The sequence below is a fragment of the Helobdella robusta genome, assembly GCF_000326865.2.
Source record: "Helobdella robusta unplaced genomic scaffold HELROscaffold_13, whole genome shotgun sequence".
NCBI lineage: Eukaryota > Metazoa > Annelida > Clitellata > Rhynchobdellida > Glossiphoniidae > Helobdella > Helobdella robusta.
Window position 1 is genome coordinate 4,272,198 of NW_008703718.1, and position 72,089 is coordinate 4,344,286.

General features: G+C 31.5%; 12 protein-coding genes across 12 annotated transcripts; 3 read left to right on the forward strand and 9 right to left on the reverse strand.

Moving 5' to 3' along the window:
• Positions 1-3,182: 3,182 nt before the first annotated feature.
• HELRODRAFT_190564 (hypothetical protein) lies at positions 3,183-6,005 on the reverse strand (the record flags this gene model as incomplete). The annotated part of the gene is made up of 4 exons (XM_009014431.1): positions 5,767-6,005; positions 5,290-5,695; positions 4,835-5,006; positions 3,183-3,242 (listed from the first exon to the last, which is right to left on the reverse strand). The coding sequence occupies exons 2-4, from the start codon at positions 5,403-5,405 to the stop codon at positions 3,183-3,185; spliced, it is 348 nt and encodes a 115-aa protein (XP_009012679.1). The 5' UTR covers positions 5,406-5,695; positions 5,767-6,005.
• Positions 6,006-17,077: 11,072 nt separating this feature from the next.
• HELRODRAFT_168596 (hypothetical protein) lies at positions 17,078-17,762 on the reverse strand (the record flags this gene model as incomplete). Its single annotated transcript, XM_009014432.1, has 2 exons — positions 17,078-17,193; positions 17,471-17,762. 2 exons carry the CDS (start codon positions 17,760-17,762, stop codon positions 17,078-17,080), a joined length of 408 nt encoding a protein of 135 aa, XP_009012680.1.
• Positions 17,763-20,757: 2,995 nt separating this feature from the next.
• Positions 20,758-21,278, reverse strand: HELRODRAFT_73860 (hypothetical protein; the record flags this gene model as incomplete). The annotated part of the gene is made up of 2 exons (XM_009014433.1): positions 20,758-20,922; positions 21,138-21,278. Coding segments are annotated over 2 exons (306 nt in total), but the record flags the coding sequence as incomplete, so codon positions are not given.
• A 1,235-nt stretch (positions 21,279-22,513) lies between these two features.
• Positions 22,514-23,924, forward strand: HELRODRAFT_168598 (hypothetical protein; the record flags this gene model as incomplete). Its single annotated transcript, XM_009014434.1, has 2 exons — positions 22,514-22,519; positions 22,926-23,924. The coding sequence occupies 2 exons, from the start codon at positions 22,514-22,516 to the stop codon at positions 23,922-23,924; spliced, it is 1,005 nt and encodes a 334-aa protein (XP_009012682.1).
• A 395-nt stretch (positions 23,925-24,319) lies between these two features.
• Positions 24,320-26,170, reverse strand: HELRODRAFT_168599 (hypothetical protein; the record flags this gene model as incomplete). The annotated part of the gene is made up of 2 exons (XM_009014435.1): positions 24,320-25,003; positions 26,141-26,170. The coding sequence occupies 2 exons, from the start codon at positions 26,168-26,170 to the stop codon at positions 24,320-24,322; spliced, it is 714 nt and encodes a 237-aa protein (XP_009012683.1).
• Positions 26,171-27,514: 1,344 nt separating this feature from the next.
• On the reverse strand, positions 27,515-31,587 carry HELRODRAFT_168600 (hypothetical protein; the record flags this gene model as incomplete). Its single annotated transcript, XM_009014436.1, has 4 exons — positions 27,515-27,583; positions 28,922-29,766; positions 29,836-30,121; positions 31,369-31,587. The coding sequence occupies 4 exons, from the start codon at positions 31,585-31,587 to the stop codon at positions 27,515-27,517; spliced, it is 1,419 nt and encodes a 472-aa protein (XP_009012684.1).
• Positions 31,588-36,359: 4,772 nt separating this feature from the next.
• On the reverse strand, positions 36,360-38,683 carry HELRODRAFT_97663 (hypothetical protein). Its single transcript, XM_009014437.1, has 8 exons — positions 38,447-38,683; positions 38,333-38,425; positions 38,013-38,144; positions 37,658-37,805; positions 37,350-37,407; positions 37,116-37,262; positions 36,863-36,977; positions 36,360-36,697 (listed from the first exon to the last, which is right to left on the reverse strand). The coding sequence occupies exons 1-8, from the start codon at positions 38,606-38,608 to the stop codon at positions 36,683-36,685; spliced, it is 870 nt and encodes a 289-aa protein (XP_009012685.1). The 5' UTR covers positions 38,609-38,683; the 3' UTR covers positions 36,360-36,682.
• Positions 38,684-40,486: 1,803 nt separating this feature from the next.
• HELRODRAFT_168602 (hypothetical protein) lies at positions 40,487-42,199 on the reverse strand (the record flags this gene model as incomplete). The annotated part of the gene is made up of 4 exons (XM_009014438.1): positions 40,487-41,517; positions 41,589-41,874; positions 41,998-42,086; positions 42,184-42,199. 4 exons carry the CDS (start codon positions 42,197-42,199, stop codon positions 40,487-40,489), a joined length of 1,422 nt encoding a protein of 473 aa, XP_009012686.1.
• A 594-nt stretch (positions 42,200-42,793) lies between these two features.
• On the reverse strand, positions 42,794-44,764 carry HELRODRAFT_190567 (hypothetical protein; the record flags this gene model as incomplete). Its single annotated transcript, XM_009014439.1, has 4 exons — positions 42,794-43,957; positions 44,211-44,496; positions 44,575-44,641; positions 44,703-44,764. The coding sequence occupies 4 exons, from the start codon at positions 44,762-44,764 to the stop codon at positions 42,840-42,842; spliced, it is 1,533 nt and encodes a 510-aa protein (XP_009012687.1). The 3' UTR covers positions 42,794-42,839.
• A 1,687-nt stretch (positions 44,765-46,451) lies between these two features.
• On the forward strand, positions 46,452-51,507 carry HELRODRAFT_97665 (hypothetical protein). Its single transcript, XM_009014440.1, has 12 exons — positions 46,452-46,924; positions 47,067-47,260; positions 47,490-47,776; positions 47,920-48,022; positions 48,140-48,305; positions 48,588-48,726; positions 48,826-48,915; positions 49,029-49,245; positions 49,538-49,688; positions 49,937-50,145; positions 50,569-50,633; positions 51,001-51,507. Exons 1-12 carry the CDS (start codon positions 46,676-46,678, stop codon positions 51,231-51,233), a joined length of 2,103 nt encoding a protein of 700 aa, XP_009012688.1. The 5' UTR covers positions 46,452-46,675; the 3' UTR covers positions 51,234-51,507.
• Positions 51,508-54,642: 3,135 nt separating this feature from the next.
• On the forward strand, positions 54,643-55,020 carry HELRODRAFT_73436 (hypothetical protein; the record flags this gene model as incomplete). Its single annotated transcript, XM_009014441.1, has 1 exon — positions 54,643-55,020. A coding segment is annotated over one exon (378 nt), but the record flags the coding sequence as incomplete, so codon positions are not given.
• Positions 55,021-59,612: 4,592 nt separating this feature from the next.
• Positions 59,613-60,008, reverse strand: HELRODRAFT_168605 (hypothetical protein; the record flags this gene model as incomplete). The annotated part of the gene is made up of 1 exon (XM_009014442.1): positions 59,613-60,008. One exon carries the CDS (start codon positions 60,006-60,008, stop codon positions 59,613-59,615), a length of 396 nt encoding a protein of 131 aa, XP_009012690.1.
• Between the last annotated feature and the right edge of the window lie 12,081 nt (positions 60,009-72,089).

Below are 72,089 nucleotides of genomic sequence, written 5' to 3' on the forward strand. Positions count from 1 at the left end.
TTATTCTTATTTTTATAGATTGTATTTTCGTACAATTCTAACAAACAAAACTAATTTGAAATACAAATTCATTTGAATAAAAAATAACAAAAACAAATAATGGATAAAAAATGTCGGAATAAATATTTTTTCATGTATACAAAGAAACGCAATTAATTTGGCGGAGGGTATGTTTGCTGGAGCATATCAAGCGTTCGATCGATTGCATTATTAAATTCCACGCTACTAACGTGACGAGTTTTTGCAGCGAAAGGAGAGACCACCGCTGCTGCTACTACTACTACTACTACTACTACTACTACTACTACTACTGCTACTACTACTACTACTACTAATAATAATAATAATAATAATACTTTTACTGCTGCTGCTACTGTTGCTGCTACTATTGCTGCTACTGCTGCTACTATTGCTGCTACTGCTGCCACTACTACTACTTTTACAGTTGTTGACTCTTTTGAATTTTGGAAAGGGTAAAAACTGTTCTTTTTTAATTAGCAACAAAAACACTGTATCCATAAAATATTTATGTATTACTTTGAGATTAACGATTCAATTTCAAAATATAAATTTAATTCTCTCAAGTTTGCCATAGAATGCAGCTTCTAATGTTCTAATTTTTGGCCAGTTATGCAACATTGAAAGCATTTTGCCAGCCAATTAGTAAAAATTAATGAATACAAAATTGATAAAAATGTTTTAATGCATGAATAGGATGCATGTGCGTGATGCAATGCAGGTTTCATCTACCATCATCGCCCAACGTTTCTAAATTAAAAGACGAAGCAAAAGTTATACATTTCTAGTCACAAAGTGCAGATTAAAATATTTAAAAATTTTTTGTTAAAATAAATACAAACCGTTCTTCAAATGTGTATTACATTTGTGTATGAGTGAATTCTATTTTTTAGGTTAAGCACAAAATACACACCAGAGTTGATGATATACACATAAATAAATTGTGAGAAATTCTCCGAATGTATATGTATAAGTTGTATTAGATATAGGGGTAATAGTCCTTAGTGGTAATTTTGTCGCCGTCCAAGTGGCTGTTTTGTGTAAGCAAAAGTACAAATTCGTTGAATAAATTTTTAGACTGGCATGCAACTTTTAATGTTGGCCTTGCTGTTCACTTTGCTGTTCTATTGGCCAACGCTCATTGCAGCAGCAGCTCTGGTAGTGGCAGTGGTAGCGACAATGACGCTGTTGACACTTACGGATTTGTTTGCATTTTAAAAATTATTTGTTCAGAACATCATGATCACGAATTTGTTTTTGCGAGCGTGTATGTATGCGCGTGTAAGTGTGTGTACGTGTTTGCACAGATGTACACGTGCGAGTGTAATTTTTAATATTGAACGAACTTCCTGTGAAACTTCTAACATAGCTTGATTAAACGTCACGCCTCGTTTCGATTTTTATTGCACCGTGTTGTTTCATAGCTGATGTCAAAGAGTTTAAAAGGATGCAACATTTTGAAGAGTGACGGATGGTCATAAAAATTGAAACTGTTTCAAGACTCAAGAAGTAAGAAATTCACAATGTTTAATTTAATTTATATTTTCTCAACTTTCATTTGAAAGGTTCTTAATTAAATATTATCAACATAATCAATATCAAATCATCATCAGATACTATTCTACCCTAAAACATTCAGATACATTGAAAATATTCAACATCACTGAACAAATAACCTTAATAAAAACAAATTCAGTGTAAAGAAATAAAGGAAAGCTGGATAAAAAAGATAGACATTGAATAAGATTGATTGACTACCAACAAAAATTTGTGTTTATATGTGTGTGCGTGTTAAAAGATGGAGAACTGTGTGTGTGCGCGCGCGTGTGTGTGTGTGAATGTGTGTTTGTTTGTGTTAACTTTGCGATTTTTCAAAATAAATACAAAGTAAAAATGTTAAAATGCCAAGACCCAAGACAACCCGCGTCAACGATGCTCTTCTGTCAATCTCAAACCGTCAAAAACTTTTTTAAACCTCTCTTTCAACATTTTAGATTTGGTATTTTTGTTTTTTGTTATTTATTTATTTAATAAAAATAGGATTAAGTTTGTTAAACAAGCTTATAGATATAAAACTAAAAAGAAGTCCCATTGAATCGAACTACGAAATTTTGGTTATAGACAAAAAATATAGACGAACAAAAGTTAAACCACCTAACCAACCAAACAAACAATAAACAAACAAAAAAAAACCCAAAACATTAAGCAAACGTACATGCGAACAAACATTTACATTATATGCTTTTCATGCGACAACACATCATTAATATTCATACAAAACAATTGCTTGGCAAACAGTGTTTCATGTTTTGAAATAGTTTAATTTTTTCTTTAAAAAATTTTAAACTTATAATCGTAAATGAACTGCTAAAATGTTAGTTAATGATTTTTTTGTAATTTTATGTTAAAATAAAATACATATTTTTAAATTTAAATTTTCGTATGATTAATAAATCATAACTACTACTAAATACAGTAAATAACAACATTATATCACGTTAAATCAAATCTCACAACTACACATTAATTCCTGATTTCAAAAATAAATTTCAATTTTAAAAAGAAGTCATATTTCACGTTGTGTATGCGGTGTTTGCGGGAAAATTTGAACACACACTCACCACACACACCACACACCACACACACACACACACACGCACACGCACGCACACAATAAAAAAGGGCAATTAGGAAAAGTCAAAGTGAGGCATAGCACCAATCCGTTAAAACACGTTTTATAGCTCATTCATCTGTCTGCGAGCGAGCAAAGATAATAAATACATCACAATTAGTACTAATTAGTCAGTTTGAGATTGTCATGTTTCGCCCTATTGCGCCGTGACCTGGTTCGAATGCTGCCTGATGAACCGCAAAGTCTACTATGTTTATGTACATGGAGTGGTGTAGATGTTGCAGGCTTGCGTCACGAATGTTTTGCATTTGATTATTGATACTGTCATTTTCAAATGCTTTCAATTAATAGAATATATCTAAAGATTTATTAATTTTATAAAAAAAGAGTTTTTTTATTTTTGATTGTACTTTTTCGTGAATTAAATTTTTTATAAATTTTTTGAAAATAGTGGTGAAAATTTGAAGAAAATTGTCGAGTTTCTCGTTTTTTTTTATTTTTATTTTTTCCATTGTTCTTTTCATTTGATTCCTTAGCGAGGATGATTAATGAAAGGATTGTTAGATGTAAGTTGTGTGGTAATTAATGACTTCTGTGTGTGTGTGTCTGTGTGTGTGTGTGTGTGATATTGGTGTCAGGTGTCTCTTGTTTCTCTTTCTCAATCTCTCTCTCTCTCTCTCTCTCTCTCTCTCATTCTTATGGTGAAAAAATGATTTTATATTAAACCTTTCGAAATTACATTCTGTGTATAATAAGTATGGATTTTAGTATAAATTTTCTGTTAGAACTTAACTGTCATGTGTAGTTTGTGTTGTCAAAGATATGAAATATTAAAAATAAATTAAAATATCAGTTATTTTTCATAATTTAAAAATTTATCAACATTTTCAGGGATCATAAATCATTGTGCAAACATAAAACGTAACGTAACATAACATAACTTAACTTTCCGAGCTTGAACTTGAAACTGTTAATAAACAAAAACATTCACTCAAGCGTGTACAAAAAAATGGATGAAATGTTTATTTTTAAAGAAAAATTACGCTTAAAATATTAAAAAATAACAAATATTAAAAGAATAATTTTTGTTAAGACTGATGGAACTGTAAATGTATAAAAAGAAATTGATGCTGTTGTCAGGCGTGAAAAATTAATGATAGTAATCTTATTTTAAATGTATGTTACGAACCGAACCAACCGAGAGACACTCATGAGCATGAATAAAATAAATTATACAAATCTATTGCGATAGAGTTTACTCAAAAAAATCTAGATAGAAGAGTTACGATTACACAAAGAAAGCGACAAAGCCATAAAATTTTATATCAGCAAAAACTAAAAATAACAAAAAAGAAGTTTGTAAACTTCATTATGACTATTTTTCTCAATTTTTCAAAAAATAAAACATAAAAAAGCGCCTCATAAATAAATAAATTCCCGGCAAAAATTCTTCAGCAGAAGCACATAATTCACAATGAAAAGGCCGAGTTAGTCGATCGTCCGTCACCATGATGGATGCCGTTGAGTTCGTTACTAAAGTTTGTCTATCAATGTTTGTCTGCTATTTTATGTTCTGTTTTTTGTTAATATCTATGGTATGTATCTTAAGGTAAGACTGGAAAAAAAATAGAATTAGTTATGTTAACGATTTCGTCTTTCCTCAAAAACATCATATATAAATTAAAAGATTTGTGTCTGGTTTGAGTGTTGTGTGTGTGTAAGTGTTTGTGTGTGTGAATTTGATGGCTTTGCCCCGCGGAAAGCTCAACTCCTTACTGAAAAAACAGTTTGTGTGTGTGTGTGTGTTGTGAGTGCGTTTTTATATGAACACTTGACGTCATCGTGCGGAAGGAAGTGACGTAAGGAAGGAGAACTTCTTTAAATCAAAATGGTAAAATGCGATGCAGTGATGTGATGTGACGTGTTGGAAAGAATTATTTATTTTTTTTTTAGAAATTGCGCAATATAAATGCAAGTTGATTGATTGATTGATTGATTTTGTGATGTGTATGTATTGCGATGAGATGAAACGTTCATCATTTAACTTGCTATTACATCAAAATGCTATTGCATTGAAATACCACAACAACAACAACAACAACAAAAACAACATCAACAACAAGCAACAACAACAACAGCACAACAACAACAGCAGCGCAACAACCAAAAAAACAGCAACATCACCACAAACGTATCTTCCAGTCTCTTCTTCAGCAGCTCCAACTCGGTCCTGGAAAGCCTTCCGTCACTGTTTTTGTCAAACCTCTGCACGAATTTGATGGCTTTGTCCCGCGGAAAGCTCAACTCCTTACTGAGAATGAGAGCCGCTTCATCAAATGAAATGCTGTCCTCGCCGCTGAGTTTGGGAAATTTTAAATTTGGTGTGGGTTTTGAATTTTTTTGAAATAATTAAAAATAATTTAGTAATTAATTACAGAAAATTGAGAAAATTTAATTGTAACTCTATAAAATATCGTTGTCGTAATTAACATCGTGACCAAAGAAACCGATTAAAAATGATCATAATCTCTTTATTTCTAAAAACTTTTGAAGGAACTGTTTAATTTGATAACTGTATGTAAAGAGCGACAAAAAAAATTTGATAGCAAAGAAAGAAAAAATAATTTTTTTTCTCCTACGTGATTTTTGCCTTTATGTCCCCAAATATCGTTCGTGCCTTGTTCAGTGCATAGTTGGCGTATTCTTCGGGTTTCCGGCGCAATGACGTCACCAATTGCTTTGCCGCCTCCGCCATTTTGAAATGTTGTTTGGATATTTCTTCAATCTTTTTTTTTTTGTTGGTATTGAAATTTTTTTTATTATATTTGATGTCGTCGGTGTTGTCGTTGCTGCTGCTGATTATGTTGTTAAAATTAAGGTTGATGAGATGGTATTGATGTTATCAAACTTATAAGGATATTGTTGATGTTATTGCTAGATTTAATCGGCTATTTGTAATTATTTTATTTAGCTAGGACGAATATTTGGATAGTGTTGATGAAGGTGTCGTTGATGTTATCAATGTGATTGTTTCTTGTTGTTGTTAATGTTTGAGTTGTTGATGTGATTGTTATGGCTGTTGATGCGACTAATGCGATTTTTGCAGTTGTTTTTAGTAAGATTGTTGATGTTGTCATATATTCAAGACTGGTTACTGCCAGTTGCTATTGTCTAAAAAATTTTTCATTTCTAACTACAGTTTTTTTTGCACTGATAAACCAAAATCGAAAATTTCTCTTTCTTTTCTCTCCGACTTGTCGGATCGATAACGCACGGAAGATTTTTAAGATGGCGAACAAAAAAGTGGAGGAAGGTTTTGTCGTTCTTTGATGATAGGATGGTGAGATTTGGATGAGATGTTTAGAGAGATAGGGATGAAATGTTTGGAGGGATGTAGATGAAATGTTTGGAGAAGTTTTGAAGTTTTTATAATTCGTTCTTAGATATACACTTTTTTAGGATTCAACCTATAAATATAAATAAATAATTAATAAACGTTAATGAAATATAAATTAATAAAAATGAACAACAATGAAAAGATTATTAACAAATAATTATTAACAAACGATGTTATGTGGTAATAAATATATGGATTTTTCCTTCACTGTTATAGGTAAGTGTAGTTATGTATGTCTGCATTTTATTTCATATATATGTATGTATGTGTGTGTGTGTGTGTGTGTGTGTGTGTGTGTGTGTGTATGTGTATGTGTGTGTGTATGTATGTATTTGTGTGCGTATATGTGTGTGTGCGTATGTGTGTGTGCGCGTATGTGTGTGTTTGTATGCGTATGTATGTCTCAAGTGACTAAGCAACAAAACTGCGTTCAACGTTTTTGAATGTCTGCAAACCGCTTTGTGGCTCTTATTATGTGATTTAACTCCTTCCAACAATAGTAGAATGTGGCTGATGGAAGACACTTTAATGCATTCGTCCGCAATGAACGCGCATGTAGAACATTGTAAAAGGCTGCAAATATTTTAAAAAATACAAGTACAAATATTCAAATACGTTGCAAAACAGTTTGAAAAATAAAAAAATTACACTCTAACTTGCAACGTCCAGGTTCAAATGCAAAGAAAACAGTGCGTTCGATCAAAAATGCAATCGGTAAAAACCACTTGTAAATATATATAGCACTCATATTTACTACTATCTCGTCCATAAGTTCGCATACTGCAAAGTACAAGCTCGACTTTACACCTTATAGACACATGTGCGTGGTATAACCACATGTGCCCTAAATATGCACTGCGTACTATTTTAAATAAACTTGTAGAATGCAAAAACAAATAAATCATACCAATTTTTATTTAAAATATTTATTCAGTTTTATTACTTTTTCAGAATATTTTAGATTTTTTTTTAGAGATTTTTAAATTTTGTTATCCATACGTATCAATTTTGGTCGTTTGCTGAATCAGTATGTATAATGTTAAGAATTCTTGAGGGTTTATTAGTAATTACTTCAAAGATCTTATAGAATAACATTGTAAATAACATTGATGCGTGATAGATTAATGTAAGCAGTAACGTTAAACAACATGAACATGGGTCTGAAGCTGCAAAAAGCTGAACAAAGAACCGACATTGAAAAATTAGATTAGGAGTATAGCGATATAGCACACGGTAGAGACCAATTTGTTGGAGTCACCTTTAAAAGTAGTGAATGTCACATCGTTCTTTATGTTTGTAATGCAGTTTTGGCAATGTGTTATGCTGTTTGCTGTCTGTAGTGCTTGTAATTTAAATGGAAATACTTAATGAATCCAAAAAAAAATCTAAATGTATCACAGCGACATGCTCACGTTTTGAATTAGCCGTGATTCTGTTGGAGCAATCAGGAATGTGATACGACTCGAAACGAGACCATACGAATCGAGACGATACGATATACAGATCTCTTGTATATCTTTTGCATGCAATGTCCTATCTTGTTACACGATTCTCTTACAACTGTAATCTTAAAGGAGAAATTGCGTTATATGCGTATATGTGTGTGCATATGTATGTATATGCGGTGCACACACACACACACACACACACATACGTATATATACTTGTATGTGTGTGTGGTGCGTGCGTGCGTGTGTGTGTGTGTGTTCATGTTAAGACTAATTGAGATGAGATTGGAATGGGATGGCTATTTGGTATCATGTTGCCGGCTAATAAAGGTTTGGTGATACGCCATCAAATATGTTTAGTTAAACATAATAAATAATATAAACATTAATAGCATCGTCATTAGTGTCGTCATCTTCTTCATCATCATTATCATTCTTATTTTTATTAGTAGTAGTAGTAGTAGTGGTGGTATTATTATTATTATTAGTAGTAGTAATAGAGGTAGTAGTAATAGTAGTAGTAGTAGTAGTAGTAGTAGTAGTAGTAGTAGTAGTAGTAGTAGTAGTAGTAGTAGTAGTAGTAGCAGTAGTAGTAGTAGTAGAAGTAGCAGTAGAAGTAGTAGTACTAGTAGTAGTATTAGTAGTAATGTTTTTGTTCATTTATTTTTTAGGGAGCGCTTTTGAGATCTTCTTGTGATTGGCGTTGTACTAGTTGACTTGTAATAATAATAAAAATTATCATGCATCTTAGATCGATCTTTACAACAGTACATACAAAAGAATAAAAATAGAAAATGGAATTTCTGACATTATTCAAGAAAAATGTTTAAAAGACTTTCTACGAACAACGGTTTGTATGTAAATTAGATGATAAACACAGTATTAAAGAAGCATTAAAATTTACCACTTAAATAAAACATTGCTAGAAGCAATAAGAGAAGAAATAACCAAATACAAAAATTTTTACGAAAACATTACAACATTAAAAATAAAACAACCACAACACCAAAACAACAAATACATAGTAAACAACAACAACAACAAAAACGACAACAACAACAACATCAACAACATCAACATCAACAACATCACAAACAGTTTGATATTATTTCTTAAAACTTAAAAACCATCGAGGATAACAGCAGCTCAGCAAGCATTAACATTTTTCGAACAGCCATAAATCAAACAAAACAACAACATTTTTGACATCAACAACAACAACAATATTTAACAACATCAGCAGCAACAACAACAGCAAAACTGTACGAAGAAAATAATTCCTCCCAACAAGCATATATCGATCCAAATGCAGATAAAAAAAAATGGAACAGCAAAATAAGACAAAAAAATAGGACACACAGAATTTTTTTCAAAATTAACTCAAAAAACACTGATAACAACAATAAACAACAACCTCAACAACAACAACAACATTAACATCAACTAAAATCAAAATAAAATGACACAAATATTAACATCAACGCTTACTACAACAATTATAACATTTACAATGTCAGTGGAAATATCTACAATAATCTCAATAAACAACTACAATAACATCAACAGTGGCAGCAACAATAACAAACTAACAAATTCATCACATCTTTCAAGTTCACAGTTTCAATAACAACTTTTGTTATAATTATCTGTGTTTGATAATAGATAACATTGAATTAGGCTACTAAAATAACTTCATTGTCATCTGAAATCAACTGAAAATTTTGAGTCTAAAATGGCAGCAAACAATAAAACAAACAAACAACCCGCAAACAAACAGCCAGTCAACAAACAGAAGCCAACAAACAAACAAACAGACAGACAGACAAACAACCAAAATATAAACAAAACAATATAACAAATGATCGGTGGGTCAATACCACACGGTATCATTACCTCATTTCCGCGAATTGAACAGTGAAAATAACAGAAAAAAATTCAATAATAAAAATAACAACAAAACAGAAATAATAGTATTAATATAAATAATAATAATATCTAAAGCAACAACAACGATTAGATGGATCAAAAATATAATTGATTTTTCTCAAAACCACCATCGAGGCTTTATAAAAACCTTACTGGCACATAACATTACTAACACTGATGATAATAACATGAATAATACAAATATTCATAAAACTAACATTAATAATAACAATAATAATAACAATAAAAATAATAGTAATAATAATAATAATAACTAAGGTGTTTGTTGACGCCAAAAAAAACAGAAATTATGGGAGTTAGAAAAGAAATCCCCAATTTTGGAATTTTTTTTAGAAGTTTGGAGTTTTCAACATCATCCAAATACCTGGATCACATCGTTTAAATAGTTCGTTTGCTTGTTGACTTAGAATTCGGCAAGGAACGTGTACCAGCTTCTCAGCGTAGTTTATAAAAGGCAGAAACAAATTTTTTTATAAAAACTTCTCTGATAATTAAAAGATATCCTTTTGCCACATAATTATGAATACTATACTGGCCACTCCTACAACTACTATGCCTACAAAGACATACACCAACCAAAAAAAATTTATGGGAAGGACGATTTCTAAACTTCATTCAAAACTTTAACACTTGGCCTCTCATGGGAAAGGCTTTGATTTGTACAGTGCAAAAATGACAGCTGACATATAAATAAGAATTAAATCAAAAATAGCACATCTTTTGTTATTATTTTTGTTTGGGGGTATTATTACTACTATTATATTACTATTAATTCTACTAATACAATACTACTACCGCTGCAGTTACAATAGCGATAAAATGATTAGAAATAATAACAACAACTAAACGTTATACAACTAAACAACAACAACGCAATAAAATATTAACAACAAAACAACAGCCCTATGAGAAAAATATTAATAACAACAAAACAATGAATGAAATATCTAAAACAGAACAATGAAGCACGCACACATGTACTCTGGTTGCCAAGCAACTAACAACAAACTTTAAATCATCCGTCATTGTCGTCGTTGGTTCAATGTTTGCGCTACACACACACGCACGCACACACACCACACACACACACGCACGCACACACACCACACACACACACACACGCACGCACACACACCACACACACACACACACACCACACACGCACGCATTTACTTAATATAAAAATTATTTCATATAATTATATACCATACAGTACGTACATGCTTTTATATATTTGTTTGCTAATTTAAGTAATTTGTTTGCTAATTTAAGTTTTTTTTTAATATTTTTCAAGGAAAAATTAAAAATTTAATGATTCTGCATTGTGTCATTTATTTGAATGCACAGCTTACTCGAGCACAATGTACTTAAAAAAAAGAATTGTTAATTTTATTTGAAAAAAAAAAATTTTTCCTGGTCTGTCGAATGGCAACAATCACTCCGAGATAATGAAGGTACTCAGGCATTTCTATTAACGCAAAAAAGTTATTTAAATAAAAGTGATTTAAAAAGTTACGAAAAAAAATGATGCATTAAATTATGTTTTGGTAATAATATAGAAAACGTCATCCTTAGTCCTCACATGGTTAACTTTGAGCCAGTATATTTTGGAAAATAAAGCACTACATAAACGCTAACAATTATTCAAACGATTTTGTTTTATTAATAATATGATGGTTGAACACTAACACACTCATACACACACGCACACTAATACACACACAAACAAACACACTAATGCACACACACACACACACAAACACACAAACAAACAAAGAAACATACACTCAGAAACACACGTAGAAACAATCGTACAAACTTGGGAGTTTGTAGAGCATGCAGCATGATCCAAAAAGGCAGATATAATAATAATCTCGATCATTAAAAAAGTACCCAAAGTTATGAATAAACAAATTTGTTTAGGCGTTAGAGCGAGACTGAACACTTCTATTGTTTTAAATAATAACTCAGGAATTTGTAAGAAACTTTTATTTTAACATGGATGGCCTATTTATAAAAGTATCAGGCTTGAATAGGTGATAAAAAATATAAAACAAGTTTATTTGTTTACTTTAATTTAACTATCATTTATTTATTTATTGCTCACCAGGTTTTTGAAAATCACCACAAACTTTAAAAGTATATTGTGTGAAATTGGTCATTGTTTGAGGACCGGTTGATTGTCAAACAAAACACTACATGCGTCTGGTTAATCTTGAGGCCAATAATAATTGTTGGCGTTTCGCGTTACGAATGTTAAGTCAGGATGTGATTGTGTTTTATTAATTTATCGTTCGCTTGTTCGTTCGTTCGTTCGTCCGTTCGTTCGTTTGTTTGTTATTTATTTTTAAAATTGACCCAATGTAATGTAATAGTAATCTTTATAACTATTTTCTTTTGTTGTCATGTGGCGTTGCTATCATTACATTGAAATAAAGTATGAGATAAATGTTAGCATTACATTAGTGACATTAATCAAATCAACTCTTTTAATTAAGAAGTTTTAGAAACCGGAGTTGCACTGAAGATGATTTGTTAAAAAATCTTAATAGACCAACATGCGTGGAGAATTTAGATAATATTTTTTTAATTTTATTAAATTAAACATAGATAGATTAATATAATTATGATTGGACATTAGATTGATGAATTTAGATAATTTTTTAATTTTATCAAATTAAACAAAGATGAATTAAAGTTAAAGTTTTTTGGTCACATCATTCAGAAGGAAGAGATGGAAAATTTAACAACCACAGGAGAGATTGCAGGGAGAAGAGGTCGCAGTCAACAACGAAAAACATTCGTGAAGTCCTTGTGTCACATGTTGAATATCACCACATTTCAACTGCTACAAAGTGTTAAAGATCGTGTTTTGTGGAGGCCGATGGTCGCCAATGTTCTGAAAGGATAAGGCACTAGAAGAAGAAGAAGAAGAAGAATAGATAGATTTATGATTGATCAATAGATTGGTAATTGAATTTTTGAATGCATGTATGCTTTGGATTCATTCTAGCAGCATAGTAAGAAGCAGTCAGTACACATCTGTAAGATCTGCAGTTCGCATTTTAACGCTCCCTGATGACTACTATCGCTTGAAACGTTTGTGGAAGCGCTCTGCATTCTTATGTGCAACACTTATTCCTCCTATGTTTCATTGTTTTTTATTTGTTAATATTTTATTATATGCTATTTCGTTGTTCGTTTGTATGTGTGTGTGTTATGTGTGTAAATATGTTTTGCATATGTTAGTTTGTATGTGTGTATGTGTTTGTATTGGTATTTGTATGCACGTACATTTTCGTGGCTTTATGCTTGCGGATGTATGGATATGAACGAATGGTTGTATGTATTTTGTGTGTATGTTTGGTTGTGTTTGTGTGTGTGTGTGTATATTTAATTGTATGTATTTATGTGCGTTTGGGAATTTTGATTTGTTATTTTTTGATGTAAGTTGCACGACAAATGAAAAAATTGAGAGAATTTTAAGAACGATGGTAATGGAAATTCAGTGCCGAATTTCAATGGCTCTCAGATTTTTAACCACTTTTATACAAAAAACTAGAGGAGTAATAATAATGGTGAGATAAAAAATGATGCTGATGATGATGAGAAAAATGTTGATGATGATGATTTTGGTAATGATGACGATGTTTGTTAATGAACTCTTGTCGCGACGAAGATGACGACGATGAGGAAAATCAGCCACGCAAATCACGAATTGAGATAAAAGTTGAGATAAAAGTTAAGATGAATGACTAAGAGTCAAAAAAATCTTAAACACATCTTGCGTCATTCTTTAGTACAACACGCTACGTTTTCGTATTTATAACTTCTCTACACATGTTTATGTGTATGTGTGTGTGCGTGTTAGTGTTTGTGTGTGTGACTGTGTTTCTTTTTCCTATTTCACTTATGTTTACAAATGCACTAGCATAAATACACCAACTGCCCAATCTGAATTCAAAATAGGACCTAAAAAGTAAAAACAAAAACGAGAAACAAACAAAAAATAGACAAAGCAAACCAGAAAATTGTACAATGATGACGTAAAAGTAAACAACAACAGCAGCAACAACAACAACAACAACAAATGATGATAAAGAGAGAGAATGACATCCTCTTATCGATTTTGTCGAATCCCTGGTGATTGAATTATGAAATGGACCAATGTATGTGATGGAGAAAATAACAAGCCCTATATGCATACGAGTCCCTAACATCTAAAAACACTGTATCAATAAACAAAAATGAATAAATATATAATTAGTTGATTGGTGAAAATTAAATAATTCATGGGTTAATTAATTGGATAAATTAATTAATTAACCAGTAATTAGTAATTAATAAAAGAATTTTTGCTAAAATGTGAAGAATTAACCGTGTTCGTTTTATTTTGAAATTCGTCGCATGAACTTTTTATCTGTTATACGAACTGATTCAATAATTTTTCTAATTTCTCATATTTCATTTCTTTGTTTTACTGGTGATCAAATTGCAGACGAGATGTGATCTCATTACTTTGGTCAACTGACCAGTGATGGTAACCCACCTTGGTCAACTGTAATATTGACCCTGGCCTAGTTATAGAGTTCCAAAAAAAAGGGAGCACGATATGCAAGAAAAATGTAGGCGTAATCGAATATTATATATTATTATGTTCGAGTTTTTGCGTGTGTGTGTATAGTGTGTGTGTGTGTGTGTGTCTATGGTGTGTGTGTGTCTATGGTGTGTGTGTGTGGTGTGGTGGTGTGTGTGTGTGTGTACAATTATTATTATTTTATATTTATTTATTTTTATTTCTATCTATATATATTACGTTTTTCCATTTAACATTGCCAAAAAAATTAACAAGAAGATGATATAAAGAAACAACAAGGCATTGCGAATAAAACACAACACAGAAAGTATAATAAAATCTATTATTATTATTATTAACTTCATTATTGACAATTTATAAGAAAATTTTAAGTAAAATTATTTTTCAGGTTAAAATGAAAAACTTACACAACTGTGACAAAATATTTTCCAAAATTAACACACAAAATTTTTTTAAAAGCAAATTTTCAAAATTATTAAAAAATTTGATTAGGTGATAGTTATAATAATAACAACTATTTTATTCATAAATTAATTATTTATACATATTATCGAATGATAGACAAACAAAAATAACAGATAACAATGACAAATTAAAAATGGAACTATCAAAAATTATCAACGGCTTACAGACAATGCAACTTCAACAATTTTTATCTCGAAATGTATAATCAATAACATCTCTACACGAACGTGCATTGTATACATTTTATTGTTCAATACGTACATACATATGTATCTGTATATATATATATATATATATATATATATATATATATATATATATATTATATATATATTTAATGGAAGGAGACCATATATTATACAGTATTGTGTGAATTCTACCGAATTGTTGGTGTTAATCAATTTCAAGTTTGTCTTTTCAATTTTCTTTACTAAAATTTTCTGGGAATTGTTCAATACATACAAATATTTGATGCAATCATTATAATCATACAAACAAACGAATCAAGATAATACAAATATACATATAAATGATCGTACAATCATAAAAACATACAAAAATACATACAAAGAAACAAACAAACAATTTTCTTTTCCTTTCCTTCAAATCACGCTCAAAAGCCTAACATTGCAATGAATGTTTATGCGTATTCCTAGTCTTTCTTAATTTCTCACGCGATTTCAAACTATGTATGCCTTGAGTAATAGTAATTCAGTAATTCTATTTTATTATTATTTGTTAGTATTATTACTATTATTTATAATTGTTGATGCTATTATTATTCATTTTATATTAATATATTTTTTATTTGTGTTCCTGTTTTTTCTTTGTTAAAGTTTGAAATTTGCATGTCAACTCTGCATTCATACCTACACATACGCCCCTATAAACTAAGTACTTTGCTTGAAGATTTGATTGACGATTGCAATCTATTGGTTATCTATTTTGTATCGTTGCTTACGAATTCTTATTCAAGTTTTTGTGGCAGTGATTAGAGTACTTGAAAGTACCCCTTAAAATGGTACCCCGGGAAGCTACCCAGGCTTGCTCCCAATTCCTTGCTACGCACTCAACTCCAGGCTAAAATCACATCACGTCACCCGACAAAAACTAAAAACCCGCGAAATAAAGTTCTTCACAATATAGTTGCCGATAACAACCTAAAAAGACGTTTCATCTTTAACTTATTTTACACAAATATTTGCTTGTTTTTTTAATGCTTATGCCATAAAAAATATTTAAAACTATTTAATTTCAATACTAATTGCTTTAAAATTCAAGTTATTATATCAGCATTATTATTATAAATGTTAGTACAAATCCAAATGCTAAAATACGATTCAAAGAAATTTGTCACAAATTAAATCATTTATCAAATAATTAGTCACCAATGCTAGAATAATTATCCATTGAATATTTAACGTTAGCAAAACATCTTCAAGCAGTTTTAGATTCGCTGTTTGTTGCCACAAAGGGTGACGGGGCCTCTTTATCGAAGGGGCCCTCGTTAGGTGTTGCCGGGGCCATTTTACTCTGACGTTCCAAGGATCTATGCCTAATTATAATATAAGTTTTATTACACTTTTAATTATAATTGTTATAATTATGATTAGTAGGTTGTTTTTTATCATTTGACTCTTTACTAATATGACTTCTACAACTACAGCTACTGCTACTATAACTGTTTTTTTACTACTACAAATAATGATGATAATAATAACATAACAATATTGCAAGAAACTAAAAAAAATTTGTTCGGAACTTACTTAACAACGATTCCTAATACGATTCCAAGCAAGATGACTACTCCGACGATCGATAGCCCAATCATAACGCCAGAAAGGTGCATCCCTAATAACAAGAGGAAAATTTTATCACAGTTCTCTCTTAAATATTTCTCAAAAGTATTAACATGATACACAACGGACGCACACAGACGCACGAGGCGTTTGTAAATACGCGTGAAACGCGGGAACTCAACACCTTTATTGATTTTATTCGTTGCGCAACTCTTTGCAACCTTACAACACTCACATGTAAACTGTAATAACGTCGAAATTATTTAATTTAACTTGGCAGTTATTTTAAAAATACTTGTGAAAGTCGAATTAATGAAATTAATCTAGATTAGATACTGACAACTAGATTCCGTCTCAGAGACTAAACTCTCATCAGCAACTTTTGACACCGAGTCATCTTCTCCAATAGTTTCAGACACATCTTGAAAAAAATACCATTCGTTTGTTTGTTTGATCGTTCATTAATTTATTCGTTTGTTCATTCTTTCATTCGTTTGCTCGTTCATTCGTTCGTTCGTTCGTTCATTCGTTCGTTCGTTCGTTCGTTCGTTCGTTCATTCGTTCATTCATTCATTCATTCATTCATTCATTCATTCATTCATTCATTCATTCATTCATTGTATTTTAAAAATTAATTATATTAAATTAAGTTTAATGGTGGGTCTTCTAATTTTTTTACGGCTTGTTCAATTTTATTTAGTGAAATGAAAATTTGATTCGGTGAAATGAAAATTTGATGTGATGATATGTATACTGATAATTTTTTTAGGAAAACTACATACTCATCATGCAGACAACGTTGAACTTTGTAATGGAGCTATCAGGGCAGAAGAAAGTCGTGTCATAAACATCGTAATTCACGGCAGGTCTGCTACATGGTTGGCGATTGTCTGCTCAAATGTATTGAAAATACATGAATAATAACAACAATACAATAAAAATTTGGGTTTCGTTATTATTTTTAAACGATACGATATTTATATAACTTTAGATTTTTATCGCCATTTTGATTGTGATTTTCTGTTTGCTGGTCAGGTTCTTCAATTAATAAATGAATGATATAACAATTAATTTTTTGATAATTCAAATAAAAAAAGCATCGAAAATTTGAACCAAAAATTAAAATAATCCATTTTTATTAAAGAGAGTAGCAAACAAACAACATACCATGCCAACTTTTGACGATAAAATAGAAGGGCGGACTGCTAACTTTCTTGTTGAACTCCGTCGTTTCCAGGTATCTGATGACGCTGTAGAGGATGTATTTGTTGTACATGTCCAACTCCTTGCTAGCTGCATCCTCTTTCACGCATAACTCGTGGGCTTCGTTTATGTTGGACACGTATTTCTTCATGCCGAAGGTGAAAAAACACAACTGCTCCATTTGATCGCACCATGATTTCAACCCGTCCGTTTTCACAAATTCGCCAATTATCGCCAGGAATATGAAAAAATTCATCTCGATATTATAACCAGATGCCAGAAACAATAAAAGAATTTATAGTTAAAATTTATTTAAAAATCAGTTATTAAAATATTTTTGTGTTATGAAGAAATGAGACGTCATTTCAAGAAAAGTATCGCCGAGTTTTCATGAAAATATTTTTCATTTTATGACCAGGAAGACTCCTGCAGCAATTAGCGAAACTATTCACTATCCAAGAAAACTTACAAAAATGCATTTATTTCAAAGGTTGGCTTGAAATGATTTTTAATATATATAATATATAATATATCTATGGAAACACCAGAACACTAGTCAACTATATGCTGATGATTCTTAAATTTATACTTTTTTTCCTCCATCTAATCTCAATAACGTTCTTCTTAATCTATCTCTATGTCTTTCCTCAATTATCGCTTCGTCTGACTCTATGTGTCTTCAACTAAATTCATTTAAATTTGAATTAATTTGTCTTAATAAATCTAAACACTCTATTACCATTCCTTCTATTATCTAACCTGATACTAAAACTCTTGACGTTCCTCACAAGTTTTGTAGTCTAGGCTTTATCTTTAAATTCTAGCATGTCTCTTTCTTCTCAGATTCTCAGATTTCTAGAGTTCTTACTTTCATTTCTGTAGAATAAAAAAAAAACGCTTGCCTTTTCCTGACGACCCTACTCATCTCGCTCTTGTTACTTTTTTAGTCTTATCTAGGATTAATTATTGTAACATGCTCTATTATGGTCTTCCTAATTCTACACTCTATCCTTTAAGTAAAGCTTTTAACTGCTCGTCTAGTTACTCGTGTTCCTTTCTTTTCTCATATATCTCCATATCTTGTTCTCTTGCATTGTCTACCTATAGATTGAGTAATTTATAAAATTTCCATATTTATGTTTAGGTCTCAATCTAAATTATTTTTTAAGTACTCATCAGATATATTAATATGTTTACGGTCGTCTTCACTTCTTAACTCGTTTTAAACACTCTTTTGCTAGATCTGTATTTGCTTTTTCAAGCTTTTTTCTATGAAACACTTTACCTCCTTCTCGGCCTACTTATCCGTCACTTACGAAGTAAAATTATCTTTTCAAAGAAATTATTCGAAAGCAATTCAAAAAATATTTTACAATTCTTTGCTACAATACTTCATAAGTTTAAATTCCAAAAATAACATTCCCCAATTTACGTCCTAGCATCACTGAACAAACCATTCTCGTTTCGTGAAATGTTCGTTTTTAGCGTTCGAATAACGACAGCAAATGCAGGTGATAGGAGATTTTTGTTGCAGATTGTCATATTGAGAACAGTTTGGTTTAGTTAATTTTTTATTCTAACTTCTCGAGAACAAATATTATGTACACCCCGAATCATAAAACATTGATACGTCGACACTATACAATGTTATAATCTTCCAGTTCAGATCATACCATTGATAAATAAAATAAGTCATTTCAACTGATGATGAAATATGGAAAGCAGTAACAAAAACATTATTATAAGAACCATTCATAAAAAATATTCTCCAAATTAATATACAGGCATAAATGAATAAAAGTTGGTTGTCAGTTATTTACAGACAGTAAGAAAAAGTCAACATTTGCTTCTAATTCTTTCAAATGCTGCTTCACTGTAGAGCTATTTTTATAGGGGTTTCTTCCTATTCGGTCTCCATCTGCAAAAGACAGTTTAAAACATTCTTATAACCTTCAGAGCTTTTAAAATATTTATGAATAGCAATGAATATAAGATGAAATTATATTAGGTCATACATAGATAGTTTATACCAATTTACCTTATTGTAACTATCCAGTTGAGCGTCCAACTCCTCTTTGGTCAGGACAGGTTGGTTCAGTCTGCCACCCCTTCCCCTGCCACCACGACCTCCTCGTCTGTTGTTGAAGCCTCTCCTATAAAACAACAAATAAAATAGAAAATTGAGTGAGAAATTAACATTTTACAACCAACATTGATACCAGATGACAAAATCAAGCATTCTTCATATGAAAAGTAAAGCATTATACAATCTAGTAGATGTCAAATAAGCAAATACCTAATGTTAGATCTGTTAAACGAGTTGTTACTACTGTTGAAGGATCTGTTGTTGTTGCCAATGCTGTTGTTGTTGAATGATTTGTTCTGCACTCTTCCCCTTCCACGACCACCAATGGCATTGTTGTTGCTGCTGCTGAATCCCCTACCAATCCATACATATTTAAATGTTAATTTATTCATAACAATAATTAATAGAAATTTATTAGACAGAAACTTGATGAAATTAAAATTGAAATACTGATATTACCTTCTCAGACGATTTTTAATTGAAGAATTTTCGACAATTTGTATCTTCATTGGACGTCCTATCATTTGGAGAGTTAACAATTTGTGTTAGATTATATTATTCTAATATATGAAGAATGAAATTCAAAAAGAAAAATAAAGATACTCCAAAACAGTGTGGAGACTTGTGCTAAACAACTGATTAAAAATACTGCCGTTAAACACTGAAATGATGGAGATAGATGGTAGCAGCGATGATGATGACATTGAGCTCCACCACATCTCTATTCACTGAAATGTACCAATCATGAGCACACCACCTCCCATGTTCGTTGAGCCACCTCAGACAATGGTTCAACAACACTCGGCTTTGCAGTGTGTGTATGACGACAATCATTTTAACTATTGCGTTATGCAAATCTACCAAATTCTTCATTTTTATGCACAATATTATTTCCCAAATTTCCAACTGGAGTTATAATCATTATATTGTGACTAATCACATTTTAGGCTTAACTGAGCAAATATTTGACTATACAAAATGATTCAGGCGATAGCTAGCCCAGAAATAGTGGTCCTTTTGAATGAGCAAATGTGATGCGAAATCTCTGTAGCACGCGGTTTGTTGTAGAAATAATAATAGGAATATTTGATGGATCATCAGTGACTGGCAGGAAGTGCTAGTCGGTGATGACTCATGTCATAGATGATGTTGAAAAGATAATTCATCAACTTAATTGGTTACCATCAAGAGGAACAGCATTATAATGATTCATGGCCTGGAGAGCAGCCTGCTTTGATGCAAATATAACTTCGGCAGTGCCTTGTGATCGACCTGAAAAGTCGTAATGCACGGCTGCTTTTTTCAATATTCCAAACTCTGAGAAGAGTTCCTGCAAATGAAAATTTGTAATTAAATATAAAAATCATACAATGATTAAATCTGAATAAATTTTAATTCATTGTTACCATAATTACCAAAATCCATCTGCATTTTTACACAAAATATTCAAACTTCTGAAAATTTTTAAGATAAACATAACCTAAATTATTTAAGAATTAAAAAATAAAATTTTACTATTAAATTTTCTTAAAAAGTGAAACAAACCTTCATATCAGAGTCGTTGACACCAAAGTCAAGATTTGAAATTAATAATTTTCCTTCAATGGCAGTATTATTTGCACTAATACCGACTGTTCCTTCAAATAGATCATGCTTCCATACTCCTTCCAAGTTTCTCTGTGATGAATTAAAAATTTAAATGTTTCTATATGCAACATTGTAAGAATATGAATTTTTATTTGATTTTTAATCAAAATAAAATGAAAAACGACAAAAGAATATCAAAGTAAAATAGTAAATTTACTTTACAAATTAAAACACGAAAAACTAACTGGAATGAAACTTTTGTTGTTTCTTTTCACCACACCGCCACGAATAACACCCCCCAAGAAAGTTCTACCCCTTCGATTCGAAGCCTGATTGCCCCTTCTGATTAGATTATTTCGACGTGTCACACCTTGAACCGCGTTACCTCCGCCATTTTTTTGTTGGAAAGAACCGCTTCTCCTGTTGTTGAAATTTCCTCTACCACCTCTACCTCTACCTCTACCACGACCGACTTTTGACTTCTTGATAATTTCATCCAAACTCATGTCAACTTTATCACTGGCCATTTTTCAATCTCGAACGTAAACTTAATCAGAAAATTTGCTAACGTAAACGTAAAACTAAGATGGCTGCCACTAGAGTGAACGAACGATGAATGAACTGGCTTGGTATGATGACTCGGTTATATACACTTTATTTTTACAAGCTATTTTGTAAAAAAGAGTATGAATAGTTAAATTAACATAATTTTAATTAATAATTGTAAAACATGAATATAAATATGCTATAAAACTTGTGTTAAACTATTTCTATATTTTTTTTTATATTTTATTATTTCAAAATAAATGTTCAAACATCAATTAAAATTCGTTAAATTTTTTGAAGCGTTTACTTTTAGTTAAATTAATTAAAATGAAGACATTTTAAAAATTACTTTTCGTAAGCTTGTTTAACTTACTACATTAAAATGAGAAAAATTATAATTAATGCATTTTTATAAATTTTTATAAAAATTTTAATAATAAATTTTTATAACGGTTATTTTATCTCGGTTTATGTTGACCTATTTCCAAAGAAGTTCTAATCATATCCACTGATCAACTTTGTAACAACATTGCCGCCTTTTTCGGTTGTTCCATCGTCGCAGACGAAAGGACATGGTTAATAAAGTAATATTATTACTAAATATAATGAAAATTCATTTTATTTTCCAGCAATGGTTAATAAATAACTGTGATTCGTTTCCCCAGTTTAAAAACTTGAAGGCTTCAATTAACATTGCATTGCGACGAATTTGTGATTAAATTTTATTTGCAACCCTGTCGTTTAGTGTCAACCAGAAACCTACATAAATTAAGATAGGGTTAAATAAAATGGTAGTTAGTAATGGTTAAGTCTGATATTCGCCTCGGGTTAAAGATTTGTAATGATTGGTTAGGATATTTAAAATTTTTCAGCCACAATCAAAATTTTTTTCCAGTCACAACCACACATGCATGTAATGGACTCTATTGCACTAGATGAAAATAATGTTTATTTAAATGACCATGTTAAAATGATGTTTACACGTTATGCAAATGAAGATTGATATGATATTTCAGAGCATTTACGCATTATACTATAATCTATGAATCAAAGATTAGTATACTATAGTTTTAAACTATAAATCACATGAATTTGATTAAAGCTTATTTTTTGTTGACCTGATATTAATTATGTTTATTTATATAGTTTGATCTTTATTTCTTTATTTGTAATTAGATACATATTTATATTTATTTTCAGAAATCTGGTTTTGATGTTGATAATGGATTAAAGGTAAAAAAAGAATTTTCACTTCTCTTGCCTGATATTTTTTGTCCGAAATGCAACATTAGTTGTAAAAGTTATATTAATAGCATTCCTAATCTTGTTTACCATGTGAACAAGTACAAACTCAGGAAATCAGAGTCAAGAATTCCAAATTTTCTAAACAGAAAAATAACCAGAAGTTTTACAAAACTTTGTTCAATTACAATTAATCCAAGTCGGTTTAATCATGTTGCCACTACTGTTGTCAAATTAGAAAGACCAAACAATGACAAATTTTGGTATAAAATAGAATCTAGATGTGGCATCGATAGACTTACTTCATCTGTTTTATCTAGTCCTGAAGCTGCTGGTGAAGACTGGGACAAAAATGTTTTTTTCTCAAAATTAAATTTATTTCCTTCGGACAATGCATCTGCAAGTAATTGTTTATTTCGCAAACATTCAAAACGTTTGAATGTTCTAGAAAGTGAGTTACACATGTTGGAACAATTCGATGTTACATCTAACATTTGCAAGAGTTGCATTGTAAAGTATTTTTACAATACTAAAGATTTCAATTCATTGGATGAATATTGTATGGACAACCAAGTTAAAAAATGCTCATTTGAATTCTGGCCGTGCACATTTAATAAGCCTCCTTCGTATTATAAATGGTCACATTCCTATAAATTCAACAAAAAGGAAACTATTAAATTTTTGAAAAAACTTAAATCAAAAAATGCTATGATTCTATTGGAAGGTTTGAAAACACCAGTATTACGCTTGTATCGAGTCCAACTTAACATTTCGGAAAATATTTCTTTTATATGCCTTAATGATTTAATTGCAAATGCACGTGAGAGTCAGAATATAATTGCACTTGAAAGCACTGTGGGTTCAAAATTAAATACAAATAATATCTTTCTTAACATTTTAGATACTGGAGATTGCTCTTTGTGCATTACACCTCCAATAACTCCTATAGCTGACTGATTTTATAATGTATATGTGTCTTTGTTTTAGTACTTCGATTTCTACATTGTCAATTTAAATAATTAGAAAAATATTTTTCATGATATTATTGTTTATTAGTGTCTTAATTTTGATATATTTTAATGAAAAATGCTTCGAAAATAAATACAGTTAAATGCAATAAAGATGAACATATCAGAAAATAGATTAGTACCATCTGACTGTACGTAGATATTAGTTGTCCCACAATCAATGGTCCTGTGATGAGGCCCAGTGAAGAGCCACTCAGCAACACGGCACTCTCTTTGCCAGTCATAGATAAACTTTCTGATATCCATAAAATATTTGTTGGAAAAATAATGGCCGTACCAAATCCAGCAAAAAATATAGATCTCCAAACGATATCTTCAAACTGATCAATGGCCAGTAATGACAAGTAATGACATGGTAATGGCCAACATAGTCCTCGGTCTCAGGAACACTGAAACTACGACACCCAATATTCTGCATGAAATTTGAGCTCCATAGAATAATGACAGCAACGATGCAGATTGGGCAACCGACCATTGTAAGTATTTCAGAGCGAAAGCTGTCGGGAAAAATGACGTTATTCCTTCCGTGTAATAATTTAAAAGTCCTAGAAAAAAGAAAAATGTTAGCAAAATTACTTTTAGCCGCACGTTTTGCTGGAATTTGTTTTTAGGAATTATCTGTTGTTCTTCGGATGTGCTTTCTGTTTTACTCCGTCTTTTTATTAAAAACTGTTTCTTTTTGACTGCTTTGAATATGAAGGCAGTTACATAAGGTATATTTGCCGAAAACATGATGAAAGCAATCGTAATAAAAGCGTATTTGACAGAATTCAAATCACGACCATCTTTACAAGCGGATGAAAAGTTGCCGGAATGTGGACTACTGTTTGTAAAACTTGAGTTCCAAATGTTAGATGTTTCATTGAAATGATCATCCACTTCAATTTCGCACAAGAATGATTTTGTTATGAACGGTCCCAAGCTCCCTCCGATTGACCAAGTGACGTGGAAGCCCTGCATTAATGTGTTTTTATATTTATTCCCACTCCACAGTTTAATGCCGTACGACTGAGACGTTGCAAATAATTAAATGTGTTTTTTTGTAAATCTATTCAACTCTATTTATCGTATTGATGCTATTAATTCTTGTCTGTATCGTTGAAGCCCAAACACATTCCACACACCACAGTAAACAGTGCGTACAAAGAAGATGTTGACATGTAAACCGATGCTATCGTCGCCGAACAGTAAATTAAATTTGAAAAGATAAACAAAAATTCGGGATTTAAACGATTGTACAGAGCTGCACACTAAGGTTCCGATGAGAAATCCCACTGCAAAAATTGTGAATATAGAATACATCGTTTATTCATCGGTTTGAAATAAATTTTCCATGTGTACCAATGTCACACCAATCAATGAGTCTGTCATACCCTGAAAAAACACACGAAATATTCATTAAAACATTATACAATTGATGAAATTGGTTGCTTAAATTTATACCATGACAGTCGACAGCCAGTATAATGATAAGGATTTCAACCACTGCATATCTGAACAATTCACTTCTGAAAATTTCGTTTGTTAGTATTATTAAATTGACAAAATGGACAAAATCTTATCATTAAACTTTTAGTTGAAAGTTGGGCCGCTTTATCAACATCAGGTTCCATGAAAAAAGTTCACCCTAGTAAAGAATCTTTTTTAATGTTTTAGATTTAAACAAATTTTATCAAAAAAATTCTACGGTAAACTACTAATTTGTATTTGTACTGCTTTGTTAGACGTTTAAAATTTAATGAGTTTAGTTTTTTGATCTTGCATTTAGAGGATGGTGTTCCTAATTTATAATAATATGACGATATGCAGCCTCAACTGTAATGTACAATGTTCATCTCATCATTTTGTAAACTGTTTATTAAATGTTGAATTGGTTTCAATATGGTTTGCCACGAAAACATTAGACTGTAGATAATTGTTCATGTACGTAGAATGTACTTGTACGATATTGGATTGAACTTTTTGCGAATAATCGTAAATTTCGACGGTTTTAATATGATGGAAAAATTTATAATTTTTGTTACTCAGTTTAAATCTTGTCCACTTTTTAATTTAAAATATGAAATAAATAACTAAGAGAAAATTAAAAAATGTACTAGTAGATATGATAATTTGATTTTCGCTATGATATTTAGCGCTGCATACTTTAAAACCATGATTCACCGGATTCACCATGTTTCATTTATGATACTATGGCAAAGATATTTCAATCCATTCACCAAAATAACTTTTCCAGTTAAAACTAAATTTTCTGACACCCTAATTATATTTGTCGGATAAATATTTCCAGTGCCAAAACCGGTCAACAAAACCACAACCCATAAAACATTTGGTAGAGCGTTGATGGCCAGTATTAACAAGAAAGCTATTGCAGGTACGGTTATTGCAATTGATAAAATTGTTCTCGGTCTCGAGGTAGTTGAGACTAAAATTGTTAACAATCTACATGCGAAGTAAGCACTGATAAATATTGGTAGAGCCAAACTTGATTGATAAACGACCCAATTAATATAAATTAGATGTAGATGTTTCAAGTCGAATGCTGTTATGAACGCCTTCGAGGTAATTAAAAATTCCGAATAAAAAACTGACCAGAATAAATATGAGTCTGTTAAATTTTGTTTGTTTTAGATTTGGTTCGTCTAAATTTTTTTTCTTCCGTTGAATTTTTTGTCACTAAGTCAATAAACAGATTTTTTTTTGAAAAGTTAAAAATTAAAATTAACATGAGTCGTATATTCGCAGAAAGAATTATGAAGCCAAGATCTATTAAAGCTTTTCGAATAGTTAAGAGCTCCATGCCATTCAGAAACGTTGTCGAAATGTTTTCGAAAATTTTATCAAAATTTTTATTTTCGTTTGATGTTTCAGTGAAATCTTCCAAAAAATTGTCGTATTATTATATGGCCTCCAAAAGACCAACATAAAGTGAATGCTTTGAAAAAAGAAATGTTTGCGCTTGTGTTTGCTCCATTTTCGAAGAGCATAAGATTGCCCGGCTGATAAAAATATAAGTTGTTTAGTAACGATTATGATTAAGAAAATCATATGAACCTGAGTCATTGAATCCAAATCCAATTCTTTTAATCACGTAATTCTGTCGAATACAAAAAACAGAAATTCAGGTTTCAGGCGATCGTAGGGAGGGCACAAAATAACGATGCGAGTAAGTAACCAAGTAAATAAAATGTAACCGATGCTGACATCGTCTGTTCTCTAACATCCATTATCTTCTCCGGGTGAACGAAAGTTCTTTCCAAAGTTGTGCTTGCAACGCGCTATAAAAATAACGTTTCACATAATGCTAAAATTTTTACATATAAAAATAAATTTCCCAGTTCTTTTGAAATTTTCAATTCTATCATAACTGTTGATGCCCATTACAGAGAAATCGATTTCAGCCAAACAATGTGTGAACATATGCAATCTAATTTCAATGACAAATACAAATTTATATGCTTCAAATTCGATAATTACGGTTATTAATTTGAATTTACATTTTATTTCACGTTTTTCCTTTTATCTGACACATTTTTCCTGCTCCATTGCCATGTGAACATATGATGCTTTTGAATGAGTTATTTTATGCTGTTTTTTCAAGCAGAAGAAATTATAAATGTTATTAATTATCAAAATTTGTGTAATATGTGTGTGTGTTGCCTTTGTTTATTTATATTAAATATATTTTTTTGCATGCTTATATACCACATGTATATGTTTTTATCCATCTGCATGTCTTCTTCGAATGAAGAATTCGTATTAAATACGAAATTGATAATGCTCAATTCAAATATAAAACAGTGACATTAAATAAGCGTATAAATATATATATAAGTTCATTAAAATCGACATCGATTAATATTAAATAATTATATAAATAAAATTAGGGTTGAGGCTTTCGTACAGAAAATTATTAAAAAACATCACTGCATTTTCAGCTTTGATTAGTTATTGGTTTAGTTTTTCAATTTTTCGAACTATATTTTCATCGTTGTTTTTGACTTATTCATATAGAAAACCAAGTTTTTAACTACTCTTCTATAAATTTTTATTCAACAAAGAACAAGTTTTTTTGGTAATCCTTTATCATTTTCAATGTATTTTCAAATATTGATTGTATCTTATATATACTTATATCTGTTTTATTTTAAAATATTGGCTGTAAAAGATCACTTTTTGTTAGTTAATAACTTCATGTTATTATTCATTTCTTTTTCGGTAGCAAAGTTATCGGATTTTTAAGTTGCAGAATCATTTTTCATATTCAAAGAGAACCTTGTAATAAATATCCAACAGAAAATGTTTTTAAGATAAATTGAACTCCAAAGCATCGACTATGAACAAAGGTAATAAATATGAGATTGTCGACAGTACTTGATATTATAATTTTTCATATAAATCTTCAATCATAAAAACTTCAATCATATGGATTATCGTCATTTTGCATTTACATTATTAGTTTTGTGTTCAAAACACCAGGGTTATTTAAATTGAAATTTAGAAAATATTCAGTTTTCAGTAATGTTACAAATATTTAAACGTTGTAAACGAAACTTCAAATTAATTTATGGTAGGTACTTGTAACTTGCAACAAAGTTTTATTAATATTATCTCATTTAATTCAATGAATTATTGTAAAAAAACAAAAAAATGTAAATTAGTTTTCATTAATTGTCACGATGAATATACATTGAATGTAACCCCAAATAAAATTTGTTACATTTTTTTGTATTTTTTACAATTATATTATTTGCCAAATATTTTGACGAATAACAGTTCAAATATAAACAAAATTAAAAATACTAAGGAAGAGTCTAAAAGAAAGTAAACCAAACACATCTGGCCATAATTTGTCGTGAGCATTCCTACCAAGAGGGGCCCTGTAATGAATCCAACCGACCCACCGCATACAATTACTGAACTCACTTTACCAGTCAACACCAAATTTTCTGTTACCCAAATTATATTTGTTGGAAAAATATTTCCTGTGCCGAAGCCCGCCAACAAGACAACTGCCCAGAGAATATTCGGAAACCGGTTGACAGCTAACATTAACAAAAAAGCTATCGTCGTCATTGTTATTGTAAAAGATAAAATTGTTCTTGGTGTCAAAAAAACTGAGACTAAAACAGCTAATAATCGACTAGCAAAGTGAGCTCCAAAGTAAATTGAAATGAGGAAACTTGATTGATGTACAGACCAATGTAGATGTTTCAAAGCGAATGCTGTTATAAAAGCAATTGTTATGCCTTCGACGTAATAGCACAAAATTCCAAAAAAAAATATAAACGTGAGCAATATAAGTTTGAGGTGCAGAGTCTGTTCAATTCTGTTTGCCTGTGGATCTGGCTCGCATAAAACTTGTTGTTCTTCCGCTATATATTTTGTCACTTCTTCATTCTTTTTTTGTCGAACAAAGGATAATTTTTTTTTCTTTAAAATGTTGAAGAGCAGAATTATTAGAAAGGGTATATTTGCAGAAAGACCAATGGAGCCAAAAACTATGAATACGTTACGAACTGTTGTGAGTTCCATATCATTCAGACACGTTGTAGAAATGTTTCCCAGAATTTCATCCTGCGTAAGAATAATTTCACTTCTATCTAATGTTTTATTAAAATTTTCGACAAAATGGTTGATTTCACAAAGGAATGGTTTGATTATGAACGGCCCTATGATACCTCCAAAAGACCAAAGAAGATGAATGCCTTGAATCAAAGAATTCATGTACTTGTGTCTCTTCCATATTTTTACTCCATAAGACTGGCCAGCTAAAGTTATCAATGTAGAGTAAACATATTTTTGCAATTATTTTTACAACATATTTTGCAAATATTAACCTGAATCCGTGAATGCAAACCCGATTCCTTTAATTACTATACAAGTGGCAAAAAACAGGAAGGTGGAAGTGAGACCAGCTCCAATGGTAGCCACACAAGCAACACTGTTAGAAACAATGAACACAAATTCAGGTTTCAGACGGTCGTATATGAGGGCACAAAGTATCGATCCGAATAAGTAACCAAGTGCGTAAAACGTAATGACAGCCGACATTGTCTGTTCTCCAACATTCATTAGCTTCTCCAGGTGAACTAGAGTCACACCCAAAATTGTGTTTGCGATGCCCTAGAAATAAAAAATGAATTCATATGTGTATTATCATTGTTTATTTCCCTTGTAACATTTTTACCATTACTATGAACATCCAATATAGAGAGAATGATTTAAACCAGAGCAGAGGTGAACAGATGCAGTCTATTTCTAAATAAAAAGTAACATAATAATTCATTTTATTTATTTATTTATGTAAAATCTATTTTATTAAATAATTTTACAAATTTACTTTTTTCTCCGTGTTTCGGTTTTTTTTCGACATAGTTCTCCAATTCCATAACAATTTTTTTGTTTGAAAATTTATTTAAAATGTTTTTCCAAAAAATTGATTATGTTCAGTTAAATGCAGTTTCAAAATTTTCAGGATATGAAAAATTTACACGCTATAAATGTTGTTTAACGTGTATTTGTCCATCATCACTTTTATCTGTAACCCTTATTGTACTACTTTCAACATTTTAACCTAATCTAAATACAAATGTTAGCTATAACAATCAAACACTGTTTATTATAACTGTGTTAGTACAACTAATATCACTAGTATAGAAGAGTGTAACAATACCCGTCAATGTTGAAACTGTTGTTGTTTAAGCTTTACAAAAGTTCCAAAAATATTTTTATAGTAACTGAAATGAAACATCAAATTTTTATAAAAATTTTAATACTAAAATATCTAAAAAATGATAAAAAAAACTATAAACAAAGTTTATACAATTTAATATATAATGTATAAGTTTTAAAAAATGTTATGACTAAAATAGCACTAAGAATATCACTAAGAATACAGAAAGTACCATGGGTTATTATTCTAAATACATTTCAAACTGAAATTTGAACAAAAGTTGAATTTTTACTCATATTACAGATTTCTTCATAATTGTTGTATAAATAATATGTCAGCAATACAAAGCCGATTGTTCTACTTGATAATGGCAACATTGTGTATGGCAGCGGTTTGTACATGCACGGTTAATGAACGGCGTGTTTACAAATGCGTCCTTCTATTTCAACGTTCTTTGTACGCTAACGAAAACAATTCAACCGTCGAAAGAAACGAATGTTCAGTCAATTATTTGCTGTTATTACTTTTGAAAAACAAATTATATAATAAAACAATTAAATGTCGGCATCTTTTGGCACAAAATCGTCTTCGCCAATAGTTGCCGACGAATCTTGAAAAAAATTCCATTCGTTTGTTTGTTTGATCGTTCATTAATTCATTCGTTTAATTTAATCGTTCATTTGTCCGGACTGCTAACTATCTTGTTGAACTCCGTAGTTTCCAGGTATCTGATGACACTGATGTATTTGTTGTACATGTCCAACTCCTTGCTAGCTGCATCCTCTTTCACGCATAACTCGTGGGCTTCGTTTATGTTGGACACGTATTTTTTTATGCACCATTTGATCGCACCATGATTTATTGAAATAATATATATGTATATTATATATGTTTCAATATATTTATGACTTTCCATAGTTTTAGACAATCTTATATTATTGCTAATTTGACTAACTTGCACGTGTATGCTTTTCGTTTTTTGTCGACTAACGTGTCTTCTAATATTTCAATTAACGTTTCTTTAATAAACAATTATATTAAAAACAAACAAAGAAGTTTTTTATTTTAAACAGGTTATGGGCCCAGAACGCTTAATAAATTGTTTAGAGAAAAAGTTATTTTGATAAAAAAGAAAGAGATTGCAATTCGTGACTAAAAGAACTTTTCCAACTAACGTTGAAGCAAGAATATCAATTTTTTTTTCCTTCAAAATGGACTCAAAGCTTCAAATAAAACAGTTAAGTTGCACAGCCGATTGGCCCATTTGGAAACGTCGTGTTCGAGATTTCATGGACTACCATGAGGGCGCACTTGATGTGATTGGTGGGAAGTTGTCAAAACCAAAAATCCTAAAAAGTCAAACAGAGCAACAGACAAAAGATTTTAAAAATAAATCAGATCTGTTTAGAAAGGAAATCAGTTATGCCAAATCAGTAATTGCGAATGCAGTCACAGAAGATACATACCAAAAGATAATGGACAAGAACACAGCGTTTGAAGTTTGGGAGGAATTATAAAGAAATTTTGAAGCGTCAACTAATGACCAACTGTTCCAAGTTTGTAGCAATTTTTTCGATTTCAATTGGATAGCGGATGTAGATGTATTCGGCCAAATTGCAAGATTGAAGACTTTATGGAACGAATTAAACAGTGGGTTTCAGGCATCGGGAGAAAATAAACTACCAGAGCTGCTATTAGTATGCAAAGCGATGCAGATTCTTCCAAATAGTTTCCAAAACTTCAAATCAAGTTAGCTAATGCTAAGTGAAGAAAAGCAGTCGATAGATAATTTAATCACTCATCTCTGTGCTTTCGAAAGAGAGATAAAGACTTTCGACACAATCGATAAATCATCAAGGCAGAACGCCTTAGTTGTAAATGTTGAAAAGCCAAGTTTCAACAAATCAAGAGATTTCACTAAAAGGACAAAACCAGTTGGTAACTGGAACTATTGCCATAAACCTGGACACTGGGTTAAGCAATGTAGAAAGTGGGTCAGTGATGGAAGACCTTATAAAAATTCCAAAATGTTTCAGCGACACCAAGAAAAGCATATGATGAAACATCAAATGTAGTTTTGTGCACGTCAGCCAGTAATCAAGCACTGAGAGACAACACTAAGTGGTATATTGACAATGGAGCAACAAAGCACCTAACGAACAATCCAGATAATTTTGTTACTTTTGAGAAGTTTGTCGCACCATGTTCTGTTCAAGCTGCAGAAAAAGAAGTTCTTGCTGCTGTGGGTAGAGGCGAAATAAATATGCTGTCAACAGTAAATAACAAACAACAGTATATAAAACTCTCAGATATCTGGTATGTTCCAAATATAGGTAGAAACCTATTTTCCATATTAGTCGCACAAGATAAAAATTCAAAAAACAGCAAGATTGAATCTTATGCAACCAAATGTCAACTCAGTATAAAGTACCGAGTGGTAGTACAAGGGACAAGACGAGTAGATGGTTCCTTGTATGAGGCAAACTTGATTTCATTAACTCCAGATACACCGGCTGAAGTGAATATAGTCAGTGAAAATTCAATAGTGCAGCTCTACCATGAACGTTTTGGTCATCAAGATAAACGTCACATAAAGAATGTTATAGAAAAAGAGTTAAACATTAAAGTTCATCTTGACAAGAATTTGTGTGAACCATGTCTCTATGGTAAAGCACATCGGTTAAAATTTGGCAAGAGAAATGCAACCAATAAACCAGGTGAACTACTATCAGCAGATGATTGTGGTCCTTTCAGTACAAAATCATTTAATAGTAAACGATATTTTGTTGTTTTCAAAGATCATTACAGCAAAATGAGGTTCATTTCTTTTCTTAGACACAAAAATGAAGTGAAACAGGCACTACAAAATATTTTGTCTCAAGCAGCGACTCAAGGTCATAAAGTAAAAGAATTTTAAGTGACAATGGGGATGAGTTTGACAACGAAGAAGTTCGAAACATCCTGCGCAGCCATGGAATCACGCAATGACTAACAGCACCATATACACATCAACAAATGGTGGTAGTGAACGTGAAAACAGAACAATAGTTGAAATGGCACGCACATTAAAGTACTCAAATCCAGATTTTGAATTTCCAGTCGCTATGTGGGCTGAGTTATGTTCAACTGCAGTATATTTACTTAATCGAACAGGCAAGTCGTCGATTGAAGATAAAAGCCCATTTGAAATTTGAACAAGTAAAAAGCCGAGAATTAACCATTTGAGAATAATTGGCTCTACATGTTTTGTTCACATACGTGATCAAAAACGTCAAAAAATGGATAAGAAAGCCATAAAAGGTTACCTTGTTGGTTACGATGGTGACAAACGTTATCGTATATAACTCAAAAATCAATATAAAATGATATTCTCAAAAGATGTAGTTTTCCAAAAAAAACCTATGAAATGTACAACATCATTTGAACATCAGACTCAAAAAGATTTTACAACAGATCCTCAAATCAATTGCAAATCAGAAAATGACTCGAGAAGTAGAAATGATGATTCAAAAGAAGAAATTACAGATGACACTGAGAAGATTATAGATAATTCAGTTTAAGTTCAACTCAGAGATAGGTCAAGCTTGCAGAAACCTAAGAAGTTAGATGATTATGTGATGCAGGCTGAGACATATTTATTAGATGTACATGAACCAGATACATACGAAGAAGCCATTCAAAGCAGGGAAAGTAAATATTGGAATAATGCCATGAATAATGAAATTAATTCATTAAACAAAAATAGAACTTGGGAACTTTGTGAGCTACCCAGAGGAGCTAAAGTTATTCCATGTAAATGGGTTTACAAAATAAAAACCTTGCCAGACGGAAGTGTAGATAGATACAAGGCAAGACTTGTGGCAAAAGGATTTCCACAACGACAAAATGTAGATTACAATCAGACGTTTAGTCCAGTAGTAAAGTTGATTACAGTTCGCTCTGTACTAAGTATTGCAGCAAGTGAAAAACTGCATCTTCTTCAATTTGATGTATCAACTGCATTCCTGTATGGTGAACTTGATGAAGTGATCCACATCAAACAACCAGTAAGATATAATGATGGCTCAAATAAATTTTGTCGATTGCTCAAAAGTCTGTATGGTCTAAAGCAAGCACCTCGTCGTTGGAATCAATGCTTCGGCAAGTTTCTTTTTGAATGTGGTTTTAAGTCAAGTGAAGCGGATCCATGTTTGTATGTTAAAAAACAGAATGAAAACATTATGATGTTAGCATTGTATGTTGATGATGGACTGGTAGCCGCTAGCAACACAGAAGATTTAGATCTATTCATTGAAAAATTGAAGCTGAAATTTCAGGTTACAGTTAAACCTGCAACATATTTTCTAGGTCTTCAAATAGAAACTCTATTGGATGGAAGCATAAAAGTTTGTCAATCTAGTTATGCAAGAAAAATTCTTAAACTTTTCAGATTTGAAGAATGTAAACCAGTTCACACCCCAATGCTTAAAGAAAATGATAATAATCAATCAGACACAGCAGGTTCAGAATACAGTACAAAAGGAGTTTTGCAGTGTTTCAGTGATTCAGATTTTGGAGGCTGTAGACTAGACGTTCGACCACAGGTATTGCAGTGATATATGCAGTAGGCATAATATCATGGATTAATCAACGACAGGCCATAGTTGCAACATCTACAACAGAGGCTGAGATCATCGCTGCGACAGAGGCTGTCAAAGAAATAATTTGGCTTCAAAGATTATTCAAATCATTACAGGTTGATTTGAAAGATGTGCCAATCTTGCAAGTTGACAACAGTGCTGCAGTCAAATTAGCTCAGAACCCACAATTTCATCGGCGAACAAAACACATTGACTTGAAGAAGTTTTTTATTAGAGAAAAAATTCAAGATGGAACGGTTGATATCACACAAATTTCAACAAGTGATCAATTCGGTGATGTGATGACAAAGCCACTGGACAGTCAGACTGAAACTCCTGTGTGGACATATGGGACTAATGTCATAAAATGTTTTGAAACAAGGGAAAGTATTGAAATAATATATATGTATATGTATATTATATATGTTTCAATATATTTATGACTTTCCATAATTTCAGACAATCTTATATTATTGCTAACTTGACTATCTTATATTATTGCTAACTTGCACGTGTATGCTTTTCGCTTTTTGTCGACTAACGTGTCTTCTAATATTTCAATTAACGTTTCTTTAATAAACAATTATATTAAAAACAAACAAAGAAGTTTTTTATTTTAAACATGATTTCAGTCCGTCCGTTTTCACAAACTCGCCAATTATTGCAGAAATATAAAAAAAATTCATCTCGATTTTGTAACCAGTTAGTCGCCAGAAATAATAGAAGAATTTAATGTTAATATTTATTTAAAAATCTGTTATTAAAATTTTTTGTTTTATGAAGAAATGAGATGTCATTTCAAAAAAAGTATCGCTGAGTTTTCCAAGCAAATATTTTTCATCTTATGACTTAAGCTTGTATTTAACAAATCTTTGCTTTGATACTTTATCAGTTAAAATTAATAAAAAAAGCGTACCTCACTAAATTACTTTAAACACCACACCCTGGCATCACTGAACAAACCATCCCTCGTTTCGTGAAATGTTCAATTTTAGCGTTCAAATAACGAAAGCAAGTGCAGGTGATACGAGATTTTCGTTGCAGGCGGTCATATTGAGAACAAGTTTGGTATAGTTAATTTTTTATTCTAACTTTTCGAGAACAAATATTATGTACACACGCGAATTATAAAATATTGATACGTCGATATTTAAGTTCAGATCATATTATTGATAAATAAAATAAGTCATTTCAACGGGTGATGAAATATGGAAAGCTGTAACACAAACATGTTAAGAACCATTCATAAAAAAAATATTCTCTAAATTTTATATACAGACATAAATAAATAAAAATATGTTGTCAGTTATTTACAGACAATAAGAACATGTCAACATTTGCTTCAAATTCTTTCAAATTCTGCTTCACTGTTCAGTTCTTTCTGTAGGGGCCTTACTCGGTCTCCATCTATAAAAAATAGTTTAAAACATTCTTATAATATTATTAATAAAGCATGAATAAAAAACTACTATTGAAAGGCAAAAAATTAATAAAAGAGCAATCAGCCATGCATTCGAGCAATGGATATAAGATGAAATTACATTAGATTATATAAAGTGTATACCAATTTACCTTATTGTAACTATCCAGTTGAGCGTCCAACTCCTCTTTGGTCAGGACAGGTTGGTTCAGTCTGCCACCCCTTCCCCTGCCACCACGACCTCCTCGTCTGTTGTTGAAGCCTCTCCTATAAAACAACAAATAGAAAATTGAGTGAGAAATTAACATTGTACAACCAACATTGATACCAGATGACAAAATCAAGCATTCTTCATATGAAAAGTAAAGCATTATACAATCTAGTAGATGACAAATAAGCAAATACCTAATGTTAGATCTGTTAAACGAGTTGTTACTACTGTTGAAGGATCTGTTGTTGTTGCCAATGCTGTTGTTGTTGTTGAATGATTTGTTCTGCACTCTTCCACTTCCACGACCACCAATGGCATTATTGTTGCTGCTGCTGAATCCCCTACCAATCCATACATATTTAAATGTTAATTTAGTCATAACAATAGACAAAAACTTGATGAAATTAAAATTGCAATACTGATATTACCTTCTCAGACGATTTTCAATTGAAGAATTTTCGACAATTTGTATCTTCATTGGACGTCCTGTCGTTTGGAGAGTTGACAATTTGTTTAAGATTATATTATTTTGCTATATGAAAAATAAAAATTCAAAAAGAAAATTAAAGATACTCCAAAACAGTGTGGAGATTTGTGCTAAACAACTGGATAAAAATACTGCCGTTGAACAATGAAATGATGGAGATAGATGGTAGCAACGATTATAAGTGCTAGTCGGTGATGACTTATGTCATAAATGACGTTGAAAAGATAATTCATCAACTTATTTGGTTACCATCAAGAGGAATATAATTATAACGATTCATGGCCTGGAGAGCAGCCTGCTTTGATGCAAATATAACTTCGGCAGTGCCTTGTGATCGACCTGAAAAGTCGTAATGCACGGCTGCTTTTTTTAACATTCCAAACTCTGAGAAGAGTTCCTGCGATTGAATATTTTTTGTTAAATATAAAAATTATTTAATCCATTGTCGCCTTAATTACCAAAATATTTCGTTATTATTTTATATCTATTTTTTTGTTACACAATGTATTTACTAATGAATATTTTTCAGGAGAAACATCTAATTTATTTGAATAAATTAATTAAATGATTTTTCTATAAAACTTTCTTAAAAAGTTTTAGAAACCTTTATGTCAGAGTCGTTGACACCAAAGTCAAGATTTGAAATTATTAGTTGTCCTTCAATGGCAGCATTATTTGCATTAAAACCGACTGTTTCTTCAAATAAATCGTGATTCCAGATTTCTTCCAAGTTTCTCTAATATTAATTAATAAAAATTACAATGTTTTAAAATTAATTAAATAACTTATTTTTAGCTACTCAACTTTGTAAAAATAATTGAAAATTTTTATTTAATTTTTAATCAAAATAAAATGAAAAACGACAAAAGAATATCAAAGTAAAATAGTAAATTTACTTTACAAATTAAAAAACGAAAAACTAACCGGAATGAAACTTTTATTGCTTCTTTTTGTCACACCGCCACGAATAACACCCCCCAAGAAAGTTCTACCCCTTCGATTCGAAGCCTGATTGCCCCTTCTGATTGGATTAGTTCGACGTGTCACACCTTGAACCGCGTTACCTCCGCCATTTTTTTGTTGGAAAGAACCGCTTCTCCTGTTGTTGAAATTTCCTCTACCACCTCTACCTCTACCACGACCGTCTTTTGATTTCTTGATAATTTCATCCAAACTCAAGTCGACTTTATCACTGGCCATTTTTCAATCTCGAACGTAAACTTGATCAGAAAATTTGCTATCGTAAAAGAAAAACCAAATTGGCTGTCACTAGAGTGAACGAACGATGAATGAACTGGCTTGGTGTGATACTCGGTTATATACACTTTATTTTTACAAGCTATGTTGTAAAACATTAACGATTGTAAAACATAGATATGTTATACAATGAAACCTGTGTAAAACTATTTCTGATTTTTTTAATATTTATAATTTTAAAATAAATGTTTGATCACCAATAAAAATGCGTAAAATTTTTTCAAGCGTTTACTTATTGCTAAATTTATTTAAAGGAAGATATTTTGAAAATTATTTTTCTTAAGCTTGTTTAACATACTACATTAAATTAAAGAAAAATAGTAATTGGCTTTAATAATTTAATTTTATTACGGTTAGCTTTAGTTTCTCGGTTGATGTTGACCTATTTCCAAAGAAGTTCTAATCATATCCACTGATCAACTTTGTAACAACATTGCCGCCTTTTTCGGTTGTTCCATCGTCGCAGATGAAAGGACATGGTTAATAAAGTAATATTATTACAAAATATAATGAAAATATATATTATTTTCCACTATGCTTTATAAATAATTGTCATTCGTTTTCCCAGTTTAAAAACTTGAAGGCTTGAATTAACATTGCATTTCGATGGATTTGTGATTAAATTTTATTTGCAACCCTGTCGTTTAGTGTCAACTGTTGACTGAACCAGGATCCTACGTTTATTATTAAGGTTGGCTATAAGATAAGGCTAAATAAAATGGTAATAATTAATGGTTAAGTGATATATCCGTCTCAGATTATGGATTTATACTTGATTTAGTTTTTAAAATTTTTCAACCACAACAAAAATTTTTTTTTCAGTCACAAATATTTGTAATAGACTCTAATGCTCTATCATGTTTAAAATATATATAACTTTTAGTTTTGAACTCAAGAAACTCCACAATGATTTACTATCTACCGTTAGAAAAATCTAAATCTAAAAATTATATATATATATATATATATATATATATATATATATATATATATATATATATACACACACGGTGTTCGATTTGATACGTTGTGTATGTAGCCGAATGCTCAATAATATAAATATATATCATGCGCCTCTTATTTGATAAATGATTAAATTCTACAGGCTACCAAATGTGGTTTAAAACGTTTTTTATCATTACTTGTTTCTCAAAATCCTTAAAATGTCTTTTTAAATTTAAAAAAAATAAAAATTTTAGCTATAATAATATAACACTGTTCATTATAACTGTGTTCGTATTACTAATATTATAGAATAATATAACAATACCTACTCGTCAATGTTGACTTTGTTTTAGTTGTACAATTATTTCGAAGTTTTTTGTATAGTTTTTCGCGTTGCCAAACTGAAACATCAAGCTTTTGTATAAAAGTTTTTAATACAGAAACGGCCAATGTATGAAGTAAAAAAATTAATAAAATAAACAATGATCATACATTTTTATTATAATCTATTAAAAAATGTTATGAATATATAATTACTAAAAATACAGAAAGAATCATGGGTTGTTAATATTTTTTTTGTTTACAAATTTTTTCACAATTGTTGGATATGATTTTTGACTGTCTGTCAGTAATATAAGCCAGTTGTTAAAATTAATAGTGGTGACATTGTTTAGCAATGATCTCATGCACGGTTAATGAATTGAACGGCTTATTTACAAATAAATTCTTCTGTTTCAAAGTTTTTTCATATGCAAACAAAAAAAAATTAACTGTTAAATAATACAAATGTTCAGTCAATTATTTGTTTTCATTACTCCTGAAAAATATTTTATATAATAACGCAAATAAATGTTTTGACTTTGAAAAAATTTTGCATTATCTAAGATCAGAAAAAATATGAAAGAAAAAGGTTTTTAAGGCATAGGCTAATAAATTGTAAAAGGAAATAAATATGAGACAGTAGGCAAAACAAAACTGGCCATATTTATGAATTAATCTACCCATGAGGAGAGGCGTGCAGACGCCAGCTGTGGAACTTGTGATGATCATCATGGCGGAAATTTTGGCATCAATCTCAATAGTCTGAGACATCCAGAGTATGTAGGTGGAAAATGTTGTAGCCATGCTAACTCCATAAACTAGTGATGCAAACCAGATGATGTAACTCCAGTTAATTGTGAAGAAGACGGATGTTGAGGCGACAAATGTTGCCGTAATGTTAAACCACAAAATTGTTGACGGTGGAATTTTTTTTGATAAAATTACAATGCATATCCTAGCTAACAACTGCGACATAAAATAGGCCGATAATAAAAACGGAGAATTCACGGGACTCCATTTTAAATAATTGACGACGAAACTTGATAAAAAATAAACAGGTATGCTCTCTTGGAGTTCCACAAAAATGACAAATAAGAAAGCAGTTAAATAAATTGCCATTTTCAGATACAAACTGGACGCCGCATTTTCAACAAAGGAAGGAATCGTTGAAAAACTCATTTGATTCGAATGATTCGATTCATTTTTTTCTGCGTAATTATGAACCCAGATGGCAATGTACGGCACAGAAGCAAGAAGTATAGCGGTCCCAAATGTTATGAAAGTATATGGTACAGCTCTTACGCAAGAAGAAGAGTAAAATGGACAAGAATCACTCCTGTTTCGATTCAAATCCGATCTTGAGTGAAAAAAATAAGATGAATCTGGGTGATAGAATCTAGTATATGTCGGATTTACGTGGAATATGTATTTATCTTCTTCTTTTGAAACTTTGTCTTCGCATAGAAAATATTGCAGGACAAAAGGAGCCATGACCGATCCAGTTGATCCGACAAAGTAGATACCGTGGAATAACGATTTCTGATAAGCATTCTTTTGCCAGAGTCTTAATATATAAGGTTGGATCGCTTGAATGAAAAATATTTTCATTTAAAATAAATACAAACTTTTAGTACGAATAAATAAAAATATTTTCAACCGGTTCCTATGCTCCCTAATGAAAAACCATGAAAGAAGACGAATATAGCAAAACAGCTCAACGAGTTGCAGACTCCAGCACATACCAAAGAGAATCCAGCCAATATGAAGGCAGTCGAGAAAATTATCTCTTTCGACAGTAAGTTGTACAACAAAGCGCAAGACAACGCGCCTAAGACCACACCAGCATATATAGCAGCTATCGTGGTAGTTTTCTCTCCTTTCTGAATTCTAAAAAATTCATCCAAGAACGGCAACGATGAACCTATCAGCGAAGAAGAAAACCCCTTTGTGATGTAATATTTGATAATGTTTGTTATGGTATAAATATAAATATGAAAAATATATTACATTATAATGGTTTCAGTTATTTTGTTTAATTTTTTTCATCTTAATTCAACTTGACTTACCAAAACTGCAAGGAATATATACAGTGAAATAGTTTTGGCAATTTGAATATGGCCAGTCGTTGTTGAAATGGTCGAAACCGAAGTACTTTCTAATTTAAAATTTAAAAAAGTATTTTTTAGATAAAAATATTGTGTAAATTATATCCTAATTCAATAATTTTTTTAATTCCAAGATTTTTAATTTACTTGTCGACAGCTGCATTTTATTGAATTGATTGTTTCCTAGGGAAAACTGGATCAATTTTCAGACCAAAAATATTTTGTTTATCTATAGGCTACTATGTTTACATAAAGTTTGTTATTATAGAAAAAACATTAGCAAGTACATAAATGAAATATTGAATAGTAGGTGTTTTGATAATAAAATATAAATTGATTTATGAAACTGCGTTGTGTTTAAATAATTTTTTTTTTTATAAAAATAAAAGTGTGTTACGAGTCTGTATGCGTGATTGTGTGTGTACGTGAGTGTGAGTGTAAACTAGGCGTCCAAGGACTTTTGAGTTTTTATAGTCGTAATAATTTCTATTTTAATTGGTAACATTATTCAAACCAAGCAATTGTGAAGATGGGTAACAGATCCAATAGTTTGAACTTTTTGGTTTGTTCTAAAATTTTGGATTAAAAGACTTACATCTCTTATACTTTTTACAGATGTCAAAAAATTTAAAAAAAAATTAAAAATATTTTTGTACGTTATTTACATACATATAAATATCAATTGTTATATAATGAGGCAACAAAAACCTGTGAATGTTTGAAACATATGCAGACGACAAACATGTCGTAAAAATATTTAAAAAAAAAACATTTAAAACAAAAAGTTTGTTCAATAACACGAACTACAATCTTCTGGCAATTTTTGTTATAAATAAATACAAGAATATAAAAACCACAACATGTGCTAACGCCGCGGAAATTAACACGTAGATGAAGGAAAAAGTTCCATAATTAACAGTGAGAAGCGAGACGAAGTATGGAGAAGAAATCGTTCCAACAGATGCGCCTGCAATCATTATTGAACTGATTCGACCGCTAACAGGGACTGTCTCCGATACCCAAAGAACCGTAGAGGGAAACGTGTTTGATACTCCAAGTCCAGCCACAGTTACTGCTGCCCAGACTATTAGTGGTGATGTGTTGGATAGTAGGAGGGATGTGCATCCAATTGCGGTTAGTACGATGTTGGCAGAGATCATTTTTATTGGTCGTATGCAGGCCGATGTCAGAACCGCTAAAATTCGACCGACAAAATGGGCAGTGAAGAAACACGAAAGCAATAAACTCGAGTCCATTACTGACCATTTTAAGTGTTTGACCGCGAATGAAACTAGAAAGTTGATTGGCAAGATTTCTATGTACATATTTAACATGGCCATTATAAATAGCAGACACAGGTAAATTATTTTTGAAGTTCTGTTCAACAGTTCAAAATTTCCAGAAAATTTTATATTCGATGTATCTACTTCACTATGTTTTAAAGATTTTTTGATTTCAGCCTCATTAACAGTAATGTCGTCAATAGTGATATTTCTGTTATAATCTATCGCTATTGTCATGCCTGTAGAGTTTCTTGTAAGGCATTTCTCAATTGAAATTATTAAAAATGGTATGTTGGCTGCAAATATTATCGAGCCAATTGTGTAGAATGCATATCTAGAATATTCCAGTTCATCTCCCGCGCATACTTCTGTTACGTTAGAATTGTGGAATTGTGAATTGTTGCAGTTGATGTCATCAACAGTACTGAGTGTTGAACTGTTAAATTTGTTGCATTCAACTGTCTTTCTTTGGATCTCCAATGATTCAACAATCTGATCATGCTGAAACTCGCAGAGGAATATTTTAATGACGATGGGACTGAGGACTCCTCCGAGCGACCAGAGAGCATGGGCTGCTTGAAGGAATGGTCTCTGCAGTCGATGGTTCAACCACAAGTTCACGCAGTATGACTGGCCAGCTGTTCATGACATATAAGATTCAATTAAAATATATGGTTGAATGCTGTTTAAAAGTATTAAACATTCCAAACTATTATCAGTTGTATTAAGGAGAAGAGTTTTACACCACAAAATATCAATAACTACTCTGGAAATCAATACTAATTATATATTATTGCACGAATTATAAAACATTTTGTAACATAAATGAGACGGAGAAAAATAAAATTCAACCGACACGAGGGCCGCCACAACCAAACCGCTCCAACCCACCTGCATCATCGAACCCCATTCCACAGCCCTGGACGGCAATAGCAGCACCGAACACAAAAATGTTCTCCATCGCTCCCGATACAAGCGTCGAAAACGACGACAGCAAATTGAAGGCCACAAAGTAGAACTCAGGAACCCCTCTGTCGTAAATGAAGGCGCATAAGATTGCTCCGACGAGGTAGCCCACCGAGAAAATTACCAGAATGATGGAGATTTCGTTTGACGTCACGCCGAATAATTTTTCCAAATGCACGAACGATGTCCCTATAAGACTGCTGGTCAATCCCTTTCATTTCATTGAAATAACGTTAAACAGTGTTACGACTTTTTAATATTATCAAATTATAAAAAAATAAGATTTAACCATCATCCAGAATGTTAAATATAGAGATGTCGTTTTGATGCATTTGCCTATTAGGACTTTGTTCTTTCTAAACATGGCCATTGAGATTATCGCGGGATGGGTTGTATGTCTTCTCAAAATGGCCTAACTTTTCAAAGATGACTAACGGTTGCAAAACAAACATGTATTCAGCATATCTCTTCCATGTCATTTCGCGCAGTTAACAAACTGTAAACTTCTCACTTGATACCGTGAGTATAAAAAAATATGATAAACAGAAATCTTTCATAAAAACCTTACAAAATTAGAATTTTAAAAATATTATATTTGCTGAATCCCTGATATCAATCAATCTAGGTAGGCTTGATCGCAACAAAATATCATATCCACTATGATGTTACATATTATATATAATTTACACAAATTACACTTCAAAATAAAATATGCAACTTGTTGAACGATAACCTTTTAAATACAAATTCATCCTAATCTACATAAGTTACATACATACACATATGTTGGTTCACATATGTTCACGACATTTTTGCTCATTTCACGATATTTTGTTCATTTGAAAATATTCTAACTCAATGGCTACTGCCTTATATATATATATATATATGTTGTTACATTTTATACATACACACACACGAATATATATATATATATATATATAAGTAGTTGACAATAATAAAATAATCCTGATTTTTGATAGGGCAAAGTTAATTCGACTTTCACAACAGATGACCTAACAACGGCGAAAGAGGATAACTTTTGTTTTCATCATTGCATTTCTACCTAAACATTTTCATACACACGTGTACAATGTAGTTTCTATCTATTCATTTGTATACGTTTTTTCTTATATTGTATATAATCAAATATCGTTAGATAGATGTATTATGTACGCACATACACACACGCACACAGACACGCACACAGACACGCACAGACACACGCTATATATTCATTTATTAAATAATATATATGTATATGTATTAATACCCATGGTATATTCTACTAACTCTTCGTCAAACATCTAACTAACCAAACATCATATGCATTATATGGCATGGGGCGCATACATTACAAAGTACAAAGCAACATACGTACTACACAATTAGGTCAGATGCATATATATATATGTTAACAATACATTCAAGCTATAAATAAAAATATAAACTTTATATACATATGTGTGTGTGTTTTACATGCTCCTAAAAACAAATATTTATACATAACCACAGTTATCAATATATATTCATTTGTATCTATATATTATGTCGAATCCGTATTATATAAGCAAACAATAGTTTCATATATTTGATGATTTACACTTGAAATTATAACATTTAAGAAATGCCTCCATGCTAACTTTTAAATTATTCATAGCAGAAAGTGTTCTATCATTTTTTGCGATTAGAAAAAAAGGTTTGGTAAATTGAAATTCAAGAGCAGCCCTTGATAAACCACGCAGCGCTGATACATTATGTAACTCCCAACATAAATGCACACTGCATTTGTTGTTTCATTTGTTTGCTCTCCATTCGTTTGGATGCTTTTTGTATTTCGTAAACAAATTATGGTTTTTACTATTACACATGCATTAATGTTATAAAAATATATTGTATAATCGGTGAGCTTGTACCTAAAACGTTCAATAAGAACATAGACATTTGAAATCTGAAGTTACGTCATATATGTTTATTTTTTCTAATATAAACATAAACACAAACAAGAAAATAAACATTAAAATAATGGAATATTTAGTAAGCTCAAAAGAATTGTTAGCAGGTCTTTTGTTGTTCATTGGTTGAGCATTACAATGTTACGTTCATGCAAGACTGCCTATGTTTACCTTATATTGTTCGCGTCGTTTACCAGAGTGAGTAAAAGTTAAATAATTTGTAAATAAATATTTCCTTCAAAAAACGTTACTATGTAAACGAAATTACTTCTCGAAATTGTTCTATAAAATCAACCTAAACATAAGAAATATTTCCGACACGATGAGTATTATTATTGGACTAACAACAATAGTAGATAAATATCCACACCGAATCATCTACTCCGTAAAATCAAAAAGTACAACTATCGAGTAGTGAAGAACGAACGTGAAAAAATGTTGCCAACAAACAAAGAGCCTGAGAAGTTGTCAATAGTGGATAGTCTGCAAGGACACATCGGGAACGTAGAGAGATTTCTGGAAACGTCATCATCTGCTGAAAGGGCTTCAAATCTCAACTTCCCATCTCAAATTATCGTTACAAGCTTCCCGACTACGATTCGGTTGAAGTATGGATGCTTCCACAAATTTTTTATGAAAATTGGGACCTTCTTGTGTGTCGCCTGCTGTTTCGTTGCCTTACAGGTTGGCACATTTATTTAAATTTCATGGTTTTCTACTTATTTCGACAAATACAAATACCAATTTTTATTAAAATTGTAAAATATGCCGTGTCAATATCTCATTGATTAGAATTTGCTATAAACTATTTCTGGTTTTAATCCAGGGTATGGTTGTCAGTGGTTTCGTAAGTGTCTGTCTATCAACGCTGGAACGAAGGTTTAAATTCAGCAGCACAGAAAGTGGAATAATTGCCATGGGATACGACCTGGCATCGATAATTTGTTTAGTACCGGTCTCGTTTTACGGGGGATTGGGTCACAAACCGCGCTGGATTGCTGTAGGGGCGTTAGTTATGGGGTCATTTTCATTTCTATTTTTCAAATATTTCAATAAATTTTTTGAACGTTTAAATGAATTGTTTGAACGCTTCGATGAATTTTTAGTATGCTATTTTTGAATGTTTCAAATAACTTTTTGAATGTCCCAATGTATTTTGAATGTTTCAATAAATAGGTTTTTGTTCGATCTACATAATTTAACATTTCATCCAGTTATTCAATTGAAGAAAATTAACTTCCATTGACAGAGTAGGTTCTTTAGTGTTTTCGTCCCCAAATCTTCTTGTCGGTCCTTACTTTTACGACACGCGGAAAGATCCGAGCATGTTGTGCTTGGATTCGGCTCCTGTCAATCGATCAGGCACGATGGAAAAATACGAATGCTCCTACCAAGCGACCACCTCAAGCTCCATATACATCGTAATTTTCATGCTGGGTCACATGCTCCACGGGGCAGGCAGCACCCCCCTCTTTACATTGGCAGTTGCCTTCATCGATGAAAATGTCGGAGTCAAACGGAGCCCGTTATACTTTAGTGAGTTTTATTTCGACGTTTGCATAAACTTTTTTCCCATTGGTTTCTTTTATTTATAATTTATTATTATAACAAAAAATGCTCTCATACGTGAATTATTAAATAATTCGTTTTTTTTTAATTGTTATGGATGTATGAACCAGGTATATATTATTCCACTGCCATGATCGGGCCAGCACTCGGCTACATTATTGGAGGCAGGCTTCTCAAAACTTATATCGACATCGGTCGAAAAAATAGTACCCTGTTTGTGAAATTTAGTTTGTTAACAAATAAATAAATTAATTACATATTAATGAATTTACTGGTTAATTAAATTTGTTAAATTATTGAGATGATAACTTAACTAATTTAAACATTTAGCAACCAGGGTGATTTAACGCCGGAGGACCCGCGATGGTTAGGAGCCTGGTGGATTGGTTTCCTCGTCACAGGATCGGCCTTCATCATCCTGTCAATTTTCTTATGTGGCTTTCCAAGAGAAATGCCAAGTCGGTTTGGAAATATCAAATTTATTTTGAAAATTCAAGTTAAGAATTGAGTTATTTCTTATTTTCGTGAATGCCGAAAATTATTCCATTTTAAAAATATTTTTTAATATTATAACTGAAAGTACTTTACAACAATGTGAAATGAGTTGAAAGAAATAAATTGAGTAAAATTAACTTTATATACTATATACATATTTATTAAAATTTCCTGGTTTACTCAATTCATACAGAGGAAAATACTTAAATTTTAAATAATCCTTAATGATCCATGTTGAATTATGTGTAACTCAAAAGATAAAAGAGAGATTGATGATGAGAAGAGAAAGAGGAGCAGTTTGGAGTCGGTGGACAAAAAAAGCGTCGACGCGGTGCACGAACCTGCCGACATCTTCCACGCCCTCAAGACGCTTCTCTCAAATCCTGCGTTCGATTTCATCACTTTTTCCGGTTGCATGGAAGGTACGCTCACGAAAACTAATTAATATAATTACGTCGCTTTAATAACAAATTTGAATTTATATAAATTGATTTTTTTTAATTTTAATGGAAACCGCGCAGGTGCGTTGGTCGGCGGATTTGTTCTGTTTGCGCCAAAGTTTGTCGAGGCCGCGTTTAACTTATCTGCTTCCTGGTCTGGACAACTGATAGGTTATTTTATAACCATGTTGAATTCTTACATTCGTAAAAATTTCCATTTTTCGTTTCAATCAAACAAAACTAGTCTGAAAGCTTTAAATATGAAATTGAATTATACGGCACAGGCATAGCGACAATACCATCGGGAAGTTTGGGAATTGTTATAGGAGGCATCATCGTCAAAAAGTTTCATCTGAGCGCCATCGGTTCTCTAAAATTTACTTTAGTGTTTCTTGGCATCGCTCTGCTCCTAACGTTGTCTATGTTGGTGCGGTGCGGAGATATTCTCTACGTGGGAATCAGTCATCCTTACCTTGACCAGGAAGTCACAAATTCAAAAATGTTAGTGACAAGTTTAAAGAATGCCTTGAGAGATCTAGTGGGTTTTATCGTAGCTAGATGATGGTAAGGGTAATTGCTATGAAGTAATTTAATGCAATTTTTTATCGTCTAGTAAGAATAACTAAAACGGACTAAGAGCATTAGAACGCGTGTAGATGTTAATTAATAATTCAACCACAACGTTCTAGTTCATTTAAAAATCTCATCATAAAAAAATGACAGGATGTAATATAATCTCACTAAGAGTAACCAATCAATTTTTTAAACAAATTCAATCTTGCACCAACGACAGAAACTTGTTTTCTGGATGCAACAAGCACTGCAACTGCTCTGGCAGCATGTTTAGTCCCGTGTGTGGTCTGGATGGTCTAACATACGTGTCTCCCTGTCTCGCTGGCTGCCAGTCAATGAAGGAAATCAAAGAAAAAAATGGCACTTGGAGGGTAGTTGTTTGAAAAATTATTAATTTTGTTGGTAAACTTTTCACATTTATTTTCAGACACTGTTATGAAAAATCACATTAAGCTCTAGTTACTGCAAAGATTTTTTATTTAGACGCTTTAAACTAGAACATGTTACCAATTTATTGAATAATTCTACCAGTTAATGCTCAAAAAACCTAACTGTACATAAATAAGCAAATGACAACGTTTTAAATTTTCCTACCTATCATCTAAAAACTCATAAACAGCTCTTCATAAAGTGCACTTGCGTCGAAGACCGACTTGAACACAACAACATTAAAACAAAAAAGCCCTACACACTCACCGATGATGTCACAGCATCCGATGGAACGTGCAAGAACAAATGCAATTCCATCACCTTCTTCATCATTTTCTATTCTCTCATCATCTTCGTATCTTTCATCTGCTGGACGCCTGTCTTGACGGCAACCCTGAGGTGAATTTTTGTTAGAATTAGGATTGAATTTTAAAATTGATGATTAAATTAAAAAAAAAATCGATGGTTGGAATCAAAAATTAACTGTAAAATGTTAAAGTTGTTGGGTGATTTTGTAAAATAGTTACTAAGTATTGAGGTTGATAAAGTTTAATACTTTTATAACCAAGTTGGCTGAGTTGTAATGCTGTCATAATATTTAGTAATAACAAAATTTTTCTATTTTTAAAAATTATTCACAATGTCCGAAATTGTTTCATGACATCATTATCTATGTTTAGCAAAAGAGTTGTATTTTGCTGAGCAAATGACACTTGAAATAGTTTAAAAAATTTTATTCAAGTGATTTATTATAAAAATATCAAACAAGTTAATAATTTTACAATATTGAATCATCTTTTAAACAAATGAATGACCAATCAGATGCGTTGCAGAAAGACACAAGTCCCTAGCGCTTGGTCTGCAATGGATGATAGTTAGGATAGTCGGTAAGTACTTCACTTTGTCTTTCTTCGTGTCTGTCTGTATGTCTGTCAGCATACCTGTTGGTCTTCATGTCTGCATGTCTGTCTTTGTGTCTATATGTCTGTCTGTTTTAGTGTCTGTATATCTATCTTTATTTTTGTATGGGGTGGTATGTGTACATTTCACTTTTGTGTTGGGTTAGGGTATAATAATGTATAATAATCAATTACTTTCCATATCTGTATATTTTTAAAGTCTTTTACTTGAACATTTTTTTAAAAAATGTTGCCATTTATTTTTTAAATTATAAAAGTAGAATTCTTTATTTCATATAAAGACATCGCAACAATCGATACTGCAATAAAACCTTTCTAAATAATTTCCCACGAGGTATGATTCCAGCACCCATGATATTTGGAGCGATCATCGACAGAGCTTGTCTCTTCTGGAATAGAGACTACTGCTTCGACCGCACTGGCTCCTGCGCTATATACACAGGGGAAATGATGGGAATCTATTTTTTAAGCATCGTGATTACGTTGAAAACATTGTCTTTCTTTTTTATTTTAATCGCTGCTATTTGTTTGAAAAAATCGAAATTTAACTCAAATAGAAATAAATGATCTGAAATAGGTTTTTGGTTTTTAATAATGTCGATTGGAACAATAATACTCTTCATCTTTTTAAAAGCCTTTCTACAAATTTTTGAGCTGTTTATTTAAAAAAATTAAACTTTGTTCTCGTGTATCCATAATTTTATTTAATGATGTCTATGCTTACATCATAATATAGTATTAAAAATTGTAAACATAAACGACAGTTGCAATTTAGCTGCGACGTTCTCAACTTTAACTTTTTTAGCTTTATAACTTTCAAAGAACAACTATTTTAAACATACTTCAATATTTTTTATTGTGAATTGTTGACTAACAAGCCAAGTATTATTTACAGCTTAAAAAGCCTTTTCAATCAACAACAAGACTTTAATTGTAACTGTAACCTAAGAACATAATTGTTGATGTAAGGGGAAATTAAATAAGAAGAAAGTTGATTGTTACAACCTCTAATGGAAGCGAAAGGTTTATTCGATGATGTTGAAAACCTACAGAGCGCTCTTACTATTCTTGCCGATAAAGTTGTCAATTATTGTTTGTTTGACGCAAGTCTTAAATAGTTTTCACTTGTTAACAATTTTTTGTTTCCAGATCAATCAAGTTAGCGTTGAAAAATCGCAAAAATGTCAAAATGTTGCAAATTGCACGAATCCAATAACAGACGTTGTTAGCGCTGGTGACTTGAAAGAATCGTCTTCGAATAAAACCGCGATCAAAACTATTAATGGAACTGCCGTATCAAAATCTGCACTAATCTCGTCAAATGATAAAATTTCTCCAACTATAACAGGCGAAACATCGTTTTTGAAGTCATTCGTTAGTCTAGATCCCATAATTGCGTCGAAATCAACCTTCGTGAAATCGTCCACCGTCACTATTCAAGATCTCAAGCCGTCCGTCCATCGAAAACTCAGTTCACAAAAAAATGCAACAAAAAGTCAATTCCGACAAAGTTTATCTGCGGAACGTAAAGCTGGTTTGAAGCTGTCTCCACAAATTAAACAGAAAGAGAGGAAAGGAAGGTTAAAAAACCTCGTCAACTTAAATTTATTCCCGACATGCTTTTTTAAAAAGGAATATATATTTTGTTTTAATTTCAGAAAATAAGCTTGTTAATGCACAAATTAAGAAATAAAAAATACCTTTCAAACTAGATAAAAAGATTAAATCATTTTACTCAAAATTATAATGAAAAAATTTAATTAATCAATTAAAAAATAAATTTACTCCACAGCGAAATCCAACGATTGCCGAGCATAAAATTCCAAAAAAGCAAGATCAACAAAGATAATCGTACGTTTGATTCATTTTGCATTTTAGTTACGGCAGTATAATTTTGAATATTACTATTGTAACTACAACAGATTAATTTTTTACAGAAAAAAATCAAGATTCCAGAGTGGAATCAAAGAAACGTTCATCAAGAAACTCACCGTCGTAAGTTAATAAACTAAAATTTAATTGGTAGTTTCATTAATTAAAAAATAAACCGTTACAAAATTGAAAAACAGAAAACAATCGAGCACCTTAAACAGAAAGAGGTCGATATCTAAAAAACCTTCAAATGAATCTAAAGTGAAAGAAAATAAAGAAAAAACCATAAGGTTCAAGAAAGCGGTTACTAAATTAGAGCAAAACAATAGCGTTTCCAATAAAATACGGATGTCTCAAATAAAACCCGCACTGAAACAGAGAAGAATAGCAACACCTACAAATCTGAATAACCCAAAAATGTACGAGACAGGTTTCAATTTGAACGATCCCCGCTTGAGATTAACTAACTCTACATCAATGCCAGGTCGAAATAATAATCAAACACAAGAAGAGCAGAATGCGCACGATCAGTACGGACAATATGTCTATCCACAATATGCTGACCAGCAATATACTGATCAACAATATGACGAACAGCAATATACTGATCCACAATATGCTGATCAGCAATATGACGGCCAGCAATATGAAGGCCAGCAATATGACGGCCAACAATATGACGGACAACAATATGACGGACAACAATATGACGGACAACAATATGAAGGCCAACAATATGACGGTCAACAATACGCAGCAGAAGAGCAACCACCTGATCAACAATACGATGGTCAACAGTACACAGAAGAGCAACAAGTTGATCAGTACGCTGACCAGCAGTACGCTGAACAACAATATGATGATCAACAATACGATGGCCAGCAATATGCAGGAGAGCAACTAACTGACAAGCAATATGCAGACCAACAATATGCAGACCAACAATATGCAGATCAACAGTATGCAGACCAACAATATGCGGAAGAGCATCCACTTGATCAACAATACACTGACCAGCAATACGCTGATCAACAGAATGTTGACCAACAATACACCGAAGAGCAACCATTTGTGGAAGAGTATGCTGACCAGCAAAATGCTGACCAGCAATATGATGGTCTGCAATATGCAGAAAATCAGCCATCCGGAGACCAACAGTATGCTGACCAACAATATACAGACCAGCAACCTGTTGACCAACAGTATGCTGGACCGACGTTAACCGACCAAAACACACAGCAAATTACAGAACAACAATACTCTAATCAACTAGCTGAACAGCAACAATTCACTGAACAACAGCTTGCTGATCAGCAAACTGCCGACCAAAACATTGACCAGCTGGTTTTAAGTACAGAGAACGCTGATCAAATTTATGATAACCAACAATTGCAAAATGAACAAATGTACGGTGAGCCACAATATGACGTAGCAGAATCTGGGCAACAAATCGGCGAAGAATCTGAACACCCAAACGTTGAACAGTATGCTGGTCAAGAAGCTGGGCAACAGATTACTGAACAGTACGTTGGACAAGAGATAGAAGAACAACATCTAGAATTAGGAAAACAGTCTTACGGACTGACACCTAGTGAGGTAAATCAAATTTATGACGACTCATTAACGGAAAAAATGAAAAATGAAGATCTACAAACTGGTGACATCATAAAAAAACAACCGTCAACAAATGAATCACAAATTGGACAAGAGATGGTGAAAGAATCTGCAGCAGAAGCGCCTTACAGCCAAAAACAATCAGTTGTGTCACAGTCCCCGTTAGTCAAACCACAAAATGCCGGCACGCTTTCAAGCAAATCAAGCATCGCCGAAGGCAACAATCAAAAAAGCACAAATTATGAAAATGAAAAAAAGAGTGCAAACACTAGCCCCAAAACAGCTTCAATAAAATCATTCGGCCAGGAAGACACAGAAGGCCCACAAGTTGAACAAAAGCCAAAACAACAGTCGTTGTCTCCGCCAACTTACGAATCTCCGTCTTTTGTGCAACCATTGCCAAAACAATCGTCTCAAGAAACTTCGGAACCGCCAAAAGAGTCTTTACAACTAAAAAAAGAGTCTTCATTAACATTACAAGAAGAGTCCCCACCATCAGAGCCACCAAAGAAATCTTTGGCACCTTCAGAGCCACCAAAAGAGTCTGTGGCACCCTCACAGCAACCAAAAGAATCTGTGGCACCCTCACAGCAACCAAAAGAGTCTGTGGCACCCTCAGAGCCACCAAAAGAGTCTGTGGCACCCTCAGAGCCACCAAAAAAGTTTGTGGCACCTTCAGAGCCACCAAAAGAGTCTGTGGCACCCTCAGAGCCACCAAAAGAGTCTGTGGCACCTTCAGAGCCGCCAAAAGAGTCTGTGGCACCCTCAGAGCCACCAAAAGAGTCTGTGGCATCCTCAGAGCCACCAAAGGAATCTGTGGCACCCTTACAGCAACCAAAAGAGTCTGTGGCACTTTCAGAGCCGCTAAAGAAATCTGTGGCTTCCTCTGCACCCCAGAAGCAATCTGCACCACCGCCACAAGCACAAAAGCAATCCACTCCAGATTCACAACCTCCTGCAGAACAGCCAACTTCAAAACCTGCCGAACAAACTTGTAAGGAATATTCAGAGTGTTTGGTTAATAAAAAATTAAAGGAGCCAGTGAAAGATGAAAAATTTGAATCGGAAATTATCAGGTAACGTTATTTGTTTAAAAACATTTAATTAAACCAGTGATAATATTTGTGTAAGCTCTAAACATTTGGTTTTTTAAATTAAATTTGTTAGTCATATCAACGGGATGGCGATAATAGAAGTTGACAGAGATTTTATAATACTACAAAATATACAAGAAGAAGAGGTAGTTAATAAAAAATTTCTATTCAACTAAGCTTCATTAAAACATTAAGTAATTTAATTTAACTGACGTTTAAGGATGCTAACTTGGACGGCGCAATATTGGTACAAGCTCATAATAAGGCTCCGTATGCTGTTTACAAATTCCCAAAAATGTCGCTGAAACCTAAAAGTTTCGTAACAGTTTGGGCCAGCCAAGCAAGGACCAAAAAAGAATCTCCACCAAACGATTTGATATTCAAAGAGCAAGGTCAATGGGCCTGTCCTGCTAAAACCAAAACTGTGCTATCGACCTTTGACGACAAGGCTTGTCGTATATTTTGATAAATAAATAAAAATAAAGTTATTTAATTTTATACATTTATAAATTACAAACATAACATTAATGTTAAAAATGTCATAAACCTGTTTCAAGCTAGTTTTCAAGTACTTGACAACAACTAATGAAGTTTTGTGCGATGAGGATCTAATGAGACAAGGAAACAAAGATGTTGGTTGCATAATCATATTGCAAAATGCAGTCAAATTATTATTTTTTTTTAATATAAAATTTTTCAGCTGGCGGCGTGCATGCGACAGGAGAAAAAAGTGAAGGAAAAACCGGAGCAGAAGGGGGAAAAGGAGCAAAAAGGGAAAGTATGTGAGGTAAGTTGCCGGTTGCCAAATGCAAATAAGATTTTACAAATAATTGTGAAAACAAATTAAAATTAATTAGATTCGAAGTTTTGATTTGTCATCGTTGTGTGAAGCACAAGATAATGACGATGATAACTTACTTGATACGTGTGCCCTTTGTAACTGCATGATAAGAAGACCAGTGAAAAATTTACAACTGATTTGCGATGAGAATACTAAAATTAAGTACAACACCGACTTTAACTGCTGCATGTCGATCAGCAGTGAGAGCAACTACTCATTCCTCTTCAAACAAAACTGTGATGAAGATAATAAATACAAATTGAACTGCGAAATGCTCTTCCCAGATACGAAAGAGACGAAAGCCAAGAAAGAAAAAGCCGAATCTATTGATTCTTGCACCCAAATTTGTCAACTAAAAAAATCGTTCTCAATGCGGAAAACAAAATCAAAAATGTCGTTAGATGATTTAGATGACAGCCTCAAAAGAAAAGATTCAGTAGATTCATGCACACATTTGTTTTCAAAATCAAAAAAATCTGGTAGTGAAAAACAGGATACAAAATTGTTATCCACTAGTAGCTTTTGTAAAATGTTTAAAAGCAAAAAGTCAAACAAAAAAAACAAATCTAGAAAATCTTATGTAGAATGTGAAAACTTTTGGAGAGATCTTACAAAAAAATGTATGAAATCGGATTCGGACACAGATGATTGTTTTGATTTTCTGAATAAACAGGAATTAAATACTCCAGTCTGCGAAAAATCCGATAAAAGGAAAGAAACTGAAATTGAAGAAATAGATTCCTGCTCGAGACTTTGCGAGAAAAAAAGTATTGACTCAAACGATTCTTGTAGAATAATGAGCAAAACTCTTTGTAAAAAACGAAAAAAAGCTTCTACTGCTTGCGAAGACTCCGATGATTCTTGCGAAGGACTTGGTGCTAAAAAGAAAACTTCTTCTAAAATGTCTGATAATTCATGCGATGCCAGTGAATATGATGATTCGTATTCGAAATTAAATTGTAAAAAGAAAACCTTTAAGTTAGAGAATTTTAGCTGTAAAATTTCAAATAAAGGCAAGCAAAAAAATAAACAAAAGTCCTCCGGTGTTTGTGCGGTTTGTTCGTCGAGTAGTTCAGACTCTTGCTCAAAATTCTTTTCTAAAAAAACTAGTAAAGCAAACAGTAAAGGCAAACATGATTTGTGTTCAAGCCTAATCTCCAAGTCTAAATCCAAAGATCACACTTCAGGTTTTGACATGTTTTCTGATAGAAAATCTAAGAGAGATGTTTGTGCTGTATGTGGTAAGAAGGACTCTTGTTCCATATTTTTGTCAAAAAGTAAAAAGAATGGAAAAGTTGACAAATGTTCGGAATTATTTTCATCTTCTAAAAAAAAGAACAATGATTTTAATTTTCATTCTGTTGACAAAAGTAAGAATAAAAGAAAAAACTCTTGCTCTAATTTATTTTCTAAAAATAAAATTGATCAAGTGGATTCGTGTTCAAATTTATGTGCAAAAAATGTGACCGAAATCGACTCTTGTCAAAACCTATGTAAGAACAAGAAGAAAAAAGAGGATAACGACTCGTGTTTAAATCTGTCTTCAAAACGCAAAAAGAAATCTTATAGCAAGCACTCGTGTTCAAATACGTGTTCAAACAATGCAACATTGACCTCCTCTATTGAGTTTATTCCAACATATGCGTTAGGAAAAAAAAACTTAAATAAAAATTCTCAGTGCTCTAACATAAACGGCTCTTCAAATTATAGTTGCTGGCGTGTTTCTCAAGATAGCTTGTATAAATCCATAAGCTTTGATTCGTCAAAGTACGATAACTGTGCCAGTGCTAACGAAAATAAATCCAATTACGAAAACTTTTCTTTAGATTTAGAACTAGATGATAACACAACTGATGTTTGCAGTTTGGCAAAGAAATCAAAAATTTTCAGCAAAAAGACAATAAAAAATAGAGACAAATCTTCAAAATGTAATGTTTTATTCAAAAATACATGCTCAATTTTTCAGGACAGAAGTGGCCGCAAAAAAGGTGACAGAAATATTTTTAATAAAAAAGTAAGCAGATCGTTGAATAATATCGATAGTGATTGTGATCTACCATCCAAACACGTTTCTAAGAAAAAAAAATCGAATGAAAAAAAAATAAAAAACAATTCCAGCTGCCATTGTGATTTCAAAATATTTTTTGGCAATGACACGTGCGCAAGTTTCAAAAATTGTGGCGCTAACGAAATTTCCAAAAAATATAATTCGGGAGTGAATCTGTTGGACTCAAGTGATGGGGAAGAAATAATCAGTAGAAGACGCAACATTGTTTCCACTGCGTTTGATGAGCTGAGAGAAATTATAAAATTAATGGATAAGAAAGAAAAGTATGGCAAAAAACAAGAGTCTTTAGATGAGTACGCTGAAATTCTCAACAAACCTTCGAACGTTGGCTTCATCAAAGCACTTGAAAAAGATGTTTGTGCAGAAAACGGGAATAATTTTCAGAAAAACAAAATGTCTTCAATTTTGTTTGATAGTCTCGTAGACGATGAAATTAACGGCAATGCAAGCAAGAAAAGTAAATCCAAAACAGGTAAAAGTATTTTAAAAACTAACATTTGTTCGGATTTAGGCCAGCTATATAAAGATATTTCAAAGAAAAAACGAAAATCGAAAGACGATTGTAAAAACATTGAAGAAATTTTGAATTCAAAAAATAAGCATAAACTAGGAAAACATTTTTTTAAAACTGAAAGCAAGAAGGACTATTGTGGCACGTGTGAATTAATTGAAAAGCTATCATATTTAAGGGGGCTTGAGGACAACGAATATGATAGCGACAGCTGCGGAAATTTTTCTCTCAACAATGCAAAATCTCTCAAAAACAATATTATCGATAAAATCATAGCCCTGTTCGTCAAAGAAACTGAAGAAAGAGGAGAAACAGGTCGTGAATTATCCGTGGATGTCGAAGGTGTAGTAGAAGAGGACGACGCCAACGCATGCGACAATCTAAATAATTCCGGAGCTAAGCACGGCGTTGTGAGGTTTTTAGGCGCATGTAACTCAGTGAAGAACAAGATTGGCGGCATTTACAAGATGCTCATGAAAGAATGACGTGACAAAAGTCGGATGGAAATGATTCACTAAAAACTTTTGCCAACAACATCACGTTAACATCATTAAAATCGTAAACGTAGTTGAACCGGACTTTTTCAAAATTGGCTCAAATTGAGACATTAACTATATAACTATATAAAATAAAATTATGAAAAAATGCAAATGCAAAAACCAAAATTGTTTTGTGGTGGTTTATTAATTAAAAATAGACATAAAATAATCTATATCAAATGATAATAAAAATATTGACAAATTTACTGGCAAAAAAACCTTTTATAAAATAAATGCCCTAAAGTCGTGATTTAAGTTTGAAAAAATATTATCAGTGGATGTTGTATTTATATGAATGGAAAATTTTTACATTTGAATATTCTCCCTACATTGAAACAGTAATTTACTAACATGATGAAAACATTACATTCAATGCATTGAAGGACACTGGAAATAAAAATGAAATATTACATTTCAGGATTTTTGAGAATAGCTACAAAAATAAGGACAATGATAACCATGATAAATAAAATGCTGGAAACCATACATTTAACTGTCTCCTCATGCTCTATACTTTTTATTGAAAGGCCCAAATCTATTGCAAGACTCTCTGAAATTTTTTGAGGTCTTGGATTTTGCTTTGCTTTTGTCTTGGCTCTGTGGAAAAATTTAACTATTCGAGAATTTTTTAACTTTCTGTGTTTGAATTTGTAGTAATCTTTCGATGTGGGGTTGATTCTTCTGTGTAAAAGAGCTTGGTCAGAAAATGAAGATTCGATATACTGAACATTTGATTCGAGTTCTGAGTCAGAAATATCATCATTATTCATTAGGATCACATAGTTGTTCTTCATTGTGGACATTGGGCTTGAAATGTCATCCTGCAATGTTGATTTTTGAAATTTTTTAAATCAATTGAATATGATAGTAAATGTAATTGATGAAATTTTAAATTAATTAGAATATTATAATTAAATTAATAATTGAATTAATTCATAATATAATAGCATAAAAATGGCAAGTTATTTGGGCACTACTATGTGACAATTTAACAAGATGCAACACATGATAATCAAAAGTTTAAAAAACTAATGCCAACAACATACAAAATACATTTTTAATGATGTGACAATAAGCCAATAAACACAAAACACAACCAATTTGAATTGAAATAATTCAATAATTGAATACATGCTATATTATAGTATTATTGCTAATAAAATAGTTATAATTCAAACTAATTTTAATTTTAAAATTTTCAATAAAATTAATTAGAATAGAGGATAGATTCGCATTAGGATTAAAAAAATAAAATAAATATTTGCCAAGAAGTTTTGCTTACTGAATGTAAACCAAATATCTGTGTCTTTCTTTGAATTAAAAGTTAAAAAGTCAAGTCAAGTCAAGAAGATCAAACAAATTCAAAGGTAGGGTAGAAGAGGAAGAAGAAGCCTCAAAAACGCTGTAACATCTTATTCTTATCTTTATTTATATTTTATCATCTAAAATAAAATAGATGAAACAAAATATTTCAAAAAATTTATTATAAAATAAATCATACGCCACCTGTGGGATACGATTTATTTTATTTGATTGATTTATTTTTATTATTTGATTGATTTAAAATTCATTTATTCAGATACTAGCATACTAGCATACATACACGTTGTTTATTTACTTTGAGTTTACTTTGAGTTTTGTTCGTGATGGGAAAATTTTATGGAAAGAAAATAGCAATTTAGAATGTGCAGGTTCATATGGTTGTTTTTAATATTTAACCATGTTTTAACTGGTTTTAACCAATTATTTAGAATTTTAATTAATTTAATTTAAAATTTATATGATATATTTATTTTTTTATAAATTATAAATATATACGTTTGTTTAAAATTTTTTTCAATTTATTTTTTTATCTTTTATCATAAAAATTTATAACCTACACTTACTAAGCAAATTATTACACATTAGAAAAAAATTATCCTGAAATTTATTACTAAACATTACACCAAAGTCTTGCACTCTCTCTTCCCCGCACCGACCGCGCACACCAAACACACACACACACACACACCACACACACACACACACCACACACACACACACACCACACACACACACACACCACACACACACACACACACACACACATACATACATACATACATACACGCACACACTCACTGAATTGTTACAATGAAAATGAATACACATACATTCGAATAGTCGACACATCTAAACTCGCTAAGAGTTTGATGTATTGCAATGTCGGATAATTACGATTACGAACACCGGGTCACGGTTGAAACCGGTATAAATCGTTTAATCAGCTAACAATAGCGATAGCTAGTTGATTGGTACTCTGGTTTCGTAATGATAATTCATTCTGACTGACAAGTTTGTCGTTGCATCATCAAAAAATCGTTTAATAATGTTACCAATTATGTAGTCTTACCCACTACACTTTATTTAAATTTATTGTTTGTTTGTAATCGTCATCTGCCTACATATTTATGTAATTGTTATTCATAATAATTTAGTTGCAATCATTGAAACTTGTCATTATTTAGCTAGCATTGCTTGCATATTCGCAAAAACAACTTGAACAAGCAAACAACGTCCAGCAGACCTGCCAACAAGTTTTAACTGTAACTTTGGTCTGTTTAAATTTGTTGAACGGTTTTAGCTCGTTGAGATATGTCAAGTGCAACTGAGATATATTTAATTTTTGGGAGGAAATAATTTGATAGGCGACAGTGGGGCGATGGAATAATGGAAAGAAAGAATGGTGAAATGAAGGAATGAAATAATGGAAAGGAAGTGGCTGTCTTTGTTTTGATCAATGAACTTTATTCGGTGTTCACCTTACGAACATTCAAACACTTCGTTCATATTGTTGTTCGTTTGTTCGTTCGTGCGAACACTATAACGTTGGTAAGCATATTTAGATATATGTAATCATAGTGCTATTTGTTTTATTGCTATTTGATTTATTTTAAAAATTTTAACTGTTTTATTTATTAATCATTGATTTGATAGTCACAAAATAATTTTTGCTTTTGCTGTTTCCGTCCATTCAATTAATCATTAATTTACTCTTTTATTTCATTATGAAATCTTTCTCTCATTCCTTCTCTCATTCATTTCTTTGTTCATTCATTCATGCATTCATTCATCTCTCAACCATACATTATTCAAAATATAGGAATGTCAGCTGTCCCCATTAGTTCACCACATAACTCCATCCATCCATCTTCATTCATTCGTTTGTTCAATTAAATTTATATTCCATCCGGTTTTTTGCTCTTCGTCGTTTAGTGTTTGTTCGTTCGTTTGTTCGTTTATTCGTTTGTTTACTTGCTTCTTTTCTTGTTTGTTTGTTCGTCTGATTGATTGGTTTACAAATGAAAACCGGAAAATCTTGAGAAACATTTAAGATTTTTGGTAATTTATCATTTTGTAGTGTTATTTATTGCCTATGTCAACTTTAACTTACACACACACGTACACTTAAGTACAAACAAACACACACACGCACGCACAAATACACACTTATTTAAACGTAAACAAATAAAATCAAAAAGAGCGACTGAATGAGTTAATGACCAGATTAATGAATGAATGAAAGAAAAATTTTTGAATGAATGAATAAACGAATCAATTAAAAAGGTGGCACCCCGCATGAATTTCTTATCATCACCATCATCACCCTCATCATCATCATAGTCATCATCGTCTGAACCATCATTACCATTGCCAGCGTTATTTACGACAAGATCATTACCATCATCATCCTCATCATCATCATCGTCATCATTTTCATCATCACCATCATTAGCAACATCATCGTCGTCATTATCATCATCATCATCTTCGTCATTGTCATCATCATCATCAGGAGGAAACAGGAATGTGTCTTGTCGTTATGTTCCTTTGTTTAGTCGCGTTTATAATACGTCCTGCCTGTTGTTATTGTTGTTGTTGACGTTGTTGTTGTTGTGGATGATGTTGTTGTTGATGTTGTTGTTGACGTTGTTGTCGTGTTTTTAATGATGGTGACTGATTTTGAATTGAATAAAAGAGTTTAACGATTTATTTACTGTTTGATTGATTATTCATTTATTAGATCGGTTGTTTAGTTGAGTGGTTGATTAAATGCTGGTTGTTTGATTGATTGTTTAGTTATTTGACTGGTCGGTTAGACAGTAGATAGGTTAGTTTTCAAGGTTAGTGGTTGAGATATTTGTGTATAGGTAAATGTATGTAACGAATTAAGAATTTTATATGATCCCAAAGCAAACAAAAATAAGCATTGAGAATCATGTTGAACACGAAAAATTGTTAGTAATTCATCAATGCGAAACCGCCTTAACAAAATAATTTCACAAAACTTTCCTGATAGATTAATGTCTGTTTGAAATTATATAATTAATATGTATGTTGGTATATACATTCAAATGCCGGTATACAAAGGTTAGCGAGCCACGTTACCTGTATGAAGAATGCGATGGATGCATGGATTATTAGATGAACGAACGAATGAATGAATGGCTGGTTTGATGGATGGATGGTGCGCCGCAGACTACAACAATAGGTGTGTACCGTGTTTTTCTGTGTGTGAGTGTGTGTTTAAAAAATTGGAAGTTGGCGTATGAGTGTATGTGTGTACGTATTTGTGTTTATGTCTGTGTATAGTTTTACGTTTTATGAATGTATGTATGTGTGTTTGTACATGCTTTTTTTTGTTTCTACATTTGTCTGTAGGAATGTTTCATAAATGTATGTATGTATGTATACAAGTACGTGTTTGTATGTAAGTAACTGCCTGTATCAACAGCATACTAGAAAGGTACGCCGTCATTGTGTTTTGAAATGCAATGAAAAAAAAATTAATCGATAATGGTTTTTTATATAGCTACGTGTGTGTGTGTGTGTGTGTGTGTGTGTGTGTGTGTGTGTGTGTGTGTGTGTGTGTGTAGGTGTAGGTGTATGTATATTTATTATAGGTTTTATTAAACTTGTAAATATGTAAATAGTTAGTCATTCTAACTGTAATTTGTCGAATTTTTTTCTGTGAAAGTTGATGAGCGTTCTTAAAACTTGAAAAATAATTCAGCATATTCTTCTTCTTTCTCGTGCCTTACCCTTTCAGGGCATTGGCGACCATCGACCTCCACAAAACCCCTATTATTATTATTATTATTATTATTATTGTTATTATAGAGCTCACAATTTGCCACGAAACCAACCTAGCTTCCTCACGTGAATACAGACGCCAGAAATATAAAAACTTGAAATTGAACATAAATTCAGTCTACAATAACTGTTCGCTAATTATTAACTCATTTGAAATATCACCTGTGGGTTTTTATAACAATTTTAATCTAACTTTGTTTAAAATTTTATGGCCGAAATCTTTTAATGAAAAATTGATTAACGCGGTAATTAGCTCGTCATATAGCCTATATTGTGACAGAAACACTACTTAACCGATTTTAAATATATCTTTTTACTCTCAAGCACTTGTTGATCAAAGAGCATGAGAGGATCGTACATTATATTTTATATTTTATTTATTTACACTCTAATATATAATTAATAATTTTTGATGGATTCCATTTGGATTTTGTTTTTCGGTAAATAAAAGAATGTTCTCATTATTATCATTATTATTATTTTTATTATTATGATTATTGTTACTTTTTTTATTAGTAACTTAATTATATAATTCTTATATTGCCATCATCAAAGTCATAAACTTAGGATAATAATAATAATAATAATAATAATAACAACAACAATAATAATAATAATTGTATCAATTTATTGGAAATAGTTAGTTTCATTCATCATTTATTCATTAAGAAAATTCGTTAACGCATTAATCACACGGCGACTTTTATTACGTAACATGGCGCCCACATTTCTGGCAGTACTCCTCACACACACACACACACACACACACACACACACACACACACACACACACACACACACACACACACACACACACACACACACAGACACACACACAGTCAAAAAACTCTCTTTCTTTTTCTCTCTCTCTTACACACACATACACATTTAACGTAATTTTTCGTTAGGTATTATAAAATTTGGTGTTGGTTGTCAACTGAATCGATCTTATTGACAAGTTAACAGACGAATGTGACAACTTAATTAAATAATAATAAAATCATTTGCTTAAGAAGATAAATATTTTAGTAATCTTATGATATTAATTTGTAATTGGTAAAGAGTAATTTCAGAATTTTTGTGAAAATTTAACAGAATTAATTTAAAAAAAAACCTCAAACGAAGCGTTTCGAAGCACTGCTTGTGTGCGTCTATGTATCTATGCGTCTATGCGCGTGTGTGTATGCGTTTGTGTGTGTTTGTGTGTGTCTGTGTGTGTGTGTGTGTGTGTGTGTGTGTTGTGTGTGTGTGTGTGTGTGTGTGTGTGTGTGTGTGTGGTGTGTGTGTAGTACGGTTGGATGCTTTAATAATTTGTTACCCCAAATTTCTGAAAAGAAAACAATCAAAAGACGTTGCTTTGAGATTAATTAGTTAAACATTTTATCTATATATCACATTTAGAATATGAAAAATGTATCAAAACTAAAATACACATACGCACAGATATTAAAACATATGCACGTGTGTACAAATACAAAAAATAAACAAAAGTGTGTACAATGATGCTGTTGTACATCTGCCTTTATACGAAAGTTTAATTTGTATAACATGCATGCGTGAACAATACACATAACACATTTCTATACACGTTCATGCTGGCAAAAAATATATATTCACATACATATACACACATTCACAGACAACACACACACATACACACACACAGGCATAAATATTCATGTATAAATACATATACACAACATACATATGTGTGTATAACCTTATATAAACGCATACCCACATAACCGGTAAATAAGCACGTACATTTCTGCAGCGTATATAAATAAATGTGTGTATGTACAATACAACACATAAGCGCACACCTAACAGTGTGTAAAATATGGCGACGTGGGTTTACTATGCATTCTTTCAGTCATTCATTCACTCACTCACTCACTCATTCATTCATTCACTCACTCGTTCGTTTATCAATGTCTACAAATGCTAATGCGTTTGAGCAAATATAAGTGTGTACATATTTATGCATATTGCGTATTCGCACACTTCTACATAGTATTGTATGCATTTGCAAAAAATTTGTACAAATACCTCTATATAGAAAACGTGCATGAATATAAAAATATGTGACATTCTGCTTTTCCATGTAACAGTGATAAAGATATTTGAATGCAGTAGATATACCTGTTTGTAAGTATGTCATGAATGTTGTTTAACTTTAAATGTTGTATTGTTAGCCTTTTGATTCTTAAGAGATGATTACATTTGTAGATGGGTGAATATGAAATAAAATTGATATGTATAAATAGATATATATCTGTGTATTGCTTATCCTTAAAATGTGTATCTGTTTGTTTGTCTGAGTGTGCGTGCGTGCGTGCGAGTAATTTACATAATGTTTTAAATAAATGTGAAATTATAATAATCACTGATTATTATAGAGATATGGATAAAACGAAGTGAATGGGAGTAACATTAATCATATAGACAGACAGATAGATAGAGGACTGAATAAAGTAATAAACCAATGAATGAATGAATGAATGAATGAATGAATGAATGAGCGAACGAATGGGCGAACGAATGAATGAACGAATGAGCGATCGAATGAGCGAACGAACGAATGAACGAATAGCTAGCTAATTTATTACATTTTAACGATTTCCTTATAACATGTATTAAGGACAGAGATAATAGAGTTGGGTAGAATATACATATATATATTATATATATATATATATATATATATATATATATATGGTGTATTGAATTGTATATATATACATTTGTATATATATATGTATATTTATATAATGTATACATATATATTAAAGAGTCATTTTGTCTTAAGCTTGGTTGAATAACGCGTGCGCAGAGGGTTAGAATTTTATGAATTATATTATTTTTTATTTATTTTAGTTTGGTTTTCTCACAAAGATTTGGAGCTCTGCTAGTTAGGATTTAGAAATTTTATAGAAAAAAAATTGTCCTCTGTATATTTTTCTTTCGGATAATAAAATGAAAATAATTTAAGAATATTATGAATTAAATAAGTATATTAGATATAATTGATAATAAAATTTTTATTAAAAGCCTGGGAAAGTTCGCCATTTTGATCATTTTATTTTAGTTTAGATTTAGAATTAAGAATTTTAAAATTTAAATTATTAAATATTCTTGTGTGACGCATTTGAAAGGTTCGTTTTGTTTCTTTTTGTTTCTTTTAATTTAAATTTTAATAGTTTGACAATTTTTTATGCAAACGAACAAACAAACAAACAAACGAACGAACAAACAAACAGACAGTGTACATTTACATTACTTACAGTGTGTATTTAATTTACTTATTCAAATTATCGATTATGTATGTAGTATATACTATGTTGATAATTTTTATTCTTTACAAAAACCAAATGTAATTATATATTATAATTATTATATAATTATAAAATCGGAATATTTGGCGTCATTATCCATTATTATTCAATAATAATAATAATAATAACGGTTATTGTCATCACCATCATCATCATCGTCATCATCATCATCATCATCATCATCATCGTCATCATCATCGTCATCATCATCATCATCATCGTCATCATCATTGTCGTAATCGTAATCATCGCGTCCTAACTATTATCATCATCATCATCATCATCATCATTATTATCATCTCGGTTGTCATCATCGTCATCGTAATATCATCGTCATTGTTGTTATCATCGTAAAATAATCGTCAACGTATTGTTATCATCTACTATCTACATTGTACTGCACATTGAAAAAATGTAGAATTAACTGTAGCACAGGTGATGATATAATCAATAATTAAGATGTGACTAGGGCAGAATGTTTGTATGTCTATGTATGCATAAATGTATGTATGTACGTGGCCTAGGTATCTTTGTGTTTGTATATGTGTGTATGTTTGTTTGCATGTATGAACGTAGTTGTGTGTATTTGTGTATGGATGCATTTATGTGTATGTATGTATGTGTGTTTGTTTGTTTTTTTGTATGTATGTATGTATGTATTGCTTGTTAGCTGGTTTGTTCGTATTATGTATTTCTATGTATGTAAGTACTAGTTATGAGTGTGTTTGTATGTGTTCACATAATTAACTGAGTTTGTGTGTTTGTGTGTATGTTGTGTGTGCGCGTGTTAGTGTGTGTGTTTATGTATTGTGTGTGGGTATGTCTTATTTTTATTTATTTATTTATTTTAGATTCAACCTGCTGAGATACCATGCTAATGATATTCTCTGAAAGGTTTTGTGTGCTGAATAAAATAATAAATTGCTAATGATGAATGGTTTTAGTTTTTTTATCCTCTTGCTCTCATTTCTCTCTTTTTCTCTCTCTCTCTCACACACCCACACACATACACACACACACACACACACACACACACACACACACACTTACTGTATATATCATACTATGAATTAACAAATAACCATAATAATTAAAACTTCGTGATAATTATAAGTAGGGGTTTCCTGTGAAAATATTTTCAAGTGAGTAATAAAAAAAAAAATAACAAATAATAACAACAACAATGAACATAGTAGTAGTAGTAGTAACAAAAATAAATATTAAGATATTTATTATTATTGTAATTATTTATATTATTATTATTACTATGATTCACATTCCAGTTGAGCAAAAAAATTATAGGGTGAGTTCTAATTGAATATTTTACATTTTATTATCTATCATTAATTGCTAAGCCACACCAATGAAACTTTTTTCCTATTTGTGTGAATGATTTTTAATTGATGTGTCATTATGTTATTAGCTTATGTGTGGGCGTTTGTGTGTGTTTGTGGTTGTATCTCTCTCTCTCTCTCTCTCTCTCTCTCTCTCTCTCTCTCTCTCTCTCTCTTTCTCTCCCTCTGTGTGTGCGGGTGTGTATTAATTGGTGTGTCAATATGTTGTTAGCGTTGTTAGTTGATGTACAGGGTGTGTTTTGTATGTTTATGTGTTGATATATACAAATCTGAGATGGAATGTGTGTGTATATTTGTGTGCGTGTGTATATGTGTATGTGTGCGTGTGTGAGTGTATGTGTGTAATACACACGCATATACATATAGTTATGTAACAATGTAGTTTGGATTTTATATTGCATCTGTTATCTTTATCTTTTATGAGTTTTCAAATAGGTTAGGTTATATAAGAATAAAAGATATATTTATATGTAACATTATATATTTTTATCATTTATCAGTGTTAGGTTTCTATTACATTTTCTCTGGTTAACTATGCAGACTTACAAAGTGTACCCATTTTTAGTGTAATGCAACCCATTGTATGTATATTTTTTTTCGTTTTGTATGTTTGGGTTTGTGTTTGCTTTGTATCTCTTTTCAGTTTCGTATCTTTGTTTGTGTCAATCGTTTTGTATTTTTTGTCATTTTCTGTAAATTTTGTATGTTTATTTGTGCTATTTTTTGTATGTTTTTTTTTTATTTTTACGCTTAAATTTGTTTTGTATGTTTGGTTTGTTTATGTTTGTTTTTATTTGTTCAGTTTGTTTTCGTTTGTTTTTCATGTTTCTGTTCAAGACCGAGGTTGACTTGAAGTGTTTGTTTTTGTGCAGACGTTTCCTACTGTTATTAAACATACTGGATGTATGCTCATGTGTGAGTTTGTGTTTTGTATTGCGTTGTATCATTCATCTATCATGAACACACACTGAATGGGTACGTGTTTACCGCACACATATATATATATATAGAGCTCATAGCTATGATGATCTACACGGTTTAAAGCTAATGTGTGTGCAATCCAATTCACGTCATCGTCGTCATCGTTTCCATCATCTTTAGAATCTTCTTCGCAGATAAACAGGTCAGCAGCCAAATCATAATGTAGCACAACTTGGAACATTTCAGTCAGTAACTATAGTAATTACTAAGAGATTATAAATACCACACTACTCTTGTGTTACTGTTGACAAAATATCTCGTTGAAGAACTTTTTTCATATTTGTCTTTCAAAATTTTAACATACCGACCTTGCTGCGAAATATTAAATAAATTCGATACATCCTAAAATAAACACATTTATTAATACGCATCTTATCTGATGACAAATATGAATTTTTTTATAGGCACTGTACATTTTTGGCAAATTTTTCGCGATGGTTTTATTTTTAATAATTTTTTTACATGTGGAAATTTTTATTTCGGTTTCAGTCATGATAAAATATTCTTTAGTCCAATATGAAAACTCTGTGACGAATTTCATCAACTTAATGTAATAAAATACTAATTTTCTAAAAAAAGTTTCTAAAATTGTTTCATCATCGTCAAGCTAACGTTAATATGATTTATTCATGTTTCTCAGTTTCTTAGATCTAGCATAAGACCTTAAGACTTTTCAAGCTTATTTTCATAATTTCGTTTGTTCGTTCGTTTGTTTACTTCGTCAAAAATTACCGCCATAAACTATTTAAATTTTTGAATCATTGCACGTATAATATTATATATATATATACATATATATATATATATATATATATATATATATTATATATATATATATATAACGGAACGCTAATAATACTACTACTACTGCTGTTACTTCTACTTCTACTACTACTAGTTCTACTACTACTACTACTACTACTACTACTACTTCTACTACTACTACTACCACTACTACTACTACTACTACTACTGCTGATGTTGATGATATGAAGTTGCTACTACAACTAATGATGACCGTGATGATAATAATACCAATAGTGTGGTAAAGATGAGGATTATGATGACAGTGATCTCAACACCACTGCCTACCTACCATCAAAAAAATAATAGACGTAATTACATTCCAGTAATTTCTTCTGCATATACTCCATTTGATATTACAATTTCAAAAGATTTTAACAGCCATTCATTTTTTATTGGTTTGAAAGGGTTAGGAAAGTTTGGTTTCATCTTCTAAACATTCTTCAATCTACCTCACGTCTTTATAGTCATTTTTTTAATCATACTATTAAGGTATGTGGTTCGGGTGTTTTTTCTCATTAACATGTATATCTTTAAAAACTTGGTTGTTCGTTTGTTCTTTCTCTCTTTCTTTCTTTTTTCTTTCTCTCTTTCTTTCTTTCTTTCTTTCTTTCCATCTTTATTTCTTTTGTTAATTCATTCGTTCATTCATTAATTCATCTATTAATTAAATCACCTTTTTATCATTCATTCATTTGTTCATTTACTTGTTCATTTATTTTGTTCATTCACTCGTTCAATAATTCAACAGTTTTTTTGTTCATTGGTTCATTCGGTTAAATTTTCAATTATTCAGTTGCTTATTTAATTTTATTATTTTATGTACAAAGGTGCATGCACGGTAGAAGTTAGGGTTAGATTAAATTGTTGTTGTGTGTGTGTGTGTGTGGGTTCCTATGAAATCTCACTTTCTTTATAACGGTATATATGCATTCAAGCGCTTCAAAGTCTGAAATTATTATAAGAGCAAGTAGATATTTATCATGTTTCATAAGTTACATACGGTATTATTATGCTATTTCATGTTATATTACGTTCAGTTTTGAAGTTTGGTTTTTATGTTATAGGCTTACATTGTTTTTTATTTCGTATTTTTTGTCTGTGTGAGGGTAGATTTGTGTGTGTTTGTTAGTTTGTGTGTGGGTCTGTTTATTTGTTAGTTTGTGTGTTGTGTGTGTGTATGTGTGTGTGTTTGCGTGTGTGTGGTTATTATATTTACACTATTATTATTATTATTATTATTATACGTTTTGGTTCAATTTTTAATTTTTCAAAC

Excerpts from the sequence above, each read along its gene's own strand:
- HELRODRAFT_97663 (XM_009014437.1), bottom strand. The coding sequence starts at position 38,608 with ATGGCCAGTGATAAAGTCGACTTGAGTTTGGATGAAATTATCAAGAAA. Across the intron at positions 38,145-38,332 it reads GCAATAAAAGTTTCATTCCG|AGAAACTTGGAAGAAATCTG; the intron begins GTTAGTTTTTCG and ends AATTAATATTAG. Across the intron at positions 36,978-37,115 it reads TTTAACAGATCTAACATTAG|GAGAGGCTTCAACAACAGAC; the intron begins GTATTTGCTTAT and ends GTTGTTTTATAG.
- HELRODRAFT_97665 (XM_009014440.1), top strand. The coding sequence starts at position 46,676 with ATGTTGCCAACAAACAAAGAGCCTGAGAAGTTGTCAATAGTGGATAGT. Across the intron at positions 47,777-47,919 it reads ACGGAGCCCGTTATACTTTA|GTATATATTATTCCACTGCC; the intron begins GTGAGTTTTATT and ends TGTATGAACCAG. Across the intron at positions 50,634-51,000 it reads GATGATAGTTAGGATAGTCG|GTATGATTCCAGCACCCATG; the intron begins GTAAGTACTTCA and ends ATTTCCCACGAG.